Below are 70,397 nucleotides of genomic sequence, written 5' to 3'. Positions count from 1 at the left end.
CGAAATACACGCGCGAATGATAGCAAGATGACATCATTTAGATATCGTGACAAAAAGCTCCATTTATACTGTAAATTGACATTTTATTATAATTTTCTGACATTTTGCTCGTGTACCCATTTTTTTATCTATTTTAATTTGTTGTTATCTCAATTGTAATTAAGCTATGAAGCTTTGTAATTTATTGTAATTTAATGCCACTTAATTATGTACATATATACCTATCTCACCTATCTGCATGTTAAACCTAAGTATTACAATACTGATTAGCACGTAAGGTTAAACTGTTATTGTGTATATGTAATTGTAAAATAAACAAAAAATATCAAAATGTACGTTTGAATTTACAATAAGCTATCTAATTTCAGACGTACTGTGTGGACAAGCAGATCCCGGACTCGGCGTGTACGGCCACGGCGTACCTGTGTGGCGTGAAGAACAACTACGGCACGCTGGGAGTGACGGCGGCCGTGCCGCGCTACGACTGCGCCGCCTCCGCCGACACCGCCACGCACGTCGACTCCATCGCCGCCTGGGCGCTCGCCGACGGACGCAGCGCCGGTCAGTCAATTGTGTTTGCGATCATACATCTTATTAAATGATTTTGCATTAAAATGTTGAGTTACTACCTGCATATTTGCTTTAAAATATTACTTACATTTTTTGTCACTCTGCAGGCATAGTGACAACAACGCGCATCACACACGCGTCTCCGGCCGGCGCGTATGCCAACATTGCCGACCGCAGCTGGGAGAACGACGGCCAGGTCCGCGCCGCCGGGCACGACCCCGCACAGTGCCCCGACATCGCCGACCAGCTTATCAACTCGCAACCTGGCAACAAGTTTCAGGTCAGTATATCGTCATTTTTTTTAAATATCGTTAACGTGCAAATGTAGAACTTCTACATCATTTTTTTTTATATAAAGTTACTAGGAGTTAGGTAGAGTAGACGAAGCTGACACATAAATACTTTTTGTTGCAGGTAATTTTGGGCGGTGGGCGTCGCGAATTCCGGCCGAATACTACAAACGATGAGGAGGGCCAACGGGGCCGGCGCTGGGACGGACGCGATTTGGTGGAGGAATGGCAAGCGCAGCGTGAAGAGGCCGGACAATCGCACGCTTATGTCTGGAACCGCACCGAGCTGCTCGACGCTATAAGCAACCCTCCCGACTACCTGCTGGGATTGTTCGAAAGTGGCCATATGCAGTACGCGGCGGAGGCACGCCAGGCGGGCAACGACGAGCCCACGCTGGCCGAGATGACAGAGGCGGCCATCCGCGTGCTGTCGAAGAACCCGCGCGGTTTCTTCTTGTTTGTTGAGAGCGGCCGCATCGACCACGCCCACCACGACAACATGCCGCACCTGGCACTGGACGAGACGCTGGCGTTAGCTGACGCGGTGCAGCGCGCCGACGAGCTGTTGCCGGCCGCAAATACACTGCTCGTGCTCACTGCGGATCATTCGCACGTCATGGCGTACAATGGCTACTCACGCCGCGGCAACGACATCCTCGGCATCTCTGACGATATAGGAGACGACGACGTGCCCTACATGACGCTCTCCTATACCAACGGGCCCGGTTACCGCGACCATGTCGATGGAAAGCGCGCTGATGTTACGCGTGACTATACCTTCCGTAAGCCATTCATCTACATTAGGCATACTTATATTATCATCGGTCTGAACTGCACTCATTAAATCTCTTTTCTAACTTTTAGAGGCGGTCGCTTGGCGAACACACGCAGAGGTACCGCTCGAGTCGGAGACGCATGGTGGTGACGACGTGGCGGTGTTCGCTCGTGGGCCGGCGCAGGCCCTGTTCACGGGGCTGTACGAGCAGAGCCAGCTGCCGCACCTCATGGCGCACGCGGCGTGCCTGGGCCCCGCCGCCGAGCGTCGCGATGCCTGCAGCGGCTCCGCCACGCTCTCCGTGCCCTTAGTTGCGTTACTAATCTCCGTAGTCGCCGCGCTCTTCTATTAGCTTTAAAGAATATGATATTTTAATAATTATATGAATCATCTTGATATTATAATAGATATGTCGCAGTCAATTGTAAGATTCCGCCTTTTACGAACGGCGACGTCATTGTACAAACGTGAAATGATATACAAATTGACAAAGCCAAATTGTTAGTGCGCTCAGCTGTCGGCCCGATTCAAACTTTAAGATACGTCAAATATTAGGTCTAGATACGATATGGATTGTCAGTGTTAAAAGTGACGTTCTTGTTTGAAGAAAACTTTAATATACGTCAAATATTAGGTCTAGATCAACACCTAATATTTGTCGTATCTTAAAATTCGAATCGGCCCGAGTGTCAGAGTAAACATTCTTACAAAAATTGACTAACTCCCACGATAAGCCAAGAAGGTTTGTGTAGTTGCTACTCAGACAACGATATATATAATATACAAATACTTAAATACATTGAAAACATCCATGACTTGAATGCGCTTACCGGGATTCGAACCCTGGACCATAACAGTGATGGTAGTCTAAGGCTAACCATGGTTTGCTGTTTTATAAATTTATATTACCTTTTACACCATGCCATTGATTATGGAATCAAGGTTACCATAACCTCAAGCTCACCCAAAACCGAATCATGTAGAGCGAATCGGAGGCGCGGAAGGAGAGCAGCTGCGAAGCCGAGTGTAGTGACCGTGCTTCGTCACGCGAGGTCGGAAGACCTGCGTTTCCGCAACGCTGGAATCCAGAAGCCTCCCCACCCCCCACGCCCCGATTTAGTCCTACGAACTCCAGATTTGATGGACCCTCTAGCATTTTTCATTGTTTTGATGTGCAGCGCCTCGCGTAGTAAATTAAAGAATTAATTCGACCAAAATGCCACGGAAAATTGCAAACACGTTTCACGTTTGTAAAATGACAACGCCGTTTCTAAAAGGCGCGGAATCTTATAATTTGCCTGCGACATTTATGCCTTTTTAAACCGCTGCCCAAAGAAGATTGTAAGTAATCTTCCATTTTTGTGAGGAAAAGGAGTGCGAATCTGTAAATACGAGTAGGTGTGTGGATGGACCTGCTATTATTGTTTATTAATTCCACCATAACAATTATAGCTTAATCTAACTATCTAGGAGTGTGAAGAATAATTTCAATCCTTGCTTTATTCTGAGTGTCTATCACGTGACACGTCTTTAAAACACCTGTTATGTTGAAATGAACTCCCATTAAGTATAACTTGTTTTCATTGCATCCAAGAGGCTTCTTATTGCAATATAAGACATAACCAAAAGAAAATTACTTTGTAGACACAATAATAAACGTGTAATTATATATGCAAAAATAAACTTTTTTAGTTTATATATTTACATGCCATTAACTGTCAAGAATTTTACCTATTTATTGTAGCTGTTCATGAGTGACCATGATGGTTATGTATAAGTCAGTAACGATTAAATTATTACTTAACGAAACAAGATTTCAAGTTTTGCCAAATATTGTGTATTTTGTTCTAATGATAAGAACAGACTGAACTTTAATACCTATAAAATAGGAAAAATATCAATAAATTGAATTTTCTAAGAATATTGTATACAAATTGTATTGTTTTCTTACCTATTCTTTTTTGTCGATCCCTCATTGCTGAGGAACGTGATCACTTAGTTTTGCAGCTCCTCTGATTTGTCTCCATCGGTCTCGATCTCCCGTAGCCATCACCGCTTGATGGAGGTTACCTGAGGTGGTCTTCTTAAGTTGGTCGGACCATCTAGCAGACGTGTTTTAATGCTCAGCTGTAAGAGGATTGACGCATTTGTGCGCCGGGCCATCCAGAGTATCCTAAGCATTCGCCTCCAGCACCACATTTCGAATGCGTCTATCCTCTGTCTCTCTCTGGTGAGTAACTGTCCACGTTTCTGCTCCGTACATAAAATTAGGGAAAACCAATGCTCTTACTAGGCGTGCTTTAGTATGGGCTCCCCCCCCTCTTGCCAGGAGAGGGGAAAGAAGCGGCGAGTGAACACACCGAGCGTAAACACATTCCCACTCCGTTAAAAAAAAATGTTCCGTAGAGGAACAGATTAGTAATAATTAAAATCTATACCACTTTAAAGGGGTATTTTTTCTTACGTACAAAGCAACACAATTAAAAAGCGGCCAAGTGCGAGTCGGACACGCACATGAAGGGTTCCGTACCATTTATGACGTATTAAAAAAACTACTTACTAGATCTCGTTCAAACCAATTTTCGGTGGAAGTTTGCATGGTAATGTATATCATATATTTTTTTTAGATTTTTCATTCTGTTATTTTAGAAGTTACAGGGGGGGGACACACATTTTTTCACTTTATAAGTCTCTCGCGCAAACTATTCAGTTTAGAAAAAAATTATATTAGGAACCTAAATATCATTTTTGTCTCTTGTCTCTTGTTGATAGCCTACATTAACGACTTACCAAAAATCCTAGACACCAACACAACTTGCGTAATGTTTGCCGACGATGTGTCACTGTTATTTCATTGTAACAATAGCATTGAATGCAAAGATCGCCTTAAAAATATTTTCAATAATGTGAAAAATTGGCTTAGCGACCATAACTTGGAAATAAACTTAAATAAAACAAAAATTATACAGTTCAAACCAGTGCAAAAAAGGCCTTTAGAACTTTACCTAGATGTAAACTCTAGTAACGTACAGGAAGTTCAGGAAATTAATCTTTTAGGTATAACAATAGACTCCGGAGTAAATTGGAAAGCACATATTCAACAAGTTAAAAGTAAAATGTCAAAATTTATATATGCCCTTTATATACTAAAATCAAATACTAATTTTGAATGTGCATTATCTGCGTACTACGCAAACGCATGCGCATGGCTCAGATATGGTGTTGTGCTATGGGGGGGTAGCACCGAAGCGAAACAACTTCAGTATGGATTATTGACATTGCCCTCTATTTATATACTACAATGTGCCCTCTTTGTTCGTGAAAACCCCCACTTATTCGAAGTAAAGCAAGATAAGCAGAGAACTAGAGAGCAGTACAGAAATAAACTCTTGGTCCCAAAATGCAATTTACAAATGTATAAAAATAGCCCACACTACAATTGTATCGTAATTACTAATAAGATCCCAAATTCCATTAAACAAGAACCTCGACACGCTGTATTTAAAAACAAGCTAGAAACTTTATTAATAGAAAAATGTTATTACTCTGTAAAAGATTTCCTAAATGATAATAATTTATTATAAACATAATTGAATCTTATTTTAAGTAATTGGACTGCAATAGTTACTAAATTTACTTTGACTGAATTTGTTTTAATTAATGATTGATTTGATTTATTTTATACATTTATTGATTTTTGTGTTATTTCTACTTTAATTTAAATTATTTTGTTTTAATTATTTTAATTTTAATATTTTTGTTTTGTTTTGGCCTAATTTAATTAGTTATATGTTGTGTGCCCTAGCAGGGCGTCATGGACTGACATTATTACTTGTTTTTTTTTTTTTTCATTTTTATGACGTATTAAAAAAAACTACTTACTAGATCTCGTTCAAACCAATTTTCGGTGGAAGTTTGCATGGCAATGTATATCATATATTTTTTTTAGATTTTTCATTGTTATTTTAGAAGTTACAGGGGGGGGGGGGGACACAATTTTTTTCACTTTGGAAGTGTCTCTCGCGCAAACTATTCAGTTTAGGAAAAAATGATATTGGAAACCTAAATATCATTTTTGAAGACCTATCCATAGAACCCCACGTATGGATTTGATGAAAAATTTTTTTTTTTTTAAACTTATGATATTTAAAAAAAATTACTTACTAGATCTCGTTCAAACCAATTTTCGGTGGTAGTTTGCATGGCAATGTATATCATATATTTTTTTAGATTTTTCATTCTGTTATTTTAGAAATTACGGGGGGGGGGGACACACATTTTACCACTTTGGAAGTGTCTCTCGCGCAAACTATTCAGTTTAGAAAAAAATATTAGAAACCTCAATATCATTTTTAAATACCTATCCATAGATACCCCACACGTATGGGTTAGATGAAAAAAGATTGTTTGAGTTTCAGTTCTAAGTATGGGGAGCCCACAAATTTATTGTTTTTTTTTCTATTTTTGTGTAAAAATCCTAATGCGGTTCATAGAATACATCTACTTACCAAGTTTGAACAGTATAGCTATAGCTATAGTAGAGTTTCGGAAAAAAGTGGCGGTGGCATAATCGGACAGACAGACGGACATGACGAATCTATAAGGGTTCCGTTTTTTGCCATTTGGCTACGGAACCCTAAAAAGTATGTATTTTTCTTGTATGTGACGGCATATTTTGAGATGGCAACTAACATTATTCCGAAGCCCTGTTTCCGGCGCGAATAAATACCGCACAACCTAGTGAAGTAACAAAAAATCTCCGGCTATCGAAAGCGACGCATGCATCACGCCGCGCTCCGATTAAATAAATCAAAATTTCGAGTTCATCGCTGCAGTGTTAAGTGTAAACCAGTAGGTCTAAGATGGACGGCTATTTATCATTTGTCACTCTGCCTGTCACGTTCTAACAAGCGATAAAAATGGAACCGTGCTGCCACTGCAGAAAGAAAGTGACTCCTGATCCAGTGCACCCTATGGAAGTATGAAGCTGTCGATAAAGCAGAGGATTTTCCGAATCGGACCAGCACGCGGTCTTCAAAGGCGCTACTGGATTCCTGTGATCTTGATAATCGCCGCTTCAGTAGCATTCTCGTCAATTATACTTTTTATAATGTTTATGAAATTTGTGTACGTACTTAGTAACATCTCCTGCAAATGATAGAAGTGAAATGCACGGCAGAGGTATATCCGGCATGCAAAACGTTTGACGACGTCGAATCATGACTGACCGGAAATAACTTTGTATAAGTAAGACTTACATCGTTCAATTTCACGTCATAATCCAAATATCCTTGAAGATGCTTATCAGCATGAAGCACATACCGCTTGCATTAATATATGTATAGGTAAATCCGATGTAGAATTAGATCAAATTACAAAGTTAGAATACCGCTCTTTGTTTATACGAAACATGCCTTCGCGTAATAATTTGTAAGTACGACTCGACAAGAAGTTTCACCAGCGGCGTTAGCTGGTCGCGTTTTTGTCGCCTGTCGTCCGATGCGTCACTTTCGCACTTACATACTTGTTATAACGTGACAGAAGATAAAGAGGCGACCATGTTAACGCCGCAGGAATAGGAAGCTTTTATTCAATGAATAAAATAACTCTCAGGGATGGTTCCGGACACCATATCTAGTTAAGTTTTATTTGTAATGTTTTGACACGTGTCATATCTATACCTATATCGTAAAATGAAACGCATTAATTAATTTAATTAGCGACAGTAGATAGGGTAGTTTATTCGAACATTTTGGACGTTTATAAAAGCCAGTTGAAGGTAGATCGATTCGATGGCTGCTCATGGCCGTATGCGCAAGCTCATTCGCCGTGATAAACAGAAATTCGTTTAAACTGTCGACTTGTGTGTTCAAAACCCTCGCTGGAGCCACTACAGAAACAGCTCGCCAATAAAGAGTGTCGGTACTGAACCAGCTGTTCGCCGTGCAGAGTTGAGAGAGGAGCCGGACTGAGTTGAAATTGAAATTTAAAAACCTGCCAAGAGCATGTCAGGTCATGTTCAGTGCATGGTTCTATAGTTTACACAATAGCAAACTCATTATTTTCTTCATATTTTTGTACCTCAGGTCAAAAGTTATCTGGAAGGTGACACTTTTTTTTACTTTTGCAGCAATTTTCAAACATACATATTCACCTTTTTTCTTGTATTATTAATAAATAAAATTTATTCATAATTACTTGCCCTATTCACCTTATGACTCCTAAAACGACTCCATTTTTAAGACCTAGTATAATTGCCGCAAAACTAAGTGGCGAGTTAGGTCGTAAATCATCGGAATCATGCTGTCTCTTTCGCACTTGCACGGCCTTATGGAGCGGGACTCGCAGCAGTAGTGCAACTGCAGCGGTGGCAGCAGTGCCGGATTAACCATTAAGCAAAATAAGCACTTGCTTAGGGCACCACGTGTAGGGGGGCACCAAAATCGTAGGAAAAAAAACGCGCAGGCTGCATCAGCATCGCAGTCGTAGTGTAGTACTTATGTACACGAAACTTTTTGATACGTGTGAAAGTACCCATCTAATAACGAAGGGTCGTAAGGGAGTGAGGACACGTAAGTACATCTCCAACCTTACGCAAAGGCCATCAAAGCTCATGGCCAAAAAATTTTGCCATCGGGCTTGTGGCTAACCGATTTTCGCGACGTAGAATACCGATTTTGTAGCGTATTTTGCTCTCTTGTACACCAGATGTATCGGCCAGGCCGAGTTGCTGCAGAGCCGCGATCCTGCGACCTAATTGTCAAAGTGTAATAAAGGGCCCTGCGAAGGCCGAAAAACAAAAGCATCTTATCAAGTTGCGCTTTTGAGTTAAGCCAAAGGCCGAGCAGTAGGAGGACCGTGATTACATAGGTTCGGTTTCAAGCCACTCTTTTGCAGTTCGGCGTTAGGTCTTATGCGACGCCAGGCCTTCTACTTTATGCAAACTGCCTCACTTTCGCTTGGCCATGGATCCAAATCTATGCTGTCCTCTTTCGCAGCTGGGCTGCCTTGCTCACACCTCGCCATTGGTTGTAATATGATATCGCGCCGCGATCAGATGCTCCGGACGTCCAGCTATTCATACCTCGCCATTGGTCAAATTCAAGCCTTGTTTTCTTCCAGCTCGACCTTTGGCCCCATCTGTAAGCGCCGATTGAACTCTCCGCGCATTCAGCCTTAGACTTTGCCTTTAAAAACACTGATTTAAACCTTCACGATTTAGGCCAATCAAATTAGATCCAAAAATAGCGTTTTGAGGAATTAATTCCCAGCAAGCTGGAAATTGTTTTAATACATTTATTTGGTCCTAAATGCGTGTAATCCGAGTTTGCTCTATCCCAGGAGGTGTGCATACATTTTGGGATCCTTAGGAGATATTTTTTTCCTTTGAATTGCCAAACCACTCGATTTAGAAGGAACCCACTATCAATTACAATAGGACTTGGTGGATCAGACACTGGTAGCTAAGAATGCGTTTTAGGATAATTAACATAATTTTACCAAAAATAAAAAATTACTACCTTTTTTACAATTTACTACGAATACATATTAAGGTACCTTAAATCAATCAATATATTTTATTGCAAGAACATAGTTAAATTACATTTCGGATCCTCAGATATCAATTTTAATAATACTCGTAATTAGAGCAAATTTTCCGTCCGCCGTACCGTTTTGGATTTACAAGCAAAAAAAACTGAAAAAGAGGAAACATTTATGCACACCTCCTGGAATGGAGTAAACTCGGATTACACATATTTTTAGGTCGGAAAAATCTAATTGTTTTGGCCTAATTGTGACACATTATTATTTAAGAAAACGAGACTTAATCCCGTTTGATTAAGTTCTAAAATTACGACCAACGTCAAAATAATGATGTCGACTTTACACAGTTTTCTCCGAGACCATGGGGACAACGCCGTCCTTGAAACGTCTTCTGGTCAGACGTCATTTTGAAACTTACCCTATTAAGTCCCGTATTCATAAACAAAAATTTGCTATTTAAGATATTTTTGGCCATTGGTACTGGTTCTGACAAGAACCAATGGCCAATGGCTAAGCCCCTACTGAAGCTCGGCCTTTGCCCTCACATGAATGAGCTTCGCAGGAAAGCTCTAGAGGTTGCAAAACTCTGTGCGGAGTACGGCCTATGTCTTACGTCTTCGCTTACACTTGGAAAATGGTTGGCTTGGCCTCCGGACTTATGCGAAACACGGTCTTCGAATTTGCTTACACTTGACCTTACCTACTCTTGGAACATTACTGCTGCAGTACTGTCAATTTCCGTGACAAAATGATGTGACGGATTGAAAATTGTATTCTCAGCAGTAATGCGGCAATCAATGTCACTCAATTTACCAATAAAATTCAATGTAATCTTGATGAGGGGGCACCATGGTCTAGAAATGCTTAGGGCACCAAAATGTCTTAATCCGGCACTGGGTGGCAGCATGGTTCCATTTTTATCACTTGTCATTATTCCCGCCACTTTTGCGCTTACATACTTGTAAGAACGTGACAGGCATGATGACAAATGAAAAAGAGCCGACCATCTTAGCCCTACAGGCAGTATTACGCATAAAAGATACGCTACCTGACTTTTATTACCCGACTCGCCACTTGGTGTTGCGACAAGTATGATGACACCTGACACTATAGGATTGTAGCGATAAAAAATAGTAACCCCACTTTACGTTTACGGGTTAAAAATGCTTAAGGTTAAGTTTTATTTGAAATTGAGAATGGGGACGAAAGTTCGATTTTATGGCAGCGGCTAGTATATTCTTGTGATCCTTAAGTGTATTTTATCATTATGTGTTTACGTATTTTTGTTCATTTAATGATGATAAACTGGGGATTCAGAATTTTTCAATTTGTGTAATAAATAATGCCGGGGACTTAAGTCAATTTGTGTAATAATGTCCTAATATACTTAAATCTATCGATGTAAGAGTTTCAATACCTATTTATCTCGTTCGCTTTGGAATGATAAGATAAAACGAGAAGTAATAAAGTATTGTGTTCAATCGAGAAGTGCACTCGCTCAGTTGCCTCTGGAGCGTCAAGAGTTCCGCGCGCTCCCGCACCCCGTAACATGCGTCTCTCGCTACTGGTGCTGCCGCTGGCGCTGCTGCTGCCGGCGCGCGCCGACCGCTACCACCCGGAGCGCGCCGCGCGCCCCGCCGCCGCCGGGAGCTCGCGCGCCGCCACGCCGGACGCGGCCGAACGTGGCGCGGCCTACTGGTACTCGGAGGCGTTCGCCGCCATCGACGAGCGGCTGACGGAACCCACTTATGACGACGTGGCGAAAAATGTGATCATGTTCCTGGGCGACGGGCTGTCGGTGCCTACGCTGGCGCCGGCGCGCACGCTGCGCGGCCAGCGCGCCGGTCGGACCGGCGAGGAGGAGCGACTTGCTTACGAGCATTTTCCTATAACCGGGCTTGCTAAGGTTCGTAGTTCGTTTAAATTTTTCATATCTTAAAAAAAAACAATGAAATTGAACTTTAAACATACCGTTGTTCCTGATGTATATTACTTTCGGCGCTGACGCCTCAGCTAGAATACAAGTTGGGCAATAAAAGCATAACATCACAGGTTTTGTATACATAAAAACCAAGACATGGAGCGACGTCTATTGACCAAAAGTTTACCGAATTTTTCACCTTAGATACTCTTTTTCTATCGAGCAAATCTAGACTTATGTCGACAGATGGTGAGAAGTTAATTTTGAGAGACCAGACACAAAAAACGAGACATTGGTTTTAGTTAGTGCTATCAATCTAGTTTTAGTAATATGTATTGTACCATGTAGTTTTAGTATAAGAAACTTTCAATTGTAGTTTTAGTACTCCTTCTTCTTCTTCTTCCTCATGTTGTCCCGTCATTTCGCCACGGTTCGTGGGAGCCTGGGGTCCGCTTGACAACTAATCCCCAGAATTGGCGTAGGCACTAGTTTTAACGAAAGCGACTGCCATCTGATTTTCCAACCCAGAGGGTAAACTAGGCCTTATTGGGATAAGTCCGGTTTCCTCACGACGTTTTCATTCACCGAAAAGCGACTGATAAATATTAAATGATATTTCGTACATAAGTTCCTAAAAACTCATTGGTACAGTCAGCGTCAAATACTTCGTAGCAGTCAAAGTGCCCAAATAGTTCGGTACACCATACTAAATATATGGTGTAACGAACTATTTGGCTACTTTGGTTGCTACAAAGTATTTGACGCTGACTGTACGACGAACCGGGGTTAAATGAATGAATGAGTGAAATACTTTATTGCGATAAACATGGTATAGCATGGTGGTTTGAAGTCGCACGCTCATACCAGCTTAGTTGTGAGAAATAATATAATATCCTATCTTATGAATATCCTTTTGAATTATTTTACAAAAACTCGCCCGACGTCAATATAATTCAGATAGTCAACAAGGAATGGCGCTGTAACCAATTATTAAAAAAATATTTATAACGCTCACTTATCATACGTGAGTCAAGGGCTTTAGAAACCGGTATAAGTGAGCTCTCCGATTATACATAGGTTATTTATTACGGATCTCACGGTCACGTCACCTTGACACGCTCGTGACGCTCGAAAACAAAAAGTCGTATGTGACTGTAAACTTCCAATTATGATATGACTATTTGCCATTCACGTAGAATTTGTAGCGAAAGTTCTTTGACATTTAGGATCAAAAACATAAAGATAATGACTACGGACTATGTGAAGTATGATTGTGTGAAGACATTTTTTAGACTTAGCTAATCGTGTGCGAGGTGGACGAAGTTCGTGGCGGCGACTGAAGTTGTATTTGGGTTCCGCAGCGTTATGACTCATTTACATGGTGCGAGAACTCGCATGCGAGTTTCATTACATTGCGGTATTTGATCGGTCGCCGAATTAGTTGTAACCTCAATAGTCCGCAATGTAACTAAAATCGCATGCGAGTTCGCGTGCCGTCTAAATCGGCCCTCAGTCTGGAACAGTTCAAAGTAAAACCTTACCTGTTAAGTTACCTCTAGGATTAGTTATCACGATGTTTTGCTAAAATTCCAGTAACTTAGTATAACTAATTATTATAAGTTGTATGATTTCAGACGTACTGCGTGGACAAGCAGATCCCGGACTCGGCGTGCACGGCCACGGCGTACCTGTGTGGCGTGAAGAACAACTACGGCACGCTGGGAGTGACGGCGGCCGTGCCGCGCTACGACTGCGCCGCCTCCGCCGACACCGCCACGCACGTCGACTCCATCGCCGCCTGGGCGCTCGCTGACGGACGCAGCGCCGGTCAGAAAACTCTTGCAATCAGTGAATTATGTTAACGATCATAAACCTTATTGAATTAAATATTCATAATAATTTAGAGTCTTTGCTTTATATGATTACCTAATCTCTTGTCATTCTGCAGGCATCGTGACATCAACGCGCATCACGCACGCGTCTCCCGCCGGCGCATACGCCAACATTGCAAACCGCGACTGGGAGAACGACGGCGAGGTCCGCGCCGCCGGGCACGACCCTGCGCAGTGCCCCGACATCGCCGACCAGCTCATCAACTCTCATCCCGGCAACAAGTTCCAGGTCAGTACTTATATTATAGGACATTATTACACAAATTGACTAAGTCCCACAGTAAGCTCAATAAGGCTTGTGTTGAGGGTACTTAGACAACGATATATATAATATATAAATAATTATGAATACTTAAATACATAGAAAACACCCATGACTCAGTAACAAATATCCATGCTCATCACACGAATAAATGCCCTTACCAGGATTTGAACCCGGGACCATCGGCTTCATAGGCAGGGTCACTACCCACGAGGCCAGACCGGTCGTCATAACGGACGGACATAATCGGACGACTTATACATCACTTAAATTTTGATAAACAGTTTAGTGTATTGTATATAACGTATAAGTATGTTTTTAGGGTTCCGTAGCCAAATGGCAAAAAATGAAACCCTTATAGATTCGTCATGTCCGTCTGTCTGTCCGTTTATGTCAAAGCCACTTTTTTCCGAAACTATAAGAGCTATACTGTTCAATCTTGGTAAGTAAATGTATTCTATGAACCGCATTAAGATTTTTACACAAAAATAGAAAAAAAAAACAATGGTACGGAACCCTTCATGGGCGAGTACGACTCGCACTTGGCCGCTTTTTTTATTTTTTTATAATAAATATTATTATAGAACATTAATTACACAAATTGACTAAGCCCCACTATAAGCTCAAGAAGGCTTGTCTTGTGGGTACTCAGACAACGATATATATATAGGTAATATATAAATACTTAAATACATAAAAAGCACCCACGAGTCAGAAACAAATATCTGTGTTTGTCATACAAAAAGATGCCCTTATCAGGATTTGAGCCCGAGACCATCGGCTTCATAGGCAGGGTTATACTTTATAGCCACTAGGCCAGAACGGTCGTCATGTTATACATTATTTTATGTTTGTTGTTTTATGTATGTTGCGCAATGGTTATTATATAAAGGTACGGTTGAGGTTAGGGACACTGAAACATAGTATTTCTGTTGTAGGTGATTTTGGGCGGTGGGCGTCGCGAATTCCGACCAAACACTACAAACGATGAGGAAGGCCAACCGGGCCGGCGCTGGGACGGACGCGATTTGGTTGAGGAATGGCGCGCGCAGCGTGAAGAGGCTGGGCAATCGAACGCTTATGTCTGGAACCGCACCGAGCTACTCGATGCCATAAACAACCCGCCCGACTACCTGCTGGGATTGTTCGAAAGCGGCCACATGCAGTACGCGGCGGAGGCGCGCCAGGCGGGCAACGACGAGCCCACGCTGGCCGAGATGACGGAGGCGGCCATCCGCGTGCTGTCCAAAAACCCGCTCGGCTTCTTCTTGTTCGTCGAGAGCGGGCGCATCGACCACGCCCACCACGATAACATGCCGCACCTGGCACTGGACGAGACGCTGGCGCTGGCCGACGCGGTGCAGCGCGCCGACGAGCTGTTGCCGGCCGCGAACACACTGCTCGTGCTCACGGCGGATCACGCCCACGTCATGGCGTACAACGGTTACTCGCGCCGCGGCAACGACATCCTCGGCATCTCTGACGATATTGGTGACGATGGCGTGCCCTACATGACGCTATCCTACACCAACGGGCCCGGCTATCGCGACCACGTCGATGGAAGGCGTGCTGATGTTACTAGTGACAATACCTTCCGTAAGTCCATCATCTACCTTAAACATATTATCATCGGTCTGTGCCTAGACTTATATCGACTTTGGATCGGCAGCTAAAAAACAATACTAAAGGTAATCACGGGATATGGATCCCGGTCTAAGTCCGGGATAAGTCTAGTGAAACTAACCGTAAATCATTCAAAACTGTTATCGGTCTGTACCTACCTGGTTGCACTTAAATATTTTTTTTTTTGTAACTTTCAGTGGCAGTCGCTTGGCGAACACATGCAGAGGTACCGCTCGAGTCGGAGACGCACGGCGGTGACGACGTGGCGGTGTTCGCTCGCGGGCCGGCGCAGGCGCTGTTCACGGGGCTGTACGAGCAGAGCCAGCTGCCGCACCTCATGGCGCACGCGGCGTGCCTGGGCCCCGCCGCGCAGCACCGCCAGCTCTGCAGCAGCGCCTCACTCACCACCCCTGCTGCGGCGCTCCTGCTCACGCTCATCGTAGCGCTCTTCCGCCTGCACTAAACGATACGCGGCGTCGCATTAGTCCACACAACGTTGAACTCCTCTGGATGCGTGATCTTACTATCAGCCATTTACAACGTACGATGCCAAAAAGCTGCGTTTAGTGTTTAACTCATAGACTGGACTACATTTGTTGATTGTTTATGTAAAGACGTTATGTAAGTTTTTAATTACTAACAGTGTGTTTGACAACAGTGTGACCAGTGTTTTTATATATATTTTATTGAGATGTACAGAAAATAAGTACTAGCTGAATAGGCAGTCCTTTTAATTACAATGCTTCGTTAAAAAACTTTTGACAGTTTCCCGCCTCTATATGCTCATTTTCCAAAATGAGTGCCGCTTACGTTTCACGTTATGAGGCAATATTCCTCTGTACACACTCTAAAGGACCCAAAATGACATGAAATCAAGCTGCTGTATATGAAAGAGAAAAAAGATTTGAAGATATCTCTGGATACAATCAGAAGGCCTTGAATGAAATTGGTTTCAAAATATCGCAGTACGGTGAAGAAGCCACTCCTTATTGAAAAACATTTGAAAAAAGATTATCGTGTGCAAGAGAAAACAAAAACCGAAATTGTAATAAAAAAAAATCCATTCAAGCTTCGTTTTGGCCAGCTAATTACTCGAGTCGAGCTTGGTCTACGGCAGATAACAGTGTGCTCATGCGAACTGTAAAACACCCAGAAAAGGTACACGTTTAGAGATGCTTCTAGAAGCAGGGTTTTGGCCATCTGCACTTGTTCACCGGTACACTGGACAGGCGTCCAGCCTAAAATGGTCAAAATTTATGAAAAGGCATTGTTGCCTTCCGCTAAAAAGATGTTTCCAAAGCATAACGCTTTTTAATGACCCTAAACACCGAAGTCAGCACTGTACTGCATGGCAAACTGAAAATGGCGTCGATGTTTTGGATTGGCCCTCACAATCACCCGACGCCAATCCAATTGAAAATGTTTGGACGCGGGTGAAGCTTACGCTTACAGGGAAAAATACTGTTAGTGTTGCTGACCTAACTCGAGAACTTATGTTTTGCTGAAAATTTGGTCAAAAGTATGTCTTAAAGATGCCAAGCTATAATTGACTCAAGGAGACTGAATGCCTTATTTAAAAAAAGCATTAATGTATACTCTTATATTATAATATTTAACATAAAAATCTTTTTTTTTTCTGATTGTTACTGGTCATGCACTTATCGTAAAAAGTATACATAAGGACGTTTAAGAAATAATAATATATTATAATTATTACTCAACGGTCATAAAATATCATCTAATAATGATAAGTTACCTAGGCGACCTATATTATATTCTTATTTACAATCGATTTCTGTGTAGATCAGGTGTTAGATTTCAGTGATCCTAAAAACTGATATGATCACATGAAAGCTTTCCTTACTTTTTTTTTATTTAGGTCCTTTTTAGGGTTCCGTAGCCAAATGGCAAAAAACGGAACCCTTATAGATTCGTCATGTCCGTCTGTCTGTCCGATTATGTCACCGCCACTTTTCTCCGAAACTATAAGAGCTATACTGTTCAAACTTGGTAAATAGATGTATTCTATGAACCGAATTAGGATTTTTACACAAAAATATAAAAAAACAATAAATTATGGGGGTTCCCCATACTTAGAACTGAAACTCAAAAAAACTTTTTTCATCAAACCCAAACCCATGTGGGGTATCTATGGATAGGTCTTCAAAAATGATATTTAGGTTTCTAATATCATTTTTTTCTAAACTGAATAGTTTGCGCGAGAGACACTTCCAAAGTGTAAAAAATTGTGTCCCCCCCCCCCCCCCTGTAACTTCTAAAATAACAAAATGAAAAATCTAAAAAAATATATGATATACACTACCATGCAAACTTCCACCGAAAATTGGTTTGAACGAGATCTAGTAAGTAGTTTTTTTAATACGTCATAAATGATACGGAAAGGGTTCGACTCGCACTTGGCCGCTTTTTTAAAATGTGAACTGACAATTATTATTATTTACAATCGATTTCTGTGTAGACCAGGTGTTTGATTTCAGTGATCCTAAAAACTGATATGATCACATGAAGGCTTTCCTTACTTTTTATTTTATTTAGGTCCTTTTTCAGAATGAAAGGTCAAATATTAAAAGATAATAAAAAAAATTGGGCCACCAAAGTCACACAATACGCTCAGGTCAGAGAAGTGCCCTAAGACTATCACAGCTAAACATACCATAGATATTTCTGATAGGTTTTCAAGGTAAAATATGAACTGACAATTATTATTATTTACAATCGATTTCTGTGTAGATCCGGTATTTGATTTCAGTGATCCTAAAAACTGTTATGACCACATGAAGGCTTTCCTTACTTTTTTTTTTTATTTAGGTCCTTTTTCAGAATGAAAGGTCAAATATTAAAATATAAAAAAAAAATAGGCCACCGAAGTCACACAATACGCTCAGGTCAGGTCAAAGTGCCCTAAGACTATGACAGCTAATTTATACCATAGATATTTCTGATAGGTTTTCAAGATGTCGCTTTTCTATATTGTCTCAGGTCTGGGTGTTTGTGCTACCTTCGTTGTTTCCGATTTCCTTAACAAAAGTGCTTTAGCTACTTACTTGTGATGTTATCCACATTAATTTGTTTGTTTTTTCTATAATCGTAATCTCAACCTTACAGCACTTGTCCCAGAATAACGCCATCTATTGTCAATTTCTCTTATTATATCATTACTCGAAAGCATAAATCTTATAGGGACCGTGCGCGTTGGAGGGTCTACCATCTTGTGGCCTGAATCGGAACCATAAACATGTACATTTACACGTCACGTGTTTTCTTGTGCATAGTAGGTTCTGCCATCTTGTGGGCTACATCGGAACAAAAAACATCACATTTACGCTACGCGCCAAAAATCTGACGGCTCATGTGCTGCCTCCTATAGTTCATGCACGCTCCCTATACACGTAATCAGTATAGGTAAATGTTAGACATATTTATGAGAAAGTATATATTGTTATCTCAAACATTAACTACATTTTTTTACTAAATTAAACTTGTCTAAAACAATAAAAATTTAAAAAAATTCTATATAAACTTAAAAATATATAAAAAAAAAACAAAAGTTGGTCACCGGGCGAGATTCGAACCCGTAACACACTCTTTTCTAGCCGTCCGCGTCTTAACCCGCTGGACCAGACGGACAGTGGCCGTCAACACGAAATTAGCGACCATATTCTGCGTCGAAAGAAAAACTCATGAAAACTTGAAAACACGCGTTTTTCCAAACAAAAGACTAATCTAGATCGATTGTATACCCCCAAAAACCCCCATATACCAAATTTCAGCGAAATCGTTAGTGCCGTTTCCCAGATCACAGAAATATATATATATATATATACAAGAATTGCTCGTTTAAAGGTATAAGATAAGATAACCATACCTAAAGTTATAGGACCCATAAAAATATGAATATAAGGAGAAGTGGCACACCACTTCTGTCACAACAGCTGCCTAGCTCAAATCAAAATGATCAGAAAGCACGATCGTCAAAGCAAAAGGCAATAAATCGCAGTACCAATGTAAATTTAAATAATTGTGGAGTAACTACTTATTCTGCCGTCATATACATACATACCGTACAATACCGAAATATATGCCGTTTTCAATCAAGTGTTCTTATTGTCGGGTTTTAATAAAAACACTATTCCATAAAGATCCGATTTGAAAACAACCTTATCGACAACTGACATTGACAATCTTATAGTTCAAACATTCACATATAGATATATAATATGAATTCTATTATAGCTAATAAAATGAATACAATAACCACACACGATAAAGATACAAAATAATTAAAAAAATATTCAACAAATATGCATTTTTGCCATCATAAAACTCGTTGCTGTCCTATCGGTTACAAAGTCACGTCAGAAAAGCAACGTCCTATGCAAATATACCAAAATATATTGTAATATTCCGAGCTACAATATACATAAATTTACAACAATATACATTATAGCTGCGTGTGTAGTCTGTCAACTAGTTTGTAAAACATATCCTAAGATGCCTTGCTATTTAAAGTAAATAAATATAAACAATTATTACCAATTTTCGCCTAATTACAATTACATTTTTGATGAGCTTAAATAATGTTTCTTTTAATTGTATTGATTGAAACCACCCTGGTGTGCTAAAAATAATTATTACACAAGTACTACCAACACCCTCCAGCGATGAATACCGTACCTAACAAAGCTTTGTGATGCATCTCAGAGGTCACAGATGTCGTTAGTAGTCAAACTTCTAAATTCAAATTTACATGTATTATCATGTTCCTTCGGTTGTAAAATAGTCGGAGACATACATTTTCGCATTAATAAAGTAACATTTTGTCTTTGTAGACCTGCAGAGTCCAGGGACCAACAGAAGGTTAAAAAATTAAAGATACTACTACCGCCATCTCTTAATGAGTAGAAACACTTGTACTAACAAGTAACAACCAACATTATAACTTACAACTTAGATATACAAAATACATGTTCTGAAATAAGCGAACCCGCTGACATGAAAACACTTTTTAGGGTTCCGTAGCCAAATAGCAAAAAAAAAAAAAAACGGAACCCTTAACGTCATGTCCGTCTGTCTGACCGATTCTGTCACAGCCACTTTTTTCCGAAACTATAAAAGCTATACTGTTCAACCTTGGTAAGTAGATGTATTCTATGAACCGCATTATGATGTTTACACAAAAATAGAAAAAAAACAATTTTTTTTTTCATCAAACCGATACGTGTAAGGTATCTGTGTGGGATAGGTCTTCAAAAATGATATTTAGGTTTCTAATATCTTTTTTTTTTTTTTTTTTTAACTTAATACTATCACGCCATCCAGATTGCAAAATCAAAAGAGTTTGCGGGGTTCTGGGGTTCATAATAGAAATATATACTGAACCTATATCTACATGGCAATTACTAGCAATAATTTTGTTTATTACTGATTTAATTATAATTATTACTTAAGTCATAAAAGTTCTAAAAAAAAAAAAAAAAACCAAGAAACTAATTTAAAATAAATTATTTTTGTTCCTAATAGATGGCGCTATCCAACAAAAGCGCTATAGATAAATCGCGCTGTTAAAATTTCCCTCAGAATCATGTGGCGGTTTTACAATTTACATGGGTTAGGTATGGTTCGGAGTTAGGTTAGGTTCAGAGTTAGGTTAGGTTCAGAGTTAGGTTAGGTTCAGAGTTAGGTTAGGTTCAGAGTTAGGTTAGGTTCAGAGTTAGGTTAGGTTCAGAGTTAGGTTAGGTTCAGAGTTAGGTTAGGTTCAGAGTTAGGTTAGGTTCAGAGTTAGGTTAGGTTCAGAGTTAGGTTAGGTTCAGAGTTAGGTTAGGTTCAGAGTTAGGTTAGGTTCAGAGTTAGGTTAGGTTCAGAGTTAGGTTAGGTTCAGAGTTAGGTTAGGTTCAGAGTTAGGTTAGGTTCAGAGTTAGGTTAGGTTCAGAGTTAGGTTAGGTTCAGAGTTAGGTTAGGTTCAGAGTTAGGTTAGGTTCAGAGTTAGGTTAGGTTCAGAGTTAGGTTAGGTTCAGAGTTAGGTTAGGTTCAGAGTTAGGTTAGGTTCAGAGTTAGGTTAGGTTCAGAGTTAGGTTAGGTTCAGAGTTAGGTTAGGTTCAGAGTTAGGTTAGGTTCAGAGTTAGGTTAGGTTCAGAGTTAGGTTAGGTTCAGAGTTAGGTTAGGTTCAGAGTTAGGTTAGGTTCAGAGTTAGGTTAGGTTCAGAGTTAGGTTAGGTTCAGAGTTAGGTTAGGTTCAGAGTTAGGTTAGGTTCAGAGTTAGGTTAGGTTCAGAGTTAGGTTAGGTTCAGAGTTAGGTTAGGTTCAGAGTTAGGTTAGGTTAGGTTAGGTTAGGTTAGGTTAGGTTAGGTTAGGTTAGGTTAGGTTAGGTTAGGTTAGGTTAGGTTAGGTTAGGTTAGGTTAGGTTAGGTTAGGTTAGGTTTTTTTTTTTTTTTTTTTTTTTTTGTTAAAACTATGAATAGTTCCAACGGCCCTCGCGAGGGATACGGGCGACCGTTGGACCTGTCAAACTTCTGTGGCTCCCGCTAATGATACGGGTAGCCAATTTATTTGGGCTGTATTGATTATATATCTGTTATTATTGTTGCTGTTGATTATTACTGAGCTTTTACTTTATTTACGATTATAATTTTATGCGTTATGTATATTGTCTAAGTGTTGTTGAATTTTTTCAGTGTGTTAATTATATGGTTAATATGTATTTTAAAACTGTTCTTAGTTGATTCTTTCTGTATAATTTGTTCCAGGTTATAGGGTTCAATATTGTGGATATTACAATTAATTTCGTGGTTGAGTCGGGAGTTTTGGTAGCGTGGACATTGTTCAAGCAAATGCTTCATGGTTTGAGGTGTATTATCATCACATGGACAAGCGTTGGAGTCTGTTATATGGTACTTTTTGAGGTAGGCTTTACAGTATCCATGACCAGTTAGTACCTGAGTCATTTGGAAGGTGAGTTCGAAGTGCTTTTTGAAAGTTTCAATATGTTCTATTGTTGGCAGCCACTTTTTTAAATGAGCTCCAGTGATACTATCTTGATATGTGGCATTATTAGTTTTGGCTGTGTCCATGCGGTGATTCCTTTTATGATAGGACAGCGGGAATTTGGTGTAGTCCGGTGCTTTATGCTGTGAAGCAGCAGCTTTGGCTGTCATGTCGGCCTCTTCGTTGCCGAGCAAGCCAACATGCGCCTTAATCCACCTAAATTGTATGTTTTTACCCTGCTCTCTGATTTGCACTATGTTTTTATGTGCCCTGTTTATCATTGCGTTAGTGCTGTTGCGGTTTGTAAGCTCAAAGAGCGCAGCTTTAGAATCGGAAAAAATTGTGGCTTGTTCCAAGCCGAGTGTCCGGCACATGTTGCACGCCTCATCAATTGCCAGGCACTCGGCCTGGAACACAGTGCAGCTATTGTGCAGCTTTAGTTTCTTGCTGGTGCTACGACCATCAGGATAATGTATTATTACAGCAGCACCTACTACTCCATCGTGCTTGCTACCGTCAGTATAGATCCTATGCATATCGGTGGAGTAGTAGGGCTCCAGGTCATTAATGTTGTTTATTTCTTCTAGCTCTATATGAGGTCGACGAGCAGGGTGTAATAGTTCTGTGACTGGCGCCCTCTTATCATATATCACGTCATCAGGTAAGTAATTTGTAGTTAGTGTTCTTTTTACGGTTTCAATGGAGGCGACTTCTTTGACTTTGTCTGGTAACGGCGTTAATCCAGCTAAAGCAATTGATGATATTGTCGGTAAGGTTCTAAAGCCATGTATTATTTTATCGCGAAACCGCGTTGCAAACTCAATAGAGCGTTGTGGATCCTTTTGTAGTTGGTGGCATGCCACCAGATTTCAGCCGCGTAAGTAATTATGGGTTCTATTACTTGCCTGTAAATTGTGTTTATGTTGGAGGCATGCACACCCCAGGTAGGTTTTACAAATATGCATAATCTTTTATATATGGCTTGTGCCTTTTTTATAGTGTATTCTGCATGTTGAATGAATCGTAGGTTTTGATCTATGATAACTCCGAGTAATTTAAAGTGACTGTCAAATGGGATTGGTGTGTTATTCATAAAAATTTTCGCGGCTTTAGCTTTAGGTGTATTAGTGATCATTTTTGTTTTTTCCGGTCCAAATTTTAATTTGTTGTTTATACCCCATTGAAAAACTGTTTCTAATAAGTTGTTGGCATTTTCTTCTAGTTCTTGAATATTTTTGCCAGAGCAGATTAGTAATATATCATCAGCGTATGCCTGGATATGATTATCGTTTGTCAAGTTGTGTTCCAATAGCGTGTCCACAATGGTGTTCCAAAAGATGGGTCCAAGGACTGAGCCTTGGACACATCCCCTGGTTTGCACTTTAGTGACAGAGGCGTCTGAGTAGTTGAGTATTATCCTTCGGTCAGTTAGATAGCTTCGTATAATGTTAAGTATGTTACTGGGGCAATGTATGTCTGTCAGTCTTTTCAAGAGCGCGGGCCACCAGGCATTGTCGAAAGCACCAGCGATGTCTAATGAGATTGCAACGACTAGCTTATTGGCGTTTTTGCAGAATTTAAGTTTATTAATTGCGTTGTTGAGAGCGTCAGTGGTAGACCGCTGTTCTTTAAACCCGAATTGTTGATCACTGCATGCATTGTTTGTTACGGTGTAATATGTGAGACGTGATGCAATAAGCTTTTCCAGTATTTTGCCAAAGACATTAATCAATCCAATGGGTCGGTACGCAGATATTTCTGTGTAGCTTGCTTTATTGGGTTTAGGGATTGTTTTCACGTATGCCGTTTTCCAACAAGCGGGGAAGTAGTTGAGTGAAAGGCATCTATTATATAATTTAGTAGTTATTTCAGGATAGCACTCTATGTAATGTTTGCATATATCTGCCGTGAGGTTATCTGTTCCTGGTGCTCTTTTTGGGCTCATATTCTTAACTATTGCTGTAATTTCATGGACTGTGAATAGTTGTTCGTTATTTTCTGTTTCTTGTTGTGTGTTATTATTATTATTAATGTGTGTTCTTATTTGCAGGTGGTGTGGGCTGTCGTCGGCTGCGGTGTCATCGGGGAAGAACTTCTCAGCGAGCATTTCGGCGGTGTTCAAGATCGACGTGGTGTAAGTACCGTTGTCTCTTTTCAGGGTTGCTGGCGGCTGCGGTTGTGGCGCACTTTTTAGTGGTTAGGTTAGGTTTTTTTTTTTTTTTTTTTTTTGAAAGGTTTATGAGTGTCGATTGAAGACACAGGGCCCTCGCTAATGATACGGGCGACCCTGTGTCCGCGGTGACTTTTTGAGAGGCTGTTATGATTTATACGATGCCGGGTCCGGCATCACCATCAGTCGAAAACAATGGTGATGCTCAGTTTAGAGACCCGGCGTTATTCTTGTGTTTTAGCTTTTGATGGACCCATGGTCCCCGCATGGGTACGGGCGGCCATGGGCCCGGGTTGAGTTTTGTGAAGTTTAAGTTGTATGCGATTTATTAGATTTGTTTTTAGTTGGTGAAAGTTGTTTGGTTTTAATTAATGTAAAATTTGGTTTGGAATTTGCGAAAAGTTTGTTAGGTCGAGAAATAGTTGTTATTTTTAGATTGTTAAAATTGGTTTTGGTTGGAGGGACCGCAGTAGAGATAGATAAAGGCACTCAACGGACGCTGCTGCCCGTCCGTCGGTTTTTCCCTTAGTCGCCTTTTACGACACCCACGGGACGAGATGGGGTGGTGCTATTCTAACGCCGGCACCACACGGCGGGTTGAAGATGATAGAGATGTTGGGGGTTTGATTTAAATGGGGGTTTGTTTTTGAAGTTTTGAGTTGATTGAACGATTTAGGACCGCAGTAGGTGTTGATGACGACTCTCGACGGACGCTGCTGCCCATCCGTCGGTTTTCCCTCAGTCGCCTTTTACGACTCCCACGGGACGAGATGGGGTGGTGCTATTCTAACGCCGGCACCACACGGCGGGGTTTTTTTTTTGAAAAGTTTGTTGCGTCATTTGAAGACACAGGGCCCTCGCTAGGGATACGGGCGACCCTGTGCCCGAGGTGACATTAGTGAGGGGTTTTAGTGAGTTATGCGATGCCGGGCCCGGCATCACCATCAGACGAAAAGCAATGGTGATGCTCAGTTTAGAGGCCCGGCGTTGTTCTTATGGTTTAGCTATAAATGGACCCATGGTCCCCGCATTGATTACGGGCGGCCATGGGCCCAGGTTGAGTTTTGTGAGGTTGGGGTTGATTTTTAAGATAGGGGGTTTAATTTATAGAAGAGGGGTTGTTTTGAGTTGTTGACAGTTATGTTTAATTGTGTTTAAGATAGGGGTTTAAGATGGTGGTGGAGAGATGGTTGAGATTTTTAAATTGATGAAATTGGTTGTGGTTGGAGGGACCGCAGTAGAGATAAATAAAGGTACTCGACGGACGCTGCTGCCCGTCCGTCGGTTTTCCCTTAGTCGCCTTTTACGACACCCACGGGACGAGATGGGGTGGTGCTATTCTAACGCCGGCACCACACGGCGAGTTTGAGATAAACACGGCGGGGTTAGGTTAGGTTAGGTTAGGTTAGGTTAGGTTAGGTTAGGTTAGGTTAGGTTAGGTTAGGTTAGGTTAGGTTAGGTTAGGTTAGGTTAGGTTAGGTTAGGTTAGGTTAGGTTAGGTTAGGTTAGGTTAGGTTAGGTTAGGTTAGGTTAGGTTAGGTTAGGTTAGGTTAGGTTAGGTTAGGTTAGGTTAGGTTAGGTTAGGTTAGGTTAGGTTAGGTTAGGTTAGGTTAGGTTAGGTTAGGTTAGGTTAGGTTAGGTTAGGTTAGGTTAGGTTAGGTTAGGTTAGGTTAGGTTAGGTTAGGTTAGGTTAGGTTAGGTTAGGTTAGGTTAGGTTAGGTTAGGTTAGGTTAGGTTAGGTTAGGTTAGGTTAGGTTAGGTTAGGTTAGGTTAGGTTAGGTTAGGTTAGGTTAGGTTAGGTTAGGTTAGGTTAGGTTAGGTTAGGTTAGGTTAGGTTAGGTTAGGTTAGGTTAGGTTAGGTTAGGTTAGGTTAGGTTAGGTTAGGTTAGGTTAGGTTAGGTTAGGTTAGGTTAGGTTAGGTTAGGTTTTTTTTTTTTTTTTTAAAAGGTTTTTTAGTGTCGTTTGAAGACACAGGGCCCTCGCTAATGATACGGGCGACCCTGTGTCCGCGGTGACATTTGCGATTAGTTTTCATGAGTTATGCGATGCCGGGTCCGGCATCACCATCAGACGAACAATGGTGATGCTCAGTTTTTAGAGACCCGGCGTTGTTCTTGTGTTTTAGCTTTTGATGGACCCATGGTCCCCGCATTGAGTACGGGCGGCCATGGGCCCGGGTTGAGATTTGTGAAGTTTAAGTTGTATGCGATTTTATTAGGTTTGTTTTTAGTTGGTGATAGTTATTTGTCTTAATTAATGTAAAATTTGGTTTGGAATTTGCGAAAAGTTTAATGTTCGGTCGAGAAATAGTTGTTATTTTTAGATTGTTAAAATTGGTTTTGGTTGGAGGGACCGCAGTAGAGATAGATAAAGGCACTCAACGGACGCTGCTGCCCGTCCGTCGGTTTTTCCCTTAGTCGCCTTTTACGACACCCACGGGACGAGATGGGGTGGTGCTATTCTAACGCCGGCACCACACGGCGGGTTGAAGATGATAGTAATGTTGGGGGTTTGATTTAAATGGGGGTTTGTTTTTGGGAGTTTGAGTTGATTGAACGAGTTGGGACCGCAGTAGGTGTTGATGACGACACTCGACAGACGCTGCTGCCCATCCGTCGGTTTTTCCCTTAGTCGCCTTTTACGACACCCACGGGACGAGATGGGGTGGTGCTATTCTAAACGCCGGCACCACACGGCAGGTTAGGTTAGGTTAGGTTAGGTTAGGTTAGGTTAGGTTAGGTTAGGTTAGGTTAGGTTAGGTTAGGTTAGGTTAGGTTAGGTTAGGTTAGGTTAGGTTAGGTTAGGTTAGGTTAGGTTAGGTTAGGTTAGGTTAGGTTAGGTTAGGTTTTTTTTTTTTTTTTTTTTTGCGGTGAAGGAGAGAATACTCATGTATACCGCCGGCCCGTACCGACGGTTATGTCCGACTCAGCTGGGAATGGTGCCCAGCCGCCTACGGACTAAAAACTCCTCCACTTCGTGTAGAGTGTAGTGTGTTTTTATTAGGTGAGTGTTGAGTGTTACTGGAGTGTTTGTTTGAGTTGAATTTATGGATAGCTGGCCCTCGCTATGGGTACGGGCGACCAGCTATCCTAAAATAGTTGAAAAGGGGGTGCTAAGTGCCGCCCGACCGCCCGCCTCACCCGCCCCTCAACAATGTCAGTGAGTGCGGGCGGCCGCCCGGCCACCGCCCCCTTGCAAGAGAGTTGCGATTTTACAGAGAGATTTGAAATGTTGTTTAGGGACTCTTGTGCCTGCAGCATTCCCCGGAATACCAGTTAATCCTGCAGGCCGCAGATTAAAGTACAGTGAGCATAAACAGTTACAGTTACAAAATTAAATTATACATACATTAAACTATTGAATTAGCAATAAATAATAGACAGAAACTATATTTACTAAGATATCAAATTAAGATTAGATGAGATATAATTGGTATTGGAATGTAATGGTTAATTATATAATTGTTGTTAGAGCATTAGTCCCCGCTAAATATACGGGCGACTAACGATCCATGAATTAGTAATAGTATGCAGGTGCGGGCACGGCCGCCCGGCCGCCCGTCTCGCGACTCACATGAGTGTACGAGTGCGGGCGGCCGCCCGGCCGCCTATCCGTAGTCACCTAGTAGTAGATATTAATCTTAATTTGATTAAGGCAAGTTACAATGAATTTTTTATTTAATCTTAATGTTATATATTTGAATCGAATGAAGTGTTACATATTTATGAGTTGTCATATTCTATACGAGATTTTATCTTCTTGATCATAGATTGCATTCTGGGGCAGGTGGATGAGGTGGCGCTGTGTGATGTATTATGTTTATTTTTATCTTCAGATTGTTGTTTGTTGTGTGCTTCGCAATTGTGACACTTAGTTTTTGTTCTATCTTCTCGGTGTGGGCAGCATTTAAAATCGTGATCAGGTGAGGCGCAATGAGAGCAGGTGGTGGTTTCGGATTTGCAATGTTTCCTAGTGTGCCCAAATTGCAAGCACTTGAAGCAGTGCAAGAGTGGCACGTGTTCCTCCACGTGTACCCTTTGATGGTCAACGTTAATTTTATTTAATTTAATTATGGCGTTGTAAGTGGATGGTGTAGTCATCAGTACAGCGTTATAGAGCTTAGGATTTTTGTTACCTTTCTTGAAATGTAATTTAATTCTGTTGTTTTCATTGATGGATTCTTTAATTGATTGATTTTGGTTGGTGATGATGTCCACAAGTTCTTCGGCTGGTACGTCCACAGAGACGCCCTTAAGGACGACCATTGGTTTCAGCGAACGAGATACCTCAGCAGTAACTCCAGCATCTACTTCGTTTGTTTTGGAGAGTGCTACATCGCGCTCCTGTCTATTCTTAAACTCAACTCGAACCTTTCCGTTAGAGATGAATTTGGTTGCTACGGGAGCGAAGTCTGTGTCGCGGAAGGTAACACTCTTTCGCCAAGTCTGTAGAGTCTCAGGTGCGCCCTCGCCAGCCTTAGAGGATGTTATTATAATAGCCGGCTTTGAAGTTGGTTTAGGCGGAATGGGTGGCATGGTCGAATCAGTGCCAAGCGACAGCTGGGCAGACCCCGCAACCGCATGGGCATAGGTATTTCGGTTAGGTTAGGTTAGGTTAGGTTAGGTTAGGTTAGGTTAGGTTAGGTTAGGTTAGGTTAGGTTAGGTTAGGTTAGGTTAGGTTAGGTTAGGTTAGGTTAGGTTAGGTTAGGTTAGGTTAGGTTAGGTTAGGTTAGGTTAGGTTAGGTTAGGTTAGGTTAGGTTAGGTTAGGTTAGGTTAGGTTAGGTTAGGTTAGGTTAGGTTAGGTTAGGTTAGGTTAGGTTAGGTTAGGTTAGGTTAGGTTAGGTTAGGTTAGGTTAGGTTAGGTTAGGTTAGGTTAGGTTAGGTTAGGTTAGGTTAGGTTAGGTTAGGTTAGGTTAGGTTAGGTTAGGTTAGGTTAGGTTAGGTTAGGTTAGGTTAGGTTAGGTTAGGTTAGGTTAGGTTAGGTTAGGTTAGGTTAGGTTAGGTTAGGTTAGGTTAGGTTAGGTTAGGTTAGGTTAGGTTAGGTTAGGTTAGGTTAGGTTAGGTTAGGTTAGGTTAGGTTAGGTTAGGTTTTTTTTTTTTTTTTTAATGGTTTGTTAGTGTCGAGTGAAGACACAGGGCCCTCGCTAGGGATACGGGCGACCCTGTGCCCGCGGTGACATTCGCGAAAGTTTTCTATGATTTATGCGATGCCGGGTCCGGCATCACCATCAGTCAAGAACAATGGTGATGCTCAGTTTAGAGACCCGGCTTTACTTTTTTGATTGGGCTTTGTTGTTGGACCCATGGTCCCCGCATTGGGTACGGGCAGCCATGGGCCCAGGTTGGGATTTGTGAAGTTAGTTGTTGAGATTTTGATAGATTTTTGTTGGTGAAAGTTATGCTCGTTATGGTTAATGTGAAATTTAGTTTGGTTTGGTTGGCTGAAATTTTGGTTTGGTTTGGATGTTGAATAGTTTAGAAATGATTTAGTTTAAATTGGTAGTATTGGTTTTGGTTGGAGGGACCGCAGTAGAAGTAAATAATGCCCTCAACGGACGCTGCTGCCCGTCCGTCGGTTATCCCTTAGTCGCCTTTTACGACACCCACGGGACGAGATGGGGTGGTGCTATTCTAGACGCCGGCACCACACGGCGAGTTGAAGATAATGGGGTTGATTTTTGATGGGGGTTTAAATTGGAAGTTTTGGGTTGTTTACACGAAAAGGGACCGCAGTAGGTGTTGGTAACACTATTCAACGGACGCTGCTGCCCATCCGTCGCTTATCCCTTAGTCGCCTTTTACGACACCCACGGGAGGTTAGGTTAGGTTAGGTTAGGTTAGGTTAGGTTAGGTTAGGTTAGGTTAGGTTAGGTTAGGTTAGGTTAGGTTAGGTTAGGTTAGGTTAGGTTAGGTTAGGTTAGGTTAGGTTAGGTTAGGTTAGGTTAGGTTAGGTTAGGTTTTTTTTTTTTTTTTTTTTTTTTTTTTTTTTTTTTTTTTTTTTTTTTACAGTAACCTCCAACGTGGTCGGAGCCAGTGGTTTCGAACGAACGCTTTCATACAATTTCTCGCTTATATGCTTCTCGTACTTCCATTCTTCATACTGTGTCTTTCTTTCATCCGTCATATCTTTCATTGCTTTATTTGGGTGGGTTGCCCAACTATCTATCTTTTATAATTTTCTCATTTCTTATCTTCGGGGAAAATAAAGGTGTACACAGGGTTTTATTTCAGGTTACTATGATGTACATACTATATGTTTACATTGCATCTTTTTATGGCTCTTACAGATTTCATGGTTTTAACTTTTATACATTTTCTTATTTTACATTTGTTTACATCTATTTCATTTATGCTAATTCTCTAATATATATACATATTATGTTAGCATACATTTATACTCTAGTTTTATTGCTCTCGATTGTTCGTTTAGCTACTCTCTCGCAGTACTTTAAGAATTTCTCTCTCTGTTCACTTTCCATGATGCCACTAATATTTTCAGCTGTTAATTTTATTTCCAGTTCACCCTCGATGCAGAATCGGTCATAGCCGTATACCGGGCACTCCAGCAATATGTGTGGGATCGATTCCACCACTCCATCTTCGCACCTGCACGATGGGTTATCTTTGCACTTGAAACGGTTCAAGTACTCAGAGAACCCACCGTGCCCTGTGAGAATTTGTGTGGTGACTCCCTTTGTCTCCATTTTTCGGACTGTCCGGTAGGCTGTCAGCGCGCTGGGGAAAAACAACTTAGTGATCGAGGCAGTGCTACCCTCTACATACCTACGGTTCCATTCGTCAAGCGTTGACATGCGGATGCTACGCTTGACGAATGAAATCGGGCATTGATCATAATCCGGTCTTCTCTTGGAGCCCACAGCAGCTGCTTTAGCTAGTTGGTCGGCCCTCTCATTTCCCTCCAACCCCGCGTGAGCCTTTATCCAGAACAGAGTAACTACTTTGTTCTGGAGAGATATCGTTTTCATGTTATCTCTGGATTTTACTGCGAGGGGGTGGAGGCAACTGTGGTTTGTTACTGTTTCCAGGGCCGCCATCGAGTCGCTGTAGACTCCAAATGAAGACGCCTTATGATCGAGTATCACCTCTGTTGCCTTGCAGATCGCTAACAGCTCGGCCTGGTAGACTGTGCAATACTTTGATAGGGCAAGTTTGAGGGCTTTTGTCTCCGTTCCACTATTATTCCACATCGATAGTGCGGCTCCGACTTTGCCCTCAATCTTGCTCCCATCAGTGAAAATTCTGACGTCGTATGCACTGTGTTGGTCTACACTCTCTTGATCTACCAGACTGATGTATGATAGGCCGGGTCTGTCAGCAGGATGGGGAGCGTCGATGGCTGGGGCCATTGTTTCAACCTCCATGCCGGCCAGCGCTGGCAAGGGCACTCCCTTTCTGGCCTCGTAGAGGGAGGCCGCTTCCTTGATCCGTAGGTCAAGTGGGAGTATTCCAGCCAGCAGCAGAGCTGCGTTCAGTGAGACCGTCCGGTAAGCCTTACTGATTTTTTGAGCGAAGCCTCTTTGTACTGTGTTGATCTGTTTTTTAATCCCTAGTTTATTGACCGCTGGCGCCCAGGCACTTGCTGCGTACATGATGGTTGGCTCGACAACTGCAACGTATATTAGCCTTATTATGTCCGGGTGCAGACCCCATCCTATTTTGGCTGTCCTTGCTAATTTTTTATACATGTTTAGGGCCTTCCTGCAGACGCCTGCAGTATGCTTATTGAATGTGAGTTTGTTATCCACAGTGAGACCCAGTATTTTCATGTCTTCTGACATTTCTATGGCGATCCCCCCCATGCTCAGGCGTGGAGTATCGTATTTCAATCGATTTGTGACGACCATCGCGCATGTTTTGTGCGGTGCAAATTTTAATTTGTTGTCGATACCCCACGCCTTAACATGTTCAAGGGCCCCATTTGCTCGTCTCTCAATGTCCGCTGCGCTCTCACCGTCAAACACCATCACCACATCATCAGCAAACGCCTGGCAGTAGACCCCACTGTTATGAAGCTGTTTTAGGAGTGGATCCAGTAGTAGGTTCCAAAGCAGGGGACCCCCTATGGATCCTTGGACACATCCCTTGCTGGTTTGTTTGCGGTATTCCTCTCCGGCGTATCTTACGCGTACCGATCTTCCTTCGAGGTAGCTATCTATCACTCGCCTCAGGTTCACCGGGCAATTTTCTTCTGCCAGTCTGGTCTTTATTACGGGCCACCATGCGCTGTCGAATGCTCCCTCTATGTCCAACGATACCAAGGTTATTATTTTCTTTGCTGATAGGTTCTTGCGAATATGTTTCATAAGGTCATAGAGGGAGTCTTCGGTGCTCCTTTGTGGCATAAAACCGTACTGGGATTTACTGATTTTTGGCAGAAGGTGGTGTCTGAGACGGGCTATCAGCATTTTTTCATATATCTTGCCCAAAACTGGCAGGAGTCCGATCGGCCTGTATGATTTGGGCAAGATATATGAGTCCTTCCCCGGTTTTTTCAGGATGACAACGGTTGCCTCCTTCCAGGGCTTTGGGAAAAGGCCATGCTGCAGGCATTTGTTTAGGAGCATTAGGAAGCTTTCTGGGTCACATTGTATGGCCTGATCGCATATGTCCGCCGTAAAACCTTCTGCTCCTGGGGCCTTTTTTGGATTGAACGACTTTACCGCCGCATCCAGTTCGTATCGGGTAAATGGGGGATCATGTTGTTCATCATGATCTGGCTCATTTATCTTTAGTGCTAGACTTCTGATGCGGCGGTGCTCTACTGTGTCTTCATTCTCGTTGTCCGGGGGGTAGAAGGTCTCGGCCAAAAGCTTTACAGACTCCCTTTCATTTAGCATTCCAACTCCGTCTGTCAGTAATTGGTCCTCTTCCCTGTTTGTGGCCCTGCTCATCACCCTATAAATTCCCTCCCATATCCCTTCCCGATCCTGTTTACAGCAAAACCTCTTCCAGCTTTCCGTTTGAGCATCTTTTATTGCAGTCTCATATTTTATTTTCTGTTTCAGGTATTCGTCTACCACCTTCTCCCTGCGGTTTGGAGCAGCGTTCCGGATTCTTCGCCTCAGCGTGTTGACCTTCCTTTTCATCGTTGCGAGCTCTTCCGACCACCATGGCACCTTAAGTGTTTGTTTAGCTATTTTTATAGGGATAGCATATTTACATGCTTCCGCTATACTTTCTACATATACGTCTATTGCGGTTTCTATTTGCATCTTGCTTTGTGCACTTTCTAACTCCTGTGTCGTGATCTTTTTGTCTCGCATGACCAGGCTCAGTTTCTCACGAAATTGTTCCCAGTTTGCTTTCCTTGTATTGTAGATGCGTGTGGTTCTCTGTATACTCATTCCCTGTGATTTTTGTATATTTATATTGAACGTTATGCCATTGTGATCTGAGCTTGTGAGGCCAACTACTACCTGCCATCCTTCTACTATATTCAGCATGTCAGTTGAGCAGGCTGTGATGTCTACATGGCTACTGAAGCTTCTTCCTCCTCTGGTTGTGTCAAAGGTGGGGGTGGTGCCAATGTTCAAGATTTGCAGGTCGAGCTCTGCCAGTGTTCCGCATACATCTTCCCCCCTCTTATCCTCGCTGGGGCTTCCCCACCAGGTACTTTTGGCATTAGCATCTCCCCCAACTATAATTTTTTCTGATCCCTGTTCGTCTTTTATGTTCTTGATCTGTTCCAGATATGTCTCAATAGGTCTGTCGGGTTCGAAGTAAAAAGACACAAGGGTAATTGTCCAAGCTTTTGTTCTAATTTTTACTACTACAATATTTGTTGTGGTTTGCTGTGGATATTGTATGACATCGAGATTGGGGTCGAATACTGCCACTGCAGCCTTAACTGTACCTTCAGGTGTTCCTAAATCCTGGTAGACTCTAACCCCCGGTGGCCCTTCATAATTTTTCCCGCTCCAACATAGGGTTCCTGGAGCAGTGCTATTGCAGTGTTGGATTTTACTGCCTCTATGAAGAGCTCATTGGTTGCTATTTTGCTTCGCTGGAGGTTTGCTTGTATGATTTTATACCTATGTACCGCTGGGACAACTTTAGCAATAGGCAACCGTTGATCTGGCCAGGTCATCCCACCTGCACCTTACAGGGCATTCTGCATCAAATGCGTTATGTTCTGAGCTTTCCAGGTTCGCCTTCATGCAGTTCCTACACTTTGGCGGTTCTCTTGCATGCCAATCCTCGCATTCAGTCTTCAGGTGAGGGCCCCCGCAGTGGCTGCACAGATCCGCTGGCTCTCTGCAGAAGCGCTTGCTGTGCCCGAAGCCCAGGCATCTCGTGCATTGAACCAGCGGGGACTGATCCTCCACCTTTACACGTTGGAGGTCGATGTGTAAGCTGCCCTGTTCTAGAGCTCTTCTCCATATTGCAGGTGAGACGCTGACAACTACATGGTTTGTATGCGGGTTTCGGGCTCTTCTTCTATATCTCACTTCAATTTTATTTTCTTCTGTATCGAGGCTGCGAAATACCTCCCTGTTCTGGTTTTTCAGGGCCTTAATTATGTCCTCATCGGTATTAACAGAGAGGACCCCCTTGAGCACCAGAAGCGGGTCCCTATTTTTTACTTCCTCGACATTGAGGTGTGCTCCTTCTTTACTGAGTCTATCCTTAATTTTTTCCCGATCATCCTTAGTTCCCATTCCTATGATCACCTTTCTGTCTTTTGCTTTCCTTACCTTTTCCACAGTAATCCAGCCTTCCTTGGCATCTACTACTTTCCTTATCTTATTTAGGACCTCTTCCCCACTTTCCGTGTCATCTGTGGAAGTGACGATGACTGAGTGTAGTGTATTCCTCGGAAGTATTTGTTTTTGTCTTGCGGTAGCACCTGGAGTTGCTGCTGCAACGCTTGCATAGGTTGCTGCCGCCGCTTTTTCAAAGGTCTCTCCTTGCTGTTTTACTAGGGCTTTTATCTCTTCCATTTTCCTGCTGTTTTCTTCTATTAATCTTTTTTGTTCCTCGATTTTGTCCAGGATCAGGGCCGGGTCTATGCTTACCTTACCTGGGATATTTTCTTGCTTTCTTTCTTCCTTGTTTACCCTAGTTTCTTGGTCCACTTCCGTTCGACCTTTTACCTTCGGATCCGTGGAGCAGGGTTGCGAATTTTCCAGCCGTTTTTTCTCCTGTTCCACATCCCTCACCAGCCTGTATAGTTTTTCTATCGCCTCTGTGACTGTGGCTTTTATCTCCCTCTTTATGTTCCCCGATTTGTCCATCTGGCTCTTTGCCGTTTCCAGTAGTCGTCTGGCTTCCGCGGTTTTTGGGAACACGGCTGACTTTGTCTTCGAGGGGCCAGCCTGAGTCTGTTTTTGTACACCCTCGGCTTCCCCGGCCGGCGCCGGGGGGGCCGCGGAAGCTGGCTTAGGTGTTACGTCAGCGCCAGCGGCCCCCTCCGACTGTGGGCTTGGTGACAGGTGGAAAGTCCTGCCCAGTTCCCATTCCCCGATGCTTCTCCTCACTGAGGGTGGCAGGTTTGTCTTTTCCGGCTTCGTGGGTGACATTTTCGAGGTTACGTCCTTAACAGGAGTTCTAAACATTGACATTGGCGTCTTGTCAGCCTATGTCCGCTATTTTGTAAAGAAGGAGATGTTTGGAAATAAAGAGGAGTTTGTAAAGAAGATATAGGAGAGAGAAAGACAAAAAGTCAGAGCAATAACACTAAAAACACACAAAAACACAAAAAAAAAAAAAAAAAACACACAAAAATTTTTTGAAGAGTCGCTGACTCTACACTCTCTTATTCTAATAGTCTAAAACTAGAAAATAAATAAATAAACAATTTATTTGTGTCTACAATAATTTTTGCTCTATGTAGAGCCGTACGGTGTACGTAGAGCTGTCCTGTACAAGGGAGGCAGCTATCACTTAAATCTAAGAGGAAGCTCGACCCGCCTGCGCTTTCAGGGGCCGAAAAGTCAGGTCCTCACGGTTTTTTCGATGGGGCGAAAAATTGGCTCTATGTAGAGACGTTTTTTGTACACAGGCTGATAGCTCTCCTCGTGCCCTTTCCAACGAACCCAAACTCGAGGTGGCTACGACCAGGGGCTCCGGGGCTATGGCGTCTACAGTTTTACCGATAACCGAATCGGTAAAGGATCGGTTTACCGGAAACGGTCGTATCTCCGGAACCACTGGGCCCACGAACCTCCGGTTTGGGATGCTGTCCTCCGCACGGCGAGAGCTATCTTCCAAGATGGTCGGTTGGCCGAAGTAAAGTCCTGAAATTTCAGCTCCTGAAAAATCTCTTTAGTTCCTGAAACCTCAGATTTCAGGTAGGTCTCCCCCTGCCAACACCTGCTTCCAAAACCGCACCTTTCTGCGACGTTCCGTATGGAAGTTACGGAGGTTTGAAGTTCTTCCAATATGGCGGCCCAACTGTCAAAACTCAACTTCAATTTGAGTTTTTGGCGCTTCTAGTGGTCGCAGAAAGACGGGGTTTCCGATTTCCGGAGGTAATGACACCTTCCCTGTCTATTCAGGGCACTTTCAGGATCCTGAAAAGTGATCCCTCCGATTCGACTGAAACTGGGAGGGGAGGATAGGTGGGGGTCTTCCGAGCTCCAAATCGAAAACGCCGTTTCAATACGGCTTACCGTTACCCAGTTATGTCGAATCGAAGAAATCCAAAATGGCTGCCGAACTGTCAAACTAGAGGTTCGGGGTTTAATAACTCCGGTTCTATGGGTCCTATTGGACTCCGGTTTTTTCCAGACAGTTCGGCTTGACCTTGGCTATGTCCTGAAAGTGCTCCGATTCCAAAATATTGTTTACAAAATTTTACAAAAAATTTTTTGGGAATCCGGTGTTTTGTCAGGTGTGCCTGAAAACTACTTAAATCTAACTAAAAATAACGTTTCTCCGACCGCTGTAGGTCTTCTGGTTCTCGTTTTATTTAATTTTGAATTTTTCCCAAAAATTCGGTTAAAACCGGTAAATGTCCAAATTTTTTGTTTTAACAGCTAGAAAACTCGTTCTTGGGCTTAATTAAGATGAAATATACGTTATACCACTATTTCTAAGGCTAAAAACTATTTATTTCTATTAATTTTGAATTTAATACACTTTTTCTTAAAAAATCGATATCTCGAGAACCACAAGCCCAAAAATTTCGGAAAAAACGTTAAAATACACTATAAATACTATTCTATGACATAAAATTAAAAGCTAGAAGTGTTCCAAAGAAAAATTTTTGGAACTGCTCAAAATACAAATTTTTTGGAAATTTGAAAAATTTTCACTGAAAAATGTCTCTAAATTTTTTCCTTTTTCGTAGGCACGTTCAGCTCCTTAGCGCGCAACAGAATTTAATATAAAAAAGGTATGGTCTGCCTGAAGATTTTTAGATATATGCAGTTGAATTTTGAATTTTGAAAAGTCAATTACTCAGGAAATAAAAGTCCAAAAATTCTGTTCAATGTACCGTTACACTCCTAGTGATGAACTGCTTCTTGGTGTTCTGTCAGTTTCAGCCGGTCGCCGCTGGATCGCTGACCACGCCACCACGTGGTACTTGTTTTTTTGCACTTTGTGCTTCGACGGTGTATCGTCCAGACGCGTGTGAGGTGTCGGCGTGCGAGGCTCGTTGAGGCGCTTCCAACGGTGTATCGCACGTAGCGGTATCAATGTCCAGTGACGCAGCGTATTGATGTTTATGTACACTTAACCTCTAAAAACACGGTTTTAAGCACTTCACGGTTTTTTCCGAGGTCACACGTTTATACACTGCAATCCGATAGATGGCACTCACTGTCCCGCACACAACAACACTTGTTTGGTCTCAATACGACGAAAATTGCCACGTCCACGAATTTTTTACTGCGGAGCTCAAAGAAAACGATGTCGCTACGACGCAGGGTGGCACGTGACTCGGGTTAGGTTAGGTTAGGTTAGGTTAGGTTAGGTTAGGTTAGGTTAGGTTAGGTTAGGTTAGGTTAGGTTAGGTTAGGTTAGGTTAGGTTAGGTTAGGTTAGGTTAGGTTAGGTTAGGTTAGGTTTTTTTTTTTTTTTTTTTTTATTAAAACTATGAATAGTTCCAACGGCCCTCGCGAGGGATACGGGCGACCGTTGGACCTGTCAAACTTCTGTGGCTCCCGCTAATGATACGGGTAGCCAATTTATTTAGGCTGTATTGATTATATATCTGTTATTATTGTTGCTGTTGATTATTACTGAGCTTTTACTTTGTTTACAATTATTATTCTATGCGTTATGTATATTGTCTAAGTATTGTTGAATTTTTTCAGTGTGTTAATTATATGGTTAATATGTATTTTGAAACTGTCCTTAGTTGATTCTTTCTGTATAATTTGTTCCAGGTTATAGGGTTCAATATTGTGGATATTACAAATAATTTCGTGGTTGAGTCGGGAGTTTTGGTAGCGTGGACATTGTTCAAGCAAATGCTTCATGGTTTGAGGTGTATTATCATCACATGGACAAGCGTTGGAGTCTGTTATATGGTACTTTTTGAGGTAGGCTTTACAGTATCCATGACCAGTTAGTACCTGAGTCATTTGGAAGGTGAGTTCGAAGTGCTTTTTGAAAGTTTCAATATGTTCTATTGTTGGCAGCCACTTTTTTAGATGAGCTCCAGTGATGCTATCTTGATATGTGGCATTATTAGTTTTGGCTGTGTCCATGCGGTGATTCCTTTTATGATAGGACAGCGGGAATTTGGTGTAGTCCGGTGCTTTATGCTGTGAAGCAGCAGCTTTGGCTGTCATGTCAGCCTCTTCGTTGCCGAGCAAGCCAACATGCGCCTTAATCCACCTAAATTGTATGTTTTTACCCTGCTCTCTGATTTGCACTATGTTTTTATGTGCCCTGTTTATCATTGCATTAGTGCTGTTGCGGTTTGTAAGTTCAAAGAGCGCAGCTTTAGAATCGGAAAAAATTGTGGCTTGTTCCAAGCCGAGTGTCCGGCACATGTTGCACGCCTCATCAATTGCCAGGCACTCGGCCTGGAACACAGTGCAGCTATTGTGCAGCTTTAGTTTCTTGCTGGTGCTACGACCATCAGGATAATGTATTATTACAGCAGCACCTACCACTCCATCGTGCTTGCTACCGTCAGTATAGATCCTATGCATATCGGTGGAGTAGTAGGGCTCCAGGTCATTAATGTTGTTTATTTCTTCCAGCTCTATGTGAGGTCGGCGAGCAGGGTGTAATAGTTCTGTGACTGGCGCCCTCTTATCATATATCACGTCATCAGGTAAGTAATTTGTAGTTAGTGTTCTTTTTACGGTTTCAATGGAGGCGACTTCTTTGACTTTGTCTGGTAAAGGCGTTAATCCAGCTAAAGCAATTGATGATATTGTCGGTAAGGTTCTAAAGCCATGTATTATTTTTATCGCGAAACCGCGTTGCAAACTCAATAGAGCGTTGTGGATCCTTTTGTAGTTGGTGGCATGCCACCAGATTTCAGCCGCGTAAGTAATTATGGGTTCTATTACTTGCCTGTAAATTGTGTTTATGTTGGAGGCATGCACACCCCAGGTAGGTTTTACGAATATGCATAATCTTTTATATATGGCTTGTGCCTTTTTTATAGTGTATTCTGCATGTTGAATGAATCGTAGGTTTTGATCTATGATAACTCCGAGTAATTTAAAGTGACTGTCAAATGGGATTGGTATGTTATTCATAAAGATTTTCGCGGCTTTAGCTTTAGGTGTATTAGTGATCATTTTTGTTTTTTCCGGTCCGAATTTTAGTTTGTTGTTTATACCCCATTGAAAAACTGTTTCTAATAAGTTGTTGGCATTTTCTTCTAGTTCTTGAATATTTTTGCCAGAGCAGATTAGTAATATATCATCAGCGTATGCCTGGATATGATTATCGTTTGTCAAGTTGTGTTCCAATAGTGTGTCAACAATGGTGTTCCAAAAGATGGGTCCAAGGACTGAGCCTTGGACACATCCCCTGGTTTGCACTTTAGTGACAGAGGCGTCTGAGTAGTTGAGTATTATCCTTCGGTCAGTTAGATAGCTTCGTATAATGTTAAGTATGTTATTGGGGCAATGTATGTCTGTCAGTCTTTTCAAGAGCGCGGGCCACCAGGCATTGTCGAAAGCACCAGCGATGTCTAATGAGATTGCAACGACTAGCTTATTGGCGTTTTTGCAGAATTTAAGTTTATTAATTGCGTTGTTGAGAGCGTCAGTGGTAGACCGCTGTTCTTTAAACCCGAATTGTTGATCACTGCATGCATTGTTTGTTACGGTGTAATATGTGAGACGTGATGCAATAAGCTTTTCCAGTATTTTGCCAAAGACATTAATCAATCCAATGGGTCGGTACGCAGATATTTCTGTGTAGCTTGCTTTATTGGGTTTAGGGATTGTTTTCACGTATGCCGTTTTCCAACAAGCGGGGAAGTAGTTGAGTGAAAGGCATCTATTATATAATTTAGTAGTTATTTCAGGATAGCACTCTATGTAATGTTTGCATATATCTGCCGTGAGATTATCTGTTCCTGGTGCTCTTTTTGGGCTCATATTCTTAACTATTGCTGTAATTTCATGGACTGTGAATAGTTGTTCGTTATTTTCTGTTTCTTGTTGTGTGTTATTATTATTATTAATGTGTGTTCTTATTTGCAGGTGGTGTGGGCTGTCGTCGGCTGCGGTGTCATCGGGGAAGAACTTCTCAGCGAGCATTTCGGCGGTGTTCAAGATCGACGTGGTGTAAGTACCGTTGTCTCTTTTCAGGGTTGCTGGCGGCTGCGGTTGTGGCGCACTTTTTAGTGGTTAGGTTAGGTTTTTTTTTTTTTTTTTTTTTTGAAAGGTTTATGAGTGTCGATTGAAGACACAGGGCCCTCGCTAATGATACGGGCGACCCTGTGTCCGCGGTGACTTTTTGAGAGGCTGTTATGATTTATACGATGCCGGGTCCGGCATCACCATCAGTCGAAAACAATGGTGATGCTCAGTTTAGAGACCCGGCGTTATTCTTGTGTTTTAGCTTTTGATGGACCCATGGTCCCCGCATGGGTACGGGCGGCCATGGGCCCGGGTTGAGTTTTGTGAAGTTTAAGTTGTATGCGATTTATTAGATTTGTTTTTAGTTGGTGAAAGTTGTTTGGTTTTAATTAATGTAAAATTTGGTTTGGAATTTGCGAAAAGTTTGTTAGGTCGAGAAATAGTTGTTATTTTTAGATTGTTAAAATTGGTTTTGGTTGGAGGGACCGCAGTAGAGATAGATAAAGGCACTCAACGGACGCTGCTGCCCGTCCGTCGGTTTTTCCCTTAGTCGCCTTTTACGACACCCACGGGACGAGATGGGGTGGTGCTATTCTAACGCCGGCACCACACGGCGGGTTGAAGATGATAGAGATGTTGGGGGTTTGATTTAAATGGGGGTTTGTTTTTGAAGTTTTGAGTTGATTGAACGATTTAGGACCGCAGTAGGTGTTGATGACGACTCTCGACGGACGCTGCTGCCCATCCGTCGGTTTTCCCTCAGTCGCCTTTTACGACTCCCACGGGACGAGATGGGGTGGTGCTATTCTAACGCCGGCACCACACGGCGGGGTTTTTTTTTTGAAAAGTTTGTTGCGTCATTTGAAGACACAGGGCCCTCGCTAGGGATACGGGCGACCCTGTGCCCGAGGTGACATTAGTGAGGGGTTTTAGTGAGTTATGCGATGCCGGGCCCGGCATCACCATCAGACGAAAAGCAATGGTGATGCTCAGTTTAGAGGCCCGGCGTTGTTCTTATGGTTTAGCTATAAATGGACCCATGGTCCCCGCATTGATTACGGGCGGCCATGGGCCCAGGTTGAGTTTTGTGAGGTTGGGGTTGATTTTTAAGATAGGGGGTTTAATTTATAGAAGAGGGGTTGTTTTGAGTTGTTGACAGTTATGTTTAATTGTGTTTAAGATAGGGGTTTAAGATGGTGGTGGAGAGATGGTTGAGATTTTTAAATTGATGAAATTGGTTGTGGTTGGAGGGACCGCAGTAGAGATAAATAAAGGTACTCGACGGACGCTGCTGCCCGTCCGTCGGTTTTCCCTTAGTCGCCTTTTACGACACCCACGGGACGAGATGGGGTGGTGCTATTCTAACGCCGGCACCACACGGCGAGTTTGAGATAAACACGGCGGGGTTAGGTTAGGTTAGGTTAGGTTAGGTTAGGTTAGGTTAGGTTAGGTTAGGTTAGGTTAGGTTAGGTTAGGTTAGGTTAGGTTAGGTTAGGTTAGGTTAGGTTAGGTTAGGTTAGGTTAGGTTAGGTTAGGTTAGGTTAGGTTAGGTTAGGTTAGGTTAGGTTAGGTTAGGTTAGGTTAGGTTAGGTTAGGTTAGGTTAGGTTAGGTTAGGTTAGGTTAGGTTAGGTTAGGTTAGGTTAGGTTAGGTTAGGTTAGGTTAGGTTAGGTTAGGTTAGGTTAGGTTAGGTTAGGTTAGGTTAGGTTAGGTTAGGTTAGGTTAGGTTAGGTTAGGTTAGGTTAGGTTAGGTTAGGTTAGGTTAGGTTAGGTTAGGTTAGGTTAGGTTAGGTTAGGTTAGGTTAGGTTAGGTTAGGTTAGGTTAGGTTAGGTTAGGTTAGGTTAGGTTAGGTTAGGTTAGGTTAGGTTAGGTTAGGTTAGGTTAGGTTAGGTTAGGTTAGGTTAGGTTAGGTTAGGTTAGGTTAGGTTAGGTTAGGTTAGGTTAGGTTTTTTTTTTTTTTTTAAAAGGTTTTTTAGTGTCGTTTGAAGACACAGGGCCCTCGCTAATGATACGGGCGACCCTGTGTCCGCGGTGACATTTGCGATTAGTTTTCATGAGTTATGCGATGCCGGGTCCGGCATCACCATCAGACGAACAATGGTGATGCTCAGTTTTTAGAGACCCGGCGTTGTTCTTGTGTTTTAGCTTTTGATGGACCCATGGTCCCCGCATTGAGTACGGGCGGCCATGGGCCCGGGTTGAGATTTGTGAAGTTTAAGTTGTATGCGATTTTATTAGGTTTGTTTTTAGTTGGTGATAGTTATTTGTCTTAATTAATGTAAAATTTGGTTTGGAATTTGCGAAAAGTTTAATGTTCGGTCGAGAAATAGTTGTTATTTTTAGATTGTTAAAATTGGTTTTGGTTGGAGGGACCGCAGTAGAGATAGATAAAGGCACTCAACGGACGCTGCTGCCCGTCCGTCGGTTTTTCCCTTAGTCGCCTTTTACGACACCCACGGGACGAGATGGGGTGGTGCTATTCTAACGCCGGCACCACACGGCGGGTTGAAGATGATAGTAATGTTGGGGGTTTGATTTAAATGGGGGTTTGTTTTTGGGAGTTTGAGTTGATTGAACGAGTTGGGACCGCAGTAGGTGTTGATGACGACACTCGACAGACGCTGCTGCCCATCCGTCGGTTTTTCCCTTAGTCGCCTTTTACGACACCCACGGGACGAGATGGGGTGGTGCTATTCTAAACGCCGGCACCACACGGCAGGTTAGGTTAGGTTAGGTTAGGTTAGGTTAGGTTAGGTTAGGTTAGGTTAGGTTAGGTTAGGTTAGGTTAGGTTAGGTTAGGTTAGGTTAGGTTAGGTTAGGTTAGGTTAGGTTAGGTTAGGTTAGGTTAGGTTAGGTTAGGTTTTTTTTTTTTTTTTTTTTTTGCGGTGAAGGAGAGAATACTCATGTATACCGCCGGCCCGTACCGACGGTTATGTCCGACTCAGCTGGGAATGGTGCCCAGCCGCCTACGGACTAAAAACTCCTCCACTTCGTGTAGAGTGTAGTGTGTTTTTATTAGGTGAGTGTTGAGTGTTACTGGAGTGTTTGTTTGAGTTGAATTTATGGATAGCTGGCCCTCGCTATGGGTACGGGCGACCAGCTATCCTAAAATAGTTGAAAAGGGGGTGCTAAGTGCCGCCCGACCGCCCGCCTCACCCGCCCCTCAACAATGTCAGTGAGTGCGGGCGGCCGCCCGGCCACCGCCCCCTTGCAAGAGAGTTGCGATTTTACAGAGAGATTTGAAATGTTGTTTAGGGACTCTTGTGCCTGCAGCATTCCCCGGAATACCAGTTAATCCTGCAGGCCGCAGATTAAAGTACAGTGAGCATAAACAGTTACAGTTACAAAATTAAATTATACATACATTAAACTATTGAATTAGCAATAAATAATAGACAGAAACTATATTTACTAAGATATCAAATTAAGATTAGATGAGATATAATTGGTATTGGAATGTAATGGTTAATTATATAATTGTTGTTAGAGCATTAGTCCCCGCTAAATATACGGGCGACTAACGATCCATGAATTAGTAATAGTATGCAGGTGCGGGCACGGCCGCCCGGCCGCCCGTCTCGCGACTCACATGAGTGTACGAGTGCGGGCGGCCGCCCGGCCGCCTATCCGTAGTCACCTAGTAGTAGATATTAATCTTAATTTGATTAAGGCAAGTTACAATGAATTTTTTATTTAATCTTAATGTTATATATTTGAATCGAATGAAGTGTTACATATTTATGAGTTGTCATATTCTATACGAGATTTTATCTTCTTGATCATAGATTGCATTCTGGGGCAGGTGGATGAGGTGGCGCTGTGTGATGTATTATGTTTATTTTTATCTTCAGATTGTTGTTTGTTGTGTGCTTCGCAATTGTGACACTTAGTTTTTGTTCTATCTTCTCGGTGTGGGCAGCATTTAAAATCGTGATCAGGTGAGGCGCAATGAGAGCAGGTGGTGGTTTCGGATTTGCAATGTTTCCTAGTGTGCCCAAATTGCAAGCACTTGAAGCAGTGCAAGAGTGGCACGTGTTCCTCCACGTGTACCCTTTGATGGTCAACGTTAATTTTATTTAATTTAATTATGGCGTTGTAAGTGGATGGTGTAGTCATCAGTACAGCGTTATAGAGCTTAGGATTTTTGTTACCTTTCTTGAAATGTAATTTAATTCTGTTGTTTTCATTGATGGATTCTTTAATTGATTGATTTTGGTTGGTGATGATGTCCACAAGTTCTTCGGCTGGTACGTCCACAGAGACGCCCTTAAGGACGACCATTGGTTTCAGCGAACGAGATACCTCAGCAGTAACTCCAGCATCTACTTCGTTTGTTTTGGAGAGTGCTACATCGCGCTCCTGTCTATTCTTAAACTCAACTCGAACCTTTCCGTTAGAGATGAATTTGGTTGCTACGGGAGCGAAGTCTGTGTCGCGGAAGGTAACACTCTTTCGCCAAGTCTGTAGAGTCTCAGGTGCGCCCTCGCCAGCCTTAGAGGATGTTATTATAATAGCCGGCTTTGAAGTTGGTTTAGGCGGAATGGGTGGCATGGTCGAATCAGTGCCAAGCGACAGCTGGGCAGACCCCGCAACCGCATGGGCATAGGTATTTCGGTTAGGTTAGGTTAGGTTAGGTTAGGTTAGGTTAGGTTAGGTTAGGTTAGGTTAGGTTAGGTTAGGTTAGGTTAGGTTAGGTTAGGTTAGGTTAGGTTAGGTTAGGTTAGGTTAGGTTAGGTTAGGTTAGGTTAGGTTAGGTTAGGTTAGGTTAGGTTAGGTTAGGTTAGGTTAGGTTAGGTTAGGTTAGGTTAGGTTAGGTTAGGTTAGGTTAGGTTAGGTTAGGTTAGGTTAGGTTAGGTTAGGTTAGGTTTTTTTTTTTTTTTTTTTTTTTTTTTTTTTGCGGTGAAGGAGAGAATACTCATGTATACCGCCGGCCCGTACCGACGGTTATGTCCGACTCAGCTGGGAATGGTGCCCAGCCGCCTACGGACTAAAGACTCCTCCACTTCGTGTAGAGTGTAGCATGTTTTTATTTGGTGTGTGTTGAGTGTTACTGGGGTGTTTGTGATTTAAATTTAGGGATAACTGGCCCTCGCTAGAAATACGGGCGACCAGTTATCCTAAAAGAAAAAGTTAAGGGGGACGTGAAGTGCCGCCCGCCCGCCCGCCTCACGACCAGGTCAGTGAGTGCGGGCGGCCGCCCGGCCACCGCCCCCTTGCAAGAGAGTTGAATATTTATAAGAGATTAAATAATAGTGTTTTCGTGAGGTGAGTGATGTTACAGGAACCTGCAATATCCATTAGCACAGACCAATCAATACTGCAGGCTCCCGATGATACAAAATATTATATATAAATGTGGTACAGAGTTACATAAGAATCATCAGTAGTAATACAAAGTTATACAAAGTTTAACATAATTAAGTTTACAGGCATTTAAGCAGAACTTATAGTTTGTACATGTAAATGTTTGAGATCTATATAAATTTGTATGATTATGATTTATTATGCCTACAGTCCCCGCTAATGCATACGGGCGGCTGTTCGGCATTTATTTAATGTGGAAATGCGCTGTCGCCCGGACGCCCGCCCCACTCACAAAGTGAAAGCGGGTGCGGGCGGTCGCCCGACCATCGCGCAATTGAGCGAATAGTGTTATCGTGCTTGAATGCTTACAGAGTTACAGTATTCATTATTACTAATTAATTATGAGAATTATTGTTAACAAGAGTTATAACATTGTTTGCGAAGAAATAAATACACTATGCGTAACATTTAACTGGTTTCATAGTCGACTCTCGTTTTTATCCTGTTAATCATGGATATCATTCTTGGACAGAAGGATGAAGTAGCGCTATGTGTTTCATTGAACTTGTTTTTGTCCTCAGACTGTTGTTTATTGTATGCCACACAGTTGTGGCATTTAACTTTTGTTTGGTCTTGCTGGTGGGGGCATGTTTTATATTCATGTCCATTTGAGGCGCAGTAGGAGCATATGATGTCATTTGCTTTACAATGCTTTTTCGTGTGTCCAAACTGTAGACACTTGTAGCAGTGGAGTATAGGTACATGTTCCTCCACATGTACCCGCTGATGATCAACGTTTACTTTCCCAAGTGTGAGGAGTGCTTTGAAGGTGGTCGGCGTTGTCATCATAACAGCATTGTATAGCCGAGGGCTCTTGTTGCCCTTTTTGAAGTGGAACTTTATTGTGTTATTGTCATTTGTGGCTTCTTTTATTGTTGGGTTTTGATTAGTCACTATTTCAACGAGGTCGTTAACTGGTACTTCCACTGGCACACCCTTCAGTATTACCATCGGGCGGAGAGTCTTGGACGTTTCAGCGGTGAGATCTGTATTAACGTTATTAGTTTTGGACAGCGCCACGTCACGTTCTTGCTTATTCCTGAATTCGATGCGGACTTTGCCGTTTGATATATACTTGGTAGAGATTGGGGCAAAGTCCGTGTCCCGGAAGGTTACCGCTTTCCTCCAGGTCTGAAGAGTTTCGGCTGCACCTTCACCAGCTTTCTTGGATGATATTATGATTGCCGGTTTTGCTGTTATTTGTGAAGTACGTGGAGGTGCAGCGGCAACAGAAGTCGTCGACTGCGCGGGTCTTCCTGTGACAGCTGCATAAGTGATTGGTTGATTTGGTGTAGAGGCTTTGTCCACAAGTGTGCGGATTTCGCGTTTTATGGTTTGTAACTCCTTTTGAATATGATTAGCGGTTTTAGTGTTGAAGTCGTTGAAAAGTTCTTTGATTTGGTTGGTGGTTACGTAATCTGTATTTTTCGCGTTTGTGGGCACTGTTGTGGCATGATCCTGCAATGTGGAATTAGGAGCCTGTGTTTGTACTTTAGGAAAATCCGTTTGAGTTGATATAGTAGAGGTGATAATGCGCTTCTCAGTGCTGGTACTCGTATGGGCTGATTTTGAGGGCCCGCCTGTGGCAGCGGTGTCCAATGATGAGGTGATAGGACAGTAAGTATTATTACTAACAAGGTTGCTGCAAATTAGTAATAGATCTTTCCCAAACTGATCTGATATAGACTTGATATTTTTGCCCGCCGTTGTAATCTGTCTTTTATTTTCGACCGTAACACTCTTGTGTGTACGGTCGGTCTTTAGGTTCTCTTCAATTTCTCTAATTTCGCCCACGATACAGCTTAAGAACTCTTCGAGGCATTCCCTGATATTAAATAGTGGATCAGGGGGGGCAGGAGTTATCGGGCGCTCGTGTTCCGCAGCATCCTGCACAGTTGCCGGGTCCAGAAGAGTTGGCTCAGGTGCATATAATAAGCTCAAATCATCTTCGCATAGACCCATCTGCTCCAGAGTGACTTCTTCCTCTGAGCAACTGTCGTATCCTGGGCTCATTTGAATGATCTCACGGCAGGACATAAGGCGCTTTTCATCGCCCATTTTGTGCAACTATGTCAAATTCGACGGTCAAATTATAACAAAACTAGTTAAAAAACACGATTAAAAACAAGAATTTATACAGAATTATACGATATTATATATAAAAAACTTATGTATTATGAAGTTAATGTAATTAATGTCTTATACAGTCAAATATGAGCGTGAGATCTGGTGTGTAAGCAACGGAATCTACTTTATTAATTGTCAGTTACAAGGAAATTTTTAAGTTGTAGTATCTCTCAAAATAACTGGTTGACATATATCCAAAATAGGCTAAAAACTAGTTTTTAGTGGTAATACATGTATTACAATCAAAAAAGTTGGAAAAAGTTTATACATAAAAAAGTCAATTTTAAAATGAAATTACGTCAATCACGTGTTTTATAGGTCTTACGCTACTTAATGTTAATTTACACAAAAACTATACACCTAGAGATTCTGAGATTTGGTACACTTATAGTCTATTAGTTAATGCTTTATGGGAACTGATAAAAACAAGTGCTTCCTATTTATAATTATATGAAATCAGTGGTCAAATTTCACTTTTAGTCAAAAACGCGATTAAATACAGAAATTTACACAGAATTATACAGTATTATATATAAAAAACTTATGGGTTATGTAGTTAATGTGATTTATGTCATATACAGTCAAATATGAGCGTGTGATCAGGTATGTAAGCAACGGAATCTACTTTATTAACTATAAGTTACAAAGAAATTTTCAAATTGTAATATTTCGCAAAATAACTGAATGACATATATCAAAATGAGCTAGAAACTAGTTTTTAGTGGTAGTACGTGTATTACAATCAAAAAAGTTGGAAAAAGTTTATACATAAAAAAGTCAATTTTAAAATGAAATTACGTCAATCACGTGTTTTATAGGTCTTACGCTACTTAATGTTAATTTACACAAAAACTATACAACCAGAGATTCTGAGATTTGGTACACTTATAGTCTATTAGTTAATGCTTTATGGGAACTGATAAAAACAGGTGCTTCCTATTTATAATTTTATGAAATCAATAGTCAAATTTTTCTTTTAGTCAAAAACGCGATTAAATACAGAAATTTTACACAGAATTATACAATATTATATATAAAAAACTTATAGGTTATGTAGTTAATGTGATTTATGTCATATACAGTCAAATATATACGTGTGATCAGGTATATAAGCAACGGAATCTACTTTGTTAACTATAGGTTATAAAGAAATTTTCAAATTGTAATATTTCGCAAAATAACTGGTTGACATATATCAAAATGAGCTAGAAACTAGTTTTTAGTAGTAATACGTGTATTACAATCAAAAAAGTGGAAAAAAGTTTATACATAAAAAAGTCGATTTCAAAATGAAAATTACGTAAATCACGAGCTAGTTTAGCGACTTACAATACTTAAAATTACTTTTCACAAAAACTGTTGTACCGAAAATTATGAAATTTACTACACTTATTGTCCATTAATGTGCGCATTTAATGATGTAATAAAAATGGGGGGTTGTCGCTGATAATTTTGAGAAAACGATCGTTAAAGTTCAAAGTTGTTTTAGAGTGACTTGTTTGCACAAATAAAGTGAGATATTTTTATAACTATAGCACGGATTTTAATTCTGTAAATTTTCCCGAGTTACTGGTGTCTTTGTGCTCACGATGCAAGTGTTATAAATTGCCAGACGATACCGGAAGTTAGTTTTCACCAACTGCGCAATAAGTGTTTTTCGTCTTTAACTTTTTTGTTTTTCACGGGAAATTTTTTATATTTTCACAGTTTATAGAGGACACCAAACGACACACAATGATATTAAAAATTATATATGTAAAAGATCTACTTTGAGAGTTATTAATGTTTTTATCACTTTTTCTATGTACCTAATGTTATTATGGTCCACTGTACTTACAGTTTTATTGTCCGGCTGAATTGGGTGTAAGCACTAGTTTATTCACTTAACACAGAAACTTTTGATGTAAAAACCAGAGTCCTATCACTAAAACTTGAAGCACAACAGTAAGTGGAAGAACGGTGTCGAAAAGTCAATCACTATTTTGGTCACTACACCTCACTAACTTATCCGATCTTGTTAATTTTTTCACTAGAGGATAGAGGACGTCAACGCGCACAATTTGATGTATAACACTCTATGGTTTGAGTTAAAAATCCGGGCACTTTGATTTTTTGACCGCGGAGCGGCGCGGAAACGATGCGTACGCTAGGAGCGCGTGGCGCGCGACTGGTTAGGTTAGGTTAGGTTAGGTTAGGTTAGGTTAGGTTAGGTTAGGTTAGGTTAGGTTAGGTTAGGTTAGGTTAGGTTAGGTTAGGTTAGGTTAGGTTAGGTTAGGTTAGGTTAGGTTAGGTTAGGTTAGGTTAGGTTAGGTTAGGTTAGGTTAGGTTAGGTTAGGTTAGGTTAGGTTAGGTTAGGTTAGGTTAGGTTAGGTTAGGTTAGGTTAGGTTAGGTTAGGTTAGGTTAGGTTAGGTTAGGTTAGGTTTTTTTTTTTTTTTTTTTTTTTTTTTTAATGGTTTGTTAGTGTCGAGTGAAGACACAGGGCCCTCGCTAGGGATACGGGCGACCCTGTGCCCGCGGTGACATTCGCGAAAGTTTTCTATGATTTATGCGATGCCGGGTCCGGCATCACCATCAGTCAAGAACAATGGTGATGCTCAGTTTAGAGACCCGGCTTTACTTTTTTGATTGGGCTTTGTTGTTGGACCCATGGTCCCCGCATTGGGTACGGGCAGCCATGGGCCCAGGTTGGGATTTGTGAAGTTAGTTGTTGAGATTTTGATAGATTTTTGTTGGTGAAAGTTATGCTCGTTATGGTTAATGTGAAATTTAGTTTGGTTTGGTTGGCTGAAATTTTGGTTTGGTTTGGATGTTGAATAGTTTAGAAATGATTTAGTTTAAATTGGTAGTATTGGTTTTGGTTGGAGGGACCGCAGTAGAAGTAAATAATGCCCTCAACGGACGCTGCTGCCCGTCCGTCGGTTATCCCTTAGTCGCCTTTTACGACACCCACGGGACGAGATGGGGTGGTGCTATTCTAGACGCCGGCACCACACGGCGAGTTGAAGATAATGGGGTTTGATTTTTGATGGGGGTTTAAATTGGAAGTTTTGGGTTGTTTACACGAAAAGGGACCGCAGTAGGTGTTGGTAACACTATTCAACGGACGCTGCTGCCCATCCGTCGCTTATCCCTTAGTCGCCTTTTACGACACCCACGGGAGGTTAGGTTAGGTTAGGTTAGGTTAGGTTAGGTTAGGTTAGGTTAGGTTAGGTTAGGTTAGGTTAGGTTAGGTTAGGTTAGGTTAGGTTAGGTTAGGTTAGGTTAGGTTAGGTTAGGTTAGGTTAGGTTAGGTTAGGTTAGGTTTTTTTTTTTTTTTTTTTTTTTTTTTTTTTTTTTTTTTTTTTTTTTACAGTAACCTCCAACGTGGTCGGAGCCAGTGGTTTCGAACGAACGCTTTCATACAATTTCTCGCTTATATGCTTCTCGTACTTCCATTCTTCATACTGTGTCTTTCTTTCATCCGTCATATCTTTCATTGCTTTATTTGGGTGGGTTGCCCAACTATCTATCTTTTATAATTTTCTCATTTCTTATCTTCGGGGAAAATAAAGGTGTACACAGGGTTTTATTTTCAGGTTACTATGATGTACATACTATATGTTTACATTGCATCTTTTTATGGCTCTTACAGATTTCATGGTTTTAACTTTTATACATTTTCTTATTTTACATTTGTTTACATCTATTTCATTTATGCTAATTCTCTAATATATATACATATTATGTTAGCATACATTTATACTCTAGTTTTATTGCTCTCGATTGTTCGTTTAGCTACTCTCTCGCAGTACTTTAAGAATTTCTCTCTCTGTTCACTTTCCATGATGCCACTAATATTTTCAGCTGTTAATTTTATTTCCAGTTCACCCTCGATGCAGAATCGGTCATAGCCGTATACCGGGCACTCCAGCAATATGTGTGGGATCGATTCCACCACTCCATCTTCGCACCTGCACGATGGGTTATCTTTGCACTTGAAACGGTTCAAGTACTCAGAGAACCCACCGTGCCCTGTGAGAATTTGTGTGGTGACTCCCTTTGTCTCCATTTTTCGGACTGTCCGGTAGGCTGTCAGCGCGCTGGGGAAAAACAACTTAGTGATCGAGGCAGTGCTACCCTCTACATACCTACGGTTCCATTCGTCAAGCGTTGACATGCGGATGCTACGCTTGACGAATGAAATCGGGCATTGATCATAATCCGGTCTTCTCTTGGAGCCCACAGCAGCTGCTTTAGCTAGTTGGTCGGCCCTCTCATTTCCCTCCAACCCCGCGTGAGCCTTTATCCAGAACAGAGTAACTACTTTGTTCTGGAGAGATATCGTTTTCATGTTATCTCTGGATTTTACTGCGAGGGGGTGGAGGCAACTGTGGTTTGTTACTGTTTCCAGGGCCGCCATCGAGTCGCTGTAGACTCCAAATGAAGACGCCCTATGATCGAGTATCACCTCTGTTGCCTTGCAGATCGCTAACAGCTCGGCCTGGTAGACTGTGCAATACTTTGATAGGGCAAGTTTGAGGGCTTTTGTCTCCGTTCCACTATTATTCCACATCGATAGTGCGGCTCCGACTTTGCCCTCAATCTTGCTCCCATCAGTGAAAATTCTGACGTCGTATGCACTGTGTTGGTCTACACTCTCTTGATCTACCAGACTGATGTATGATAGGCCGGGTCTGTCAGCAGGATGGGGAGCGTCGATGGCTGGGGCCATTGTTTCAACCTCCATGCCGGCCAGCGCTGGCAAGGGCACTCCCTTTCTGGCCTCGTAGAGGGAGGCCGCTTCCTTGATCCGTAGGTCAAGTGGGAGTATTCCAGCCAGCAGCAGAGCTGCGTTCAGTGAGACCGTCCGGTAAGCCTTACTGATTTTTTGAGCGAAGCCTCTTTGTACTGTGTTGATCTGTTTTTTAATCCCTAGTTTATTGACCGCTGGCGCCCAGGCACTTGCTGCGTACATGATGGTTGGCTCGACAACTGCAACGTATATTAGCCTTATTATGTCCGGGTGCAGACCCCATCCTATTTTGGCTGTCCTTGCTAATTTTTTATACATGTTTAGGGCCTTCCTGCAGACGCCTGCAGTATGCTTATTGAATGTGAGTTTGTTATCCACAGTGAGACCCAGTATTTTCATGTCTTCTGACATTTCTATGGCGATCCCCCCCATGCTCAGGCGTGGAGTATCGTATTTCAATCGATTTGTGACGACCATCGCGCATGTTTTGTGCGGTGCAAATTTTAATTTGTTGTCGATACCCCACGCCTTAACATGTTCAAGGGCCCCATTTGCTCGTCTCTCAATGTCCGCTGCGCTCTCACCGTCAAACACCATCACCACATCATCAGCAAACGCCTGGCAGTAGACCCCACTGTTATGAAGCTGTTTTAGGAGTGGATCCAGTAGTAGGTTCCAAAGCAGGGGACCCCCTATGGATCCTTGGACACATCCCTTGCTGGTTTGTTTGCGGTATTCCTCTCCGGCGTATCTTACGCGTACCGATCTTCCTTCGAGGTAGCTATCTATCACTCGCCTCAGGTTCACCGGGCAATTTTCTTCTGCCAGTCTGGTCTTTATTACGGGCCACCATGCGCTGTCGAATGCTCCCTCTATGTCCAACGATACCAAGGTTATTATTTTCTTTGCTGATAGGTTCTTGCGAATATGTTTCATAAGGTCATAGAGGGAGTCTTCGGTGCTCCTTTGTGGCATAAAACCGTACTGGGATTTACTGATTTTTGGCAGAAGGTGGTGTCTGAGACGGGCTATCAGCATTTTTTCATATATCTTGCCCAAAACTGGCAGGAGTCCGATCGGCCTGTATGATTTGGGCAAGATATATGAGTCCTTCCCCGGTTTTTTCAGGATGACTACGGTTGCCTCCTTCCAGGGCTTTGGGAAAAGGCCATGCTGCAGGCATTTGTTTAGGAGCATTAGGAAGCTTTCTGGGTCACATTGTATGGCCTGATCGCATATGTCCGCCGTAAAACCTTCTGCTCCTGGGGCCTTTTTTGGATTGAACGACTTTACCGCCGCATCCAGTTCGTATCGGGTAAATGGGGGATCATGTTGTTCATCATGATCTGGCTCATTTATCTTTAGTGCTAGACTTCTGATGCGGCGGTGCTCTACTGTGTCTTCATTCTCGTTGTCCGGGGGGTAGAAGGTCTCGGCCAAAAGCTTTACAGACTCCCTTTCATTTAGCATTCCAACTCCGTCTGTCAGTAATTGGTCCTCTTCCCTGTTTGTGGCCCTGCTCATCACCCTATAAATTCCCTCCCATATCCCTTCCCGATCCTGTTTACAGCAAAACCTCTTCCAGCTTTCCGTTTGAGCATCTTTTATTGCAGTCTCATATTTTATTTTCTGTTTCAGGTATTCGTCTACCACCTTCTCCCTGCGGTTTGGAGCAGCGTTCCGGATTCTTCGCCTCAGCGTGTTGACCTTCCTTTTCATCGTCGCGAGCTCTTCCGACCACCATGGCACCTTAAGTGTTTGTTTAGCTATTTTTATAGGGATAGCATATTTACATGCTTCCGCTATACTTCTACATATACGTCTATTGCGGTTTCTATTTGCATCTTGCTTTGTGCACTTTCTAACTCCTGTGTCGTGATCTTTTTGTCTCGCATGACCAGGCTCAGTTTCTCACGAAATTGTTCCCAGTTTGCTTTCCTTGTATTGTAGATGCGTGTGGTTCTCTGTATACTCATTCCCTGTGATTTTTGTATATTTATATTGAACGTTATGCCATTGTGATCTGAGCTTGTGAGGCCAACTACTACCTGCCATCCTTCTACTATATTCAGCATGTCAGTTGAGCAGGCTGTGATGTCTACATGGCTACTGAAGCTTCTTCCTCCTCTGGTTGTGTCAAAGGTGGGGGTGGTGCCAATGTTCAAGATTTGCAGGTCGAGCTCTGCCAGTGTTCCGCATACATCTTCCCCCCTCTTATCCTCGCTGGGGCTTCCCCACCAGGTACTTTTGGCATTAGCATCTCCCCCAACTATAATTTTTTCTGATCCCTGTTCGTCTTTTATGTTCTTGATCTGTTCCAGATATGTCTCAATAGGTCTGTCGGGTTCGAAGTAAAAAGACACAAGGGTAATTGTCCAAGCTTTTGTTCTAATTTTTACTACTACAATATTTGTTGTGGTTTGCTGTGGATATTGTATGACATCGAGATTGGGGTCGAATACTGCCACTGCAGCCTTAACTGTACCTTCAGGTGTTCCTAAATCCTGGTAGACTCTAACCCCCCGGTGGCCCTTCATAAATTTTCCCGCTCCAACATAGGGTTCCTGGAGCAGTGCTATTGCAGTGTTGGATTTTACTGCCTCTATGAAGAGCTCATTGGTTGCTATTTTGCTTCGCTGGAGGTTTGCTTGTATGATTTTATACCTATGTACCGCTGGGACAACTTTAGCAATAGGCAACCGTTGATCTGGCCAGGTCATCCCACCTGCACCTTACAGGGCATTCTGCATCAAATGCGTTATGTTCTGAGCTTTCCAGGTTCGCCTTCATGCAGTTCCTACACTTTGGCGGTTCTCTTGCATGCCAATCCTCGCATTCAGTCTTCAGGTGAGGGCCCCCGCAGTGGCTGCACAGATCCGCTGGCTCTCTGCAGAAGCGCTTGCTGTGCCCGAAGCCCAGGCATCTCGTGCATTGAACCAGCGGGGACTGATCCTCCACCTTTACACGTTGGAGGTCGATGTGTAAGCTGCCCTGTTCTAGAGCTCTTCTCCATATTGCAGGTGAGACGCTGACAACTACATGGTTTGTATGCGGGTTTCGGGCTCTTCTTCTATATCTCACTTCAATTTTATTTTCTTCTGTATCGAGGCTGCGAAATACCTCCCTGTTCTGGTTTTTCAGGGCCTTAATTATGTCCTCATCGGTATTAACAGAGAGGACCCCCTTGAGCACCAGAAGCGGGTCCCTATTTTTTACTTCCTCGACATTGAGGTGTGCTCCTTCTTTACTGAGTCTATCCTTAATTTTTTCCCGATCATCCTTAGTTCCCATTCCTATGATCACCTTTCTGTCTTTTGCTTTCCTTACCTTTTCCACAGTAATCCAGCCTTCCTTGGCATCTACTACTTTCCTTATCTTATTTAGGACCTCTTCCCCACTTTCCGTGTCATCTGTGGAAGTGACGATGACTGAGTGTAGTGTATTCCTCGGAAGTATTTGTTTTTGTCTTGCGGTAGCACCTGGAGTTGCTGCTGCAACGCTTGCATAGGTTGCTGCCGCCGCTTTTTCAAAGGTCTCTCCTTGCTGTTTTACTAGGGCTTTTATCTCTTCCATTTTCCTGCTGTTTTCTTCTATTAATCTTTTTTGTTCCTCGATTTTGTCCAGGATCAGGGCCGGGTCTATGCTTACCTTACCTGGGATATTTTCTTGCTTTCTTTCTTCCTTGTTTACCCTAGTTTCTTGGTCCACTTCCGTTCGACCTTTTACCTTCGGATCCGTGGAGCAGGGTTGCGAATTTTCCAGCCGTTTTTTCTCCTGTTCCACATCCCTCACCAGCCTGTATAGTTTTTCTATCGCCTCTGTGACTGTGGCTTTTATCTCCCTCTTTATGTTCCCCGATTTGTCCATCTGGCTCTTTGCCGTTTCCAGTAGTCGTCTGGCTTCCGCGGTTTTTGGGAACACGGCTGACTTTGTCTTCGAGGGGCCAGCCTGAGTCTGTTTTTGTACACCCTCGGCTTCCCCGGCCGGCGCCGGGGGGGCCGCGGAAGCTGGCTTAGGTGTTACGTCAGCGCCAGCGGCCCCCTCCGACTGTGGGCTTGGTGACAGGTGGAAAGTCCTGCCCAGTTCCCATTCCCCGATGCTTCTCCTCACTGAGGGTGGCAGGTTTGTCTTTTCCGGCTTCGTGGGCGACATTTTCGAGGTTACGTCCTTAACAGGAGTTCTAAACATTGACATTTGCGTCTTGTCAGCCTATGTCCGCTATTTTGTAAAGAAGGAGATGTTTGGAAATAGAGAGGAGTTTGTATAGAAGATATAGGAGAGAGAAAGACGAAAAGTCAGAGCAATAACACTAAAAACACACAAAAACACAAAAAAAAAAAAAAAAAAAAAACACACAAAAAATTTTTTGAAGAGTCGCTGACTCTACACTCTCTTATTCTAATAGTCTAAAACTAGAAAATAAATAAATAAACAATTTATTTGTGTCTACAATAATTTTTGCTCTATGTAGAGCCGTACGGTGTACGTAGAGCTGTCCTGTACAAGGGAGGCAGCTATCACTTAAATCTAAGAGGAAGCTCGACCCGCCTGCGCTTTCAGGGGCCGAAAAGTCAGGTCCTCACGGTTTTTTTCGATGGGGCGAAAAATTGGCTCTATGTAGAGACGTTTTTTTGTACACAGGCTGATAGCTCTCCTCGTGCCCTTTCCAACGAACCCAAACTCGAGGTGGCTACGACCAGGGGCTCCGGGGCTATGGCGTCTACAGTTTTACCGATAACCGAATCGGTAAAGGATCGGTTTACCGGAAACGGTCGTATCTCCGGAACCACTGGGCCCACGAACCTCCGGTTTGGGATGCTGTCCTCCGCACGGCGAGAGCTATCTTCCAAGATGGTCGGTTGGCCGAAGTAAAGTCCTGAAATTTCAGCTCCTGAAAAATCTCTTTAGTTCCTGAAACCTCAGATTTCAGGTAGGTCTCCCCCTGCCAACACCTGCTTCCAAAACCGCACCTTTCTGCGACGTTCCGTATGGAAGTTACGGAGGTTTGAAGTTCTTCCAATATGGCGGCCCAACTGTCAAAACTCAACTTCAATTTGAGTTTTTGGCGCTTCTAGTGGTCGCAGAAAGACGGGGTTTCCGATTTCCGGAGGTAATGACACCTTCCCTGTCTATTCAGGGCACTTTCAGGATCCTGAAAAGTGATCCCTCCGATTCGACTGAAACTGGGAGGGGAGGATAGGTGGGGGTCTTCCGAGCTCCAAATCGAAAACGCCGTTTCAATACGGCTTACCGTTACCCAGTTATGTCGAATCGAAGAAATCCAAAATGGCTGCCGAACTGTCAAACTAGAGGTTCGGGGTTTAATAACTCCGGTTCTATGGGTCCTATTGGACTCCGGTTTTTTCCAGACAGTTCGGCTTGACCTTGGCTATGTCCTGAAAGTGCTCCGATTCCAAAATATTGTTTACAAAATTTTACAAAAAATTTTTTGGGAATCCGGTGTTTTGTCAGGTGTGCCTGAAAACTACTTAAATCTAACTAAAAATAACGTTTCTCCGACCGCTGTAGGTCTTCTGGTTCTCGTTTTATTTAATTTTGAATTTTTCCCAAAAATTCGGTTAAAACCGGTAAATGTCCAAATTTTTTGTTTTAACAGCTAGAAAACTCGTTCTTGGGCTTAATTAAGATGAAATATACGTTATACCACTATTTCTAAGGCTAAAAACTATTTATTTCTATTAATTTTGAATTTAATACACTTTTTCTTAAAAAATCGATATCTCGAGAACCACAAGCCCAAAAATTTCGGAAAAAACGTTAAAATACACTATAAATACTATTCTATGACATAAAATTAAAAGCTAGAAGTGTTCCAAAGAAAAATTTTTGGAACTGCTCAAAATACAAATTTTTTGGAAATTTGAAAAATTTTCACTGAAAAATGTCTCTAAATTTTTTCCTTTTTCGTAGGCACGTTCAGCTCCTTAGCGCGCAACAGAATTTAATATAAAAAAGGTATGGTCTGCCTGAAGATTTTTAGATATATGCAGTTGAATTTTGAATTTTGAAAAGTCAATTACTCAGGAAATAAAAGTCCAAAAATTCTGTTCAATGTACCGTTACACTCCTAGTGATGAACTGCTTCTTGGTGTTCTGTCAGTTTCAGCCGGTCGCCGCTGGATCGCTGACCACGCCACCACGTGGTACTTGTTTTTTTGCACTTTGTGCTTCGACGGTGTATCGTCCAGACGCGTGTGAGGTGTCGGCGTGCGAGGCTCGTTGAGGCGCTTCCAACGGTGTATCGCACGTAGCGGTATCAATGTCCAGTGACGCAGCGTATTGATGTTTATGTACACTTAACCTCTAAAAACACGGTTTTAAGCACTTCACGGTTTTTTCCGAGGTCACACGTTTATACACTGCAATCCGATAGATGGCACTCACTGTCCCGCACACAACAACACTTGTTTGGTCTCAATACGACGAAAATTGCCACGTCCACGAATTTTTTACTGCGGAGCTCAAAGAAAACGATGTCGCTACGACGCAGGGTGGCACGTGACTCGGGTTAGGTTAGGTTAGGTTAGGTTAGGTTAGGTTAGGTTAGGTTAGGTTAGGTTAGGTTAGGTTAGGTTAGGTTAGGTTAGGTTAGGTTAGGTTAGGTTAGGTTAGGTTAGGTTAGGTTAGGTTTTTTTTTTTTTTTTTTTTATTAAAACTATGAATAGTTCCAACGGCCCTCGCGAGGGATACGGGCGACCGTTGGACCTGTCAAACTTCTGTGGCTCCCGCTAATGATACGGGTAGCCAATTTATTTAGGCTGTATTGATTATATATCTGTTATTATTGTTGCTGTTGATTATTACTGAGCTTTTACTTTGTTTACAATTATTATTCTATGCGTTATGTATATTGTCTAAGTATTGTTGAATTTTTTCAGTGTGTTAATTATATGGTTAATATGTATTTTGAAACTGTCCTTAGTTGATTCTTTCTGTATAATTTGTTCCAGGTTATAGGGTTCAATATTGTGGATATTACAAATAATTTCGTGGTTGAGTCGGGAGTTTTGGTAGCGTGGACATTGTTCAAGCAAATGCTTCATGGTTTGAGGTGTATTATCATCACATGGACAAGCGTTGGAGTCTGTTATATGGTACTTTTTGAGGTAGGCTTTACAGTATCCATGACCAGTTAGTACCTGAGTCATTTGGAAGGTGAGTTCGAAGTGCTTTTTGAAAGTTTCAATATGTTCTATTGTTGGCAGCCACTTTTTTAGATGAGCTCCAGTGATGCTATCTTGATATGTGGCATTATTAGTTTTGGCTGTGTCCATGCGGTGATTCCTTTTATGATAGGACAGCGGGAATTTGGTGTAGTCCGGTGCTTTATGCTGTGAAGCAGCAGCTTTGGCTGTCATGTCAGCCTCTTCGTTGCCGAGCAAGCCAACATGCGCCTTAATCCATCTAAATTGTATATTTTTACCCTGCTCTCTGATTTGCACTATGTTTTTATGTGCCCTGTTTATCATTGCATTAGTGCTGTTGCGGTTTGTAAGTTCAAAGAGCGCAGCTTTAGAATCGGAAAAAATTGTGGCTTGTTCCAAGCCGAGTGTCCGGCACATGTTGCACGCCTCATCAATTGCCAGGCACTCGGCCTGGAACACAGTGCAGCTATTGTGCAGCTTTAGTTTCTTGCTGGTGCTACGACCATCAGGATAATGTATTATTACAGCAGCACCTACCACTCCATCGTGCTTGCTACCGTCAGTATAGATCCTATGCATATCGGTGGAGTAGTAGGGCTCCAGGTCATTAATGTTGTTTATTTCTTCCAGCTCTATGTGAGGTCGGCGAGCAGGGTGTAATAGTTCTGTGACTGGCGCCCTCTTATCATATATCACGTCATCAGGTAAGTAATTTGTAGTTAGTGTTCTTTTTACGGTTTCAATGGAGGCGACTTCTTTGACTTTGTCTGGTAACGGCGTTAATCCAGCTAAAGCAATTGATGATATTGTCGGTAAGGTTCTAAAGCCATGTATTATTTTTATCGCGAAACCGCGTTGCAAACTCAATAGAGCGTTGTGGATCCTTTTGTAGTTGGTGGCATGCCACCAGATTTCAGCCGCGTAAGTAATTATGGGTTCTATTACTTGCCTGTAAATTGTGTTTATGTTGGAGGCATGCACACCCCAGGTAGGTTTTACGAATATGCATAGTCTTTTATATATGGCTTGTGCCTTTTTTATAGTGTATTCTGCATGTTGAATGAATCGTAGGTTTTGATCTATGATAACTCCGAGTAATTTAAAGTGACTGTCAAATGGGATTGGTATGTTATTCATAAAGATTTTCGCGGCTTTAGCTTTAGGTGTATTAGTGATCATTTTTGTTTTTTCCGGCCCGAATTTTAATTTGTTGTTTATACCCCATTGAAAAACTGTTTCTAATAGGTTGTTGGCATTTTCTTCTAGTTCTTGAATATTTTTGCCAGAGCAGATTAGTAATATATCATCAGCGTATGCCTGGATATGATTATCGTTTGTCAAGTTGTGTTCCAATAACGTGTCAACGATGGTGTTCCAAAAGATGGGTCCAAGGACTGAGCCTTGGACACATCCCCTGGTTTGCACTTTAGTGACAGAGGCGTCTGAGTAGTTGAGTATTATCCTTCGGTCAGTTAGATAGCTTCGTATAATGTTAAGTATGTTACTGGGGCAATGTATGTCTGTCAGTCTTTTCAAGAGTGCGGGCCACCAGGCATTGTCGAAAGCACCAGCGATGTCTAATGAGATTGCAACGACTAGTTTATTAGCGTTTTTGCAAAATTTGAGCTTATTAATTGCGTTGTTGAGAGCGTCAGTGGTGGACCGCTGCTCTTTAAACCCGAATTGTTGATCATTGCATGCATTGTTTGTTACGGTGTAATATGTAAGACGTGATGCAATAAGCTTTTCCAATATTTTGCCAAAGACGTTAATCAATCCAATGGGTCGGTACGCAGATATTTCTGTGTAGCTTGCTTTATTGGGTTTAGGGATTGTTTTCACGTATGCCGTTTTCCAACAAGCGGGGAAGTAGTTGAGTGAAAGGCATCTATTGTATAATTTGGTAGTTATTTCAGGATAGCACTCAATGTAATGTTTGCATATATCTGCCGTGAGATTATCTGTTCCTGGTGCTCTTTTTGGGCTCATATTCTTAACTATTGCTGTAATTTCATGGACTGTAAATGGTTGTTCATTGTTTCCTGTTTCTAATTGTGTGTTATTATTATTATTAATGTGTGTTCTTATTTGCAGGTGGTGTGGGCTGTCGTCGGCTGCGGTGTCATCGGGGAAGAACTTCTCAGCGAGCACTTCAGCGGTGTTCAAGATCGACGTGGTGTAAGTACCGTTATCTCTTTTCAGGGTTGCTGGCGGCTGCGGTTGTGGCGCACTTTTTAGTAGGCGATTGGTAACGGACCATACGTCGTCTTTGCCCTGTCGATTGCAGAATTCCCTGAAATGCTCAGACGAGGTGGTTCGGATTTTGTTAGCATACTCCCCTCTGGCTTCGCTCAGTTCTTTAACGATATTGGTGAGGTCTTTTTTGCTGCGTTTGAGATCTCTCAGTCGGTGATGCAAAAATATAACTTTTTTCTTCATGGTGGTCAGCTCCTCGGTCCACCACGGAATCTTATGATAAGGTGCTTTTAGTGTCAGCGTCGCGTCGCACGTTTTTTGTATTGCATTAGTCATCTTATTTATGTATTCATCTAGTCCTGCTACATTCAATTCGTCAATATTTATTATATGTAAGTTTCTTCTTTCTATGTTCTCTTTCAATTTAGTTTTAAAATTATCCCAATTAGTCCTGTCAGTATTATATTTATATGTGGATTTAGACTTTCTTTTGTTGTTTCTTGACAGGTTTGATTTAATTAAAAATTCGATTCCGTGGTGGTCCGACGAGGGTATGACTTCATGATTAACTTTCCAGTTAAGGACATTGTTTGCCGTATGGGGAGTTGCAAATGTTATATCAACTATTGAATTACGGGTTTGATTATGCGTGGTGGTCTCATATGTGGGCTCATTGCCTGCATTGCAATTAACCAAGTCATAGTGAACGGCTAGATCATATACAGCTCTTCCACGGTCATTGTTTTTGGCAGATCCCCACAATGTGTGCCATCCGTTTAGATCCCCGCATACGATGTGCTCCCTATTTGCGTTTTGTTGGAGGAATTGCTCCAGGTGCAGCATCGTATCCGAGGGATCCTCGCCGGGCTCAACATAGACCGAGGAGATCAGAAGCTTTTTGCTGGTATTGTTTGCTTGAGTTAATTCAATTGCAACAAAATTTTTTGTCGTATACTGAGTAAGACCGATATAGCTACCAAGTTTTTTGCTAACTGCGATACAGGCTTTCGTTCTGTTGTTTTGGTCTGAGTGCTGATAGACGTCGTATCCATCGATATTGCCAACTAATGTTTTGTTGTTGGCAACAAAGGGTTCAGATATGCAGACAATATCATGCGCATGATCTTTAATATATTGCAACATTTCTTGCATTGCATTGTAGCCTTTGCCCAGGTTACATTGCATAACCGCTATGTGTTGATTGTCTTTGGTTTTTCCTGCAGGGAGGCCCTTAGCAGTACCGGATGGTCATTCTTGCCATCCGGTCCCACTTGGTCCACTCCGGACAGTCCTGGCTATATGCTGGGTGGCTGTGTTCCTTATTGTTCTTGCGACAGTTTGTGCAACTTAATTCTGTGTTAGTTCTTGGGCAATCGCGTGTGCTATGTTCTCCTGCACAGCGGCCACATGTGCTGTTAGAAGTGCAGTTGGCCGCTCGGTGACCGTAGCCCATGCAATTGTAACACTGCATGATCGGTGATTGGTCTACAGCGGGGATCACTTGGTATCCAATTTTTACTTTTTGACCCACTATTCGGTTATACAGGGGTGGGCTTACCTCAATCACTACATTTCTTAGCAAGTCGTTTCGTCCTTTGATGCTACGTATGTATTTTACATGTCTGTCATTTTCGTTAGTGTCATCTATAATTTTATGGTTTTGTTTCTTCAGGGCTTCTACGATGCGTTCACCCGCATTGTCTTTAATTACGCCAATTAGTTTGACGCAGGGGTTACGGAGTTGCGGGACTCCAACTGTGACCCCTGCGGTTTTTTCCTTAATGGCATTGCTGAGCAGAACCCTGTCATTCTCAGTTTCACAATTTATTATGACTTTGTTAGTCTTAGTGTGTCGCAGGCCCTGAATGCCCACCCCCAGCTCCACTAGGTCGACTTTTTCTTGGACCTCCTGCAGAGCATCTTTGCTCTCTTTGCGGGGGTCCAAAGATTCCAAGATGACAGCATAGCTGGTGTTGGCGGGAATATTGTATTTGTTTCCTCCAATTGATTTGAGGTCCGCAAATGTCTTTTGTGTCGCATCATTGGTGGTCGAGGCAGAGTTTCCAGTTTTGTTTTGTATGTAAGCTTGCGCTCGGGCCTTCTTTTTGGCTTTTTTGGTGAGGACTTCAATGAAGTCCCCGCCGTCGCTTTCTTTGTTCCCAACTTCTTCATTTTCTTCAGTTGGTCCCGTGACTGCCATAGCTACCAGATCTTTAAGCCCTTTTTGCTCGTACGTGAGTTTATCTATTTCGGCACGGGCCGGGAGGTTATGTAAGTATGTTTTTACCTCTACCAGCTCGTGCTGGATGGCCTCTTTAATTATTCGGGTCATTTCCTCTTTCTTTGGGAGGTCGTCTAATTTCTGGGTGATCCCTTGCAGAAAATCAGTGTCATCTGTCCCGTTCTTTCTGTTGTGTCCCTCAAAACTTTCTGTCCTAGCCGGAGATATGACAGCATTAGAAAGTCGGGACTGGCTCCTAGTTGGAGGTGGGCTTCTAGCGTCCTCGATCACCTGTCGAATCTCTCGAACTTTAGATGGCTGAATGTCGTATTTTAATATATGCTTCATTTTGTCTAGAGCCTCAGTGATTTCGAGCGATGCTCTAGTGATGGCATCTTTATTTGCCCTATTTACACTCTTCTCCTCATTGACCGCCTTATTAGTAAATCTGGCCAGGTGGCCAACGACAGAGAAGAAGGTATCAATATCTACCACTTCCGACGCATATGCTCCAATCTCGATCTGGTTTTCGATTTTCAGCTTCTTGGAGCTCTTGGCTTTGGTCTTGCCGGTCTGCGTCTGTGTCAGGGTCTGTGTTTGCGATTCTTGCAGCGGCTGCTGCGACTGTGGCAGCGGCAGTGTTTGCGGCTGCGGCAGCGGTTGTTGCTGAGGCCGCGGCTGCCGCTGCTGTTGTGGCTGCAGGCGCTGCAAGAATGCAGCTAGTTTACCAATGTCGGTTTCAGTGATGGTGTCAGGTTGGTTGCCGGTCTTGTGATTCGCATTCGGCACTGTTGTAATCGTATTTGGCGATTCTTGGCTAAGGCGAAGTGGTTCCATCTCGCCAGAGCTGTCAATACCAAACGCAACCGCTGGCATGCCAGCGCCGGCAGGCTCATTCCTATCTTCTGCCTCTCCGGCACGTCCAAGCGAGAAAGTCGCGTCCGAGATATGACATTCCAGCTCTTGCGGGTCCAGATCGATGAGGCTTACCTCGCTGATATTTGATGCAGCGGTATTTGTGTCATCTTCATGAACCCGGGGAACCTCTATGTGAACCTGAGGAGTCGTTTCCTGTTCCTGATGTGTTCGCTGCGGCTCCTCATGTGCATTCTGCTGGTCCTGCGCAGAGGATCGCAAGCGCTTTTTCACTGGTGAGCGAAATACCATTTCGAAAATTTGCAAGTTAGGGAAAAATTTTGGGGGGGGGGATGGTAAGGAAAACTTAAAATGTAGAACGAAAGAATAAATTTTTTGATGCACAAGAGTGAAAAGATGATAATAATCTACTGGTGGGATAAGTAGTTATGGGGAGTTTTATTAAAATTTTTAAGTGAAGCTAGGAAAAATTTAAGAAAATTTATAGTTTTGTTTGGGAAAAGTTGTCGGAAAATTATGATTTATATGTCAAAAGATGCGCTTTAGTAAGCGGAGTGCTGCAGTGAAAAAACGGCGTTAATATGTAGAAGAAAAAAGGAGTTATGAATTTTTAAAGAAGTTAAATTTTGAGAAAAATAGAAAAAATTAAATATCTCGAGAACGGAAGGGGGGGGAAAAGTGGGGATAGTACCAAAAGATGGGGAAAAATTATCTCTATCTATGTTCAAAATTTGAAAATTCTAGGTGCAAGTGGGTTAGGTTAGGTTAGGTTAGGTTAGGTTAGGTTAGGTTAGGTTAGGTTAGGTTAGGTTCCCCCCGCGGGTTGCCCACCTTGTCGTGGTGGAGGGGCTTAGTAGCCGTGGCTTGGTCACCCACGGTGAAGCGAAGAGGCAACCAGGGCCGGCCTGTTTGAGGTGCGGGCTGGCCCGAGGAGGACGCTCCAAGTGGGCTTGGTGAGCCCGCTTGTGACGCGCTGGAGGTGGACCGTCGAGGAAGAGGAGTGTCGGTATTGCGGTGAGCCGTTCTCCCTATCCTCGACGGCCGAGGTGGGATCGCAGGGGAAGAGGCGTGATGGTATCACGATGCGCCACTCTCCCTATCCCCTGCGATCTTGGCGGGGCCGTTCCGCAGTAGCGGCGTTGGTGGGGCTGCAGAGGAAGAGGAGTGTCGGTATTACGGTGTGCCGTTCTCCCTGTCCTCTGCAGCCGAGTTGTGGTTTGCGGCAGAACCATGGACCTCATCTGCCGCCGGGCGCTGGGAGTTTTCTGGCGCCCGTGGCCTCCTTGTGGCGGGCTCGGGGGGGTCCGCTACACTGCAGGACGGAGGCCGAGGAGGAAGGCGCGTCGAACCATCTGGCGCGCCTAGCGTGAAGGGCCTTCGGGCATTTGCGAGGGAGCCGCTCGCGGGCGGCTGCCGCCGGTGGGGTCGCGGATGAGTGCGCAAGCGTTCCCGTAACCCCACCAATAAGGCGGCGAGGTGACATATGGGGGGTTTTTAGTGGGTATACCGTCGGCCTCATTAGCCTGGACGGGAGTCCCACATAACCACTCGGGTCGCCCCCCGCACCCGGGTGGTATGCGGAATGCATTTTCCCCCCTAGAAAAAAAAAAAAAAAAAAAAAAAAAAAAAAAAAAAAAAAAAAAAAAAAAAAAAAAAAAAAAAAAAAAAAAAAAAAAAAAAAAAAAAAAAAAAAAAAAAAAAAAAAAAAAAAAAAAAAAAAAAAAAAAAGGTTAGGTTAGGTTAGGTTAGGTGGGGTGCAAGGGCTGGTAGACCTCCTCGTGGTGCACCCTGGGAGGGGGAGGATAGACGCTCAGTTGCGCGCTTTCTGTCCTTCCTCTGCTAACTACCAGTCGCAGTCGTGGTCGCAGTTGAGCTTGCTCCTGCGTTGGCCTCAGTGCCGTGTTTCGTGGCTAGCTGCTCCGATCATGCCTCAGTTTCACCTGAGGTGGCAGCGGACGCAGTCGTCGTCTAGTGGTCTTTACCATTGGGTGGTGGTGGTCATGCGAGGTCGTGCGAACTTCGTCAAAACCGCAAACCTGGTCCGTTGGTGCCAGGAGCGGGGGCCGTCTTCCTTGGGGGCGGGGGCTGCGAGGAAGAAAACCTCTATAAAAAATTACCCATGGTGAGGGCAACGGTTGATTTAGGTCAGCTGTTGGCCAACTCGTAACCTGGCCCGTGGGGCCGGCACGAGGGTCGCTGGCGTTAGACAGGGACCGCGAGGATGGAAAACCTCTATAAAAACCACCTAGGGCGGCGGGTGCCGCTAGCTTCGGGGAAGAAGTTAGTGGTGCAGACTACGGTCACCGTCGGCCGAGCCGTTATCCCGGGGTAGGTGCTGGTCATGTGTTAGGCCTACCTTGAGACCGGCGGTCTTGCCTTAATTGGCTGGGCCAAGGGGAGAAAACCCCAATAAAAATCCACAACTCTTGGCGTGAGGGTTCTCCGCGTCGGGATGCTCTTCGGAGCGGCTGGAGTGTTTACCAGTCACTAGAGACCAAACCTGTGATACCGCCCGACCTCACAGAGTTAATAGGGCCACTGTTTGGGTATTGGGAATCTCTGCCCCTGTGGAGCTTTATTTCTTCCCTACTCGTGGGATTTTTATGGACGATTTAATAGAAACTTCTCAAAACGGCCCTTCTCAGGGCCAAACCTCAAACGGTCCTTTTCAGGACCAAACCCCAAACGGCCCTTCTCAGGGCCAAACCTCGGAAGAAAGGACGCGGGCGATGACGCCTGTTGTCCGGGTGGAGCGCATGGTGCTCAGGTCGCGTTCAACGACCCCTAAAGCACCTGAGAAGACAGTGGACAAAGCCAGCAATGGCTTTACAGAGGCGGATGACCAGTCCGACACAGGTAGCCTCGTCACAGTGCGTTCGCAATCGGCACAGGATGATGCGGACACAGACTCGGCCATGAGCTGTAGCTCATTGGAGGAGAGCAGGTTTTGGCGGAAACGCAAAACTAACCCTGACAGCTCGGGTTCAGATGCCGGAACAAAAAGAGGCCGCGGCAGGCCTCCTTCTACTGGGCAATACGTCGGCCTCGCCAAAACGAAGGAGGAGCTGAACCGCGCCAAAAGAGAAGAGCTCCGACTTAGGGCGGAAGAAGAGGCAGCCGGTCTCGCGCAGTCGCTCTCGATTCGCAGCCAGCTTGGCAGCGGCAGGAGAGTAGCAAGCCTGCTGCAAGACGAGGAGGAACACACTGTGGGCTCTCTGATCGAGCAGGTGAAGACCAGCCTGAGGACAATTGATTTGGTGGCCTCAAAGTCCTCAAATCTAAAGGGCACGTTTGTAAAAGCCCTCAATGAAGCCGCCACGTCCATAGGAGATGCTTTCGAGGAGATTAAAGATCGCACGTCCTCTGAGGAATCGCGGCGACTGCAGGCGCAAAACAACCGTCTGCGAGCGGAACTGAAGGAGCTCCGCTCCGAAATGGAGCAGCTCAGAGCGGAACTCCGGGCTCAATTCAGGAAACAATCTCTGGTGCCGTCTCCACCGAAGGAGCAGGCGCAGCCCGCCCGTTCCCCTGAGCGACCCAACATGGACGATATGGTGCGTGCCGTGACGGCTCAAGTGGGGCTGATGCTTGACGCACGGTTCGGAGCTCTCGAGCTGGAGGGTAGGCTTCTGCCGGCCCAACCAATGCGGCCCCCGTTGGCTGCTGATAGGCGACGACAAGCCGCACAGGCGGCTTCACAAGAATTAGCGGCGGGGCCAACGCCCGCATCTAAGACGACTGTAGGTGGACCCAAGTCGGCTTCAACCTCCACTCCGAGGCGAGGCCCTCCGAATTTTACTGAAGAGCCCCAAAAGGGCAGCAGAACGAAAGGGAAGGGAAAAGGGAAGAAGAGCGTGGCCCCAACAGCGGCTAAGGCCACCATAAACCCATCTTCTCCCTCGACCTCTGCTCCTCCTCCCCAGCCATCAGTCCCCGCGCCCGTGAACGAGGGCTGGAATGTGGTGGCCAGAGGCAAGAAGAAGGGGACGGCAAAATCGCGCCTAGCGTCCCAGCCAGCGACGCAGCGCCAAAAGGCCACCAAGCCTAAGCCGCGTAAACTCCGCCCGCCTCGCTCGGCGGCGGTAGTTCTGACGCTGCACCCGGACGCTGAAGAAAAGGGCGTAACGTACGCCCAGGTGCTTTCCAGGGCGAAGGAAAACATCGACCTGGAGCAGCTAGGCATTACTGCCATAAAATTTAAGCGGGCAGCCACTGGCGCAAGAGTCCTTGAACTGCCAGGTGCAGCCAATGGTGAGAAGGCCGACTCGCTGGCAAAAGAGCTGGCTGAAAAGCTGGGGGAGAACATAGTCCGAGTCTCCAGGCCGGTAAAGTGCGCGGAGCTGCGCCTCACGGAGCTCGACGATTCGGTGTCGCCTGGCGAGGTTATCGCAGCGGTCGCTAAAGTCGGCGGCTGCGCAGAGGCCCAGATTAAGGCAGGAGAAATCCGCCAAGATGCCTCAGGCCTCGGTACAGTCTGGCTTCGCTGCCCAATAACGGCAGCCAAAAAGGTGGTGGAAGCTGACCGCGGGCGAATCCGGGTAGGATGGGTCCGTGCCGCAGTGAAGCTGCTCGATCAGCGTCCCATGCGGTGCTACAAGTGCCTCGAAAAGGGCCACGTCAGGGCACAATGCACCGGCGACGCTGATCGCACTGATCTGTGCTATCACTGTGGCAAACCTGGCCACAAAGCAGCTGGCTGTTCTGCGTCACCACACTGCGTTGTCTGCGAAAGTGCAGGTAAAAAGGCGGACCATAGGCTGGGCTCTAAGGCTTGTCTAGCTCCTGGCCCGAAAGCGAAGAGAAAGAAGGCTGAAACTGGCTCTCGGGCCATATCCCAGCCTTCCCAGCCATCCAACAGCAGGTTGGACGCTCCGGAGGAGGATCGAATGGCCACAGATTAATATGGCCACTCGGGTGCTTCAG

General features: G+C 43.3%; 2 protein-coding genes and 1 long non-coding RNA gene across 3 annotated transcripts in view; all 3 read left to right on the top strand.

The window, feature by feature from the left end:
• Nucleotides 1–3,556, top strand: part of LOC133526161 (membrane-bound alkaline phosphatase-like) — a 5,249-nt gene extending 1,693 nt beyond the window's left edge. Inside the window, exons 2-5 of the mRNA XM_061862647.1 lie at nucleotides 369–561; nucleotides 678–850; nucleotides 985–1,642; nucleotides 1,725–3,556. Coding sequence (XP_061718631.1) covers nucleotides 369–561; nucleotides 678–850; nucleotides 985–1,642; nucleotides 1,725–1,987 — 1,287 coding nt within the window. The 3' untranslated portion in view covers nucleotides 1,988–3,556. The remainder of the gene's footprint in view (nucleotides 1–368; nucleotides 562–677; nucleotides 851–984; nucleotides 1,643–1,724) is intronic.
• Nucleotides 3,557–10,082: 6,526 nt separating this feature from the next.
• Nucleotides 10,083–15,537, top strand: LOC133526159 (membrane-bound alkaline phosphatase-like). The gene is made up of 5 exons (XM_061862646.1): nucleotides 10,083–11,086; nucleotides 12,736–12,928; nucleotides 13,050–13,222; nucleotides 14,194–14,851; nucleotides 15,076–15,537. The coding sequence occupies exons 1-5, from the start codon at nucleotides 10,730–10,732 to the stop codon at nucleotides 15,339–15,341; spliced, it is 1,647 nt and encodes a 548-aa protein (XP_061718630.1). The 5' UTR covers nucleotides 10,083–10,729; the 3' UTR covers nucleotides 15,342–15,537.
• A 1,777-nt stretch (nucleotides 15,538–17,314) lies between these two features.
• LOC133526160 (uncharacterized) lies at nucleotides 17,315–18,238 on the top strand. The gene is made up of 2 exons (XR_009800698.1): nucleotides 17,315–17,579; nucleotides 17,854–18,238. It is a non-coding gene; the product is annotated as an uncharacterized LOC133526160 (long non-coding RNA).
• The last annotated feature ends 52,159 nt before the right edge of the window (nucleotides 18,239–70,397 follow it).

Source organism: Cydia pomonella, chromosome 16 (genome assembly GCF_033807575.1).
Source record: "Cydia pomonella isolate Wapato2018A chromosome 16, ilCydPomo1, whole genome shotgun sequence".
NCBI classification, from domain to species: domain Eukaryota; kingdom Metazoa; phylum Arthropoda; class Insecta; order Lepidoptera; family Tortricidae; genus Cydia; species Cydia pomonella.
Note: the sequence above shows the minus strand (reverse complement) of the source record. Positions and strands in the feature narration are given on the sequence as shown.

Coding starts and splice junctions, on each gene's coding strand:
- LOC133526159 (XM_061862646.1), top strand. CDS start 10,730: ATGCGTCTCTCGCTACTGGTGCTGCCGCTGGCGCTGCTGCTGCCGGCG. Junction 12,929..13,049: donor CGCTGACGGACGCAGCGCCG/GTCAGAAAACTC, acceptor GTCATTCTGCAG/GCATCGTGACATCAACGCGC. Junction 13,223..14,193: donor ATCCCGGCAACAAGTTCCAG/GTCAGTACTTAT, acceptor TTTCTGTTGTAG/GTGATTTTGGGCGGTGGGCG.